Raw genomic sequence first — 72,089 nt, forward strand, 5'->3', positions numbered from 1 at the left:
GGCCTGGTAGTGACAAAATCTCTCAGGATTTGCTTGTCTGTAAAGTATTTTATTTCTTCTTCACTTATGAAGCTTAGTTTGGCTAGATATGAAATTCTGAGTTGCAAATTCTTTTCTTTAAGAATGTTGAATATTGGCCCCCACTCTCTTCTGGCTTGTAGAATTTCTGCTGAGAGATCAGCTGTTAGTCTGATGGGCTTCCCTTTGTGGGTAACCCGACCTTTCTCTCTGGCTGCCCTTAACATTTTTTCCTTCGTTTCAACTTTGGTGAATCTGACAATTATGTGTCTTGGAGTTGCTCTTCTCGAGGAGTATCTCTGTGGCATTCTCTGTATTTCCTGAATTTGAATGTTGGCCTGCCTTGCTAGATTGGAGAAGTTCTCCTGGATAATATCCTGCAGAGTGTTTTCCAATTTGGTTCCATTCTCCCCGTCACTTTCAGGTACACCAATTTGACGTAGATTTGGTCTTTGCACATAGTCTCATATTTCTTGGAGGCTTTGTTCGTTTCTTTTTATTCTTTTTTCTCTAAAGTTCTCCTCATGCTTCATTTCATTCATTTTGTCTTCCATCGCTGATACCCTTTCTTCCAGTTGATCGCATTGGTTATTGAGGCTTGTGCATTCGTCACGTAGTTCTCCTGCCATGGTTTTCAGCTCCATCAGGTCCTTTAAGGACTTCTCTGCGTTGCTTATTCTAGTTACCCATTCGTCTAATTTTTTTTGAAAGTTTTTAACTTCTTTGCCATTGGTTCGAACTTCCTCCTTTAGCTCAGAGTAGTTTGATCGTCTGAAGCCTTCCTTTCTCAACTTGTCAAAGTCATTCTCCATCCAGCTTTGTTCTGTTGCTGGTGTGGAGCTGCGTTCCTTTGGAGGAGGAGAGGCGCTCTGATTTTTAGAGTTTCCGGTTTTTCTGCTCTGTTTTTCCCCCATCTTTGTGGTTTTATCTACCTTTGGTCTTTGATGATGGTGACATACAGATGGGTTTTTGGTGTGGATGTCCTTTCTGTTTGTTAGTTTTCCTTTCTAACAGTCAGGACCCTCAGCTGCATGTCTGTTGGAGTTTACTGGAGGTCCACTCCAGACTCTGTTTGCCTGGGTATCAGCAGCAGTGGCTGCAGAACAGCAGATATTGGTGAACCGCAAATGCTGCTGCCTGATCGTTCCTCTGGAAGTTTTGTCTCAGAGGAGTACCTGGCCATGTGAAGTGTTAGTCCGCCCCTACTGGGCGGTGCCTCCCAGTTAGGCTACTCGGGGCTCAGGGACCCACTTGAGGAGGCATCTGCCTGTTCTCAGATCTCCAGCTGCATGCTGGGAGAACCACTACTCTCTTCAAAGCTGTCAGACAGGGACATTTAAGCCTGCAGAGGTTATTACTGTCTTTTGTTTGTCTGTGCCCTGCCCCCAGAGGAGGAGTCTACAGAGGCAGGCAGGCCTCCTTGAGCTGTGGTGGGCTCCACCCAGTTCGAGCTTCCCAGCCGCTTTGTTTACCTACTCAAGCCTGAGCAATGGCGGGCACCCCTCTCCCAGCCTCGCTGCCACCTTGCAGTTTGATCTCAGACTGCTGTGCTAGCAATGAGCAAGGCTCCGTGGGCATAGGACCCTCTGAGCCAGGTGCGGGATATAATCTCCTGGTGTGCCGTTTGATAAGCCCATTGCAAAAGCACAGTATTAGGGTGCGAGTGACCCGATTTTCCAGGTGCTGTGTGTCACCCCTTTCTTTGACTAGGAAAGGGAATTCCCTGACCCCTTGCACTTCCCAGGTGAGGCGACGCCTTGCCCTGCTTTGGCTCATGTACAGTGCTCTGCACCCACTGTCCTGCACCTACTGTCTGGCACTCCCCAGTGAGATGAACCGGGTACCTCAGTCGGAAATGCAGAAATCACCCATCTTCTGCATCACTCACACTGGGAGCTGTAGACTAGAGCTGTTCCTATTTGGCCATCTTGGCTCCACCCCCGGATCAAAATTTTTTGAGATAAGGAGAACAACATAGCCTATGGCAGAGCACTGCATGATGCCATTGCTTCCTACCCTCAATTTCTGCTCCCCAGAGTCAATTCCTTTCAATTATTTTAGCTGTTATTCTGGAATTTACCTTTGCATTTGTCAGTAGTATACTCAGATTAAATTGTTTTGATCTTCATGTTTCAGACATCATCCACTGACTTCTCATTACAGAAGATAAATTTTAACTTTCTTAAATCAACACACTGTACCACCACCACTCCCTCCCTGCTACTACACATGCTTTCATTTCTTCATACTCTCAGTAGAATTACCACAATCTGGGAGGTATATCACTGTCTGGCATCTCCATTACTATGATGATATAAATATTATTCACACATGGGGTAGATGTGTACTTTAGTTACCTTTCCTTTGTTGAACAACCCTTTTTTTTCTAGAGTTAATAATTGTTACAACTTTTCTTTTGCTTGGCTTTCCATGTAACCATTAGCAAACACTTCAGTCTGAAACTGAAGTGTTTGTGAATGTAACTAAATGTATAGTCACACTGAAGTAAGTGAATGCAACTTCTCTCTACCATAAAATACATAAGATAATTTATCAGTTCTACTTTTTTTTTTTTTTTTTTTTTTTTTTTGAGACATCTTTCCTAGAGACCTCTGTCTTTCTGCCCAAATCTGGACAGGATACCGACAGCTACATAGCTGTTGCCCTGGGGCTTTCTTGTCTTAGAAATGTCTTTCTCTTCTCTTCTATGTTAGATCCACTGTGTATTAGTTGTCTATTGCTTTGTAACATATCACTTCAAAACGTAGCAGCTTCAACTGACAAACATTTATTTTTTCACAGTTTCTGTGGGTCATATCCAGGAACAGCTTAGCTGGATGATTCTGGTTCAGGTTTCTCACAAGGCTGAAATGATCTGAAGCTGGACTGGCACTAGAGAATCTGTTTCTAAGCTCAGATTAGAAGCTCTGGGCAGGAGGACTCAGTTCTCACCAAACGGACATCTCTATAGCACTGCTCACATCATAGCCATTGGCTTCCCCCAGAGTTAGTGACTGGAGAGAGAGAAAGAGTGGGAGGGAGCAAGACGGAATCCAATGCCAGAAGGAATAGCTTGTTACTTCTGCTATCTTCTATTGTCCACACAGACCCTGTCCAATACCAGAGGGGACTGTACAAGGCTGTGAATCCCAGGAGGAGGGGCTCATTTAGGGGTGTCTTGAAGACTGACCACCACACCTTCTGTCTTGGATTCCATGTTTTCTTTCCTTGGTTGACTCTTTTCTTTCAATGGATTACATCTTCTAGGAGCATCTTGAAAAAAGGCTTTCCTGGGAAGTAATCTGTTTTAGATGCTGCCTTTGTGCATATGTCTTTAATCTATCCTCATCCTGGAATGTTGGTTTGAGTTTAGAATTCTAGGTTGATAGCATTTTTCTTCAGCATTTTGAAGGCATTTCATTTCTCCATTATCATGTAATTCTTAGAGTTATTTTTCTCAAGTCTGATGCCATTCTGCATCTCCATTGTTTTTGTGATCTTGAAGCTTTTAGGATCTTCTCTTTATCCCTTGTTTGCTGGAGTTTCATATCTCTGTGTTTTTTTGCTTTTTCACATATTTATATATTTTCCTGGAAACATGATAGACTCTTTTAACTTGGAAACTCAGGCTCCTGAATTCTGTGAAGATTTAATTTTTGTTTATCTGGTAATTTTCCCAGTTAACTCTTTCTGGGGTTGTATTTGTTGCAAGTTTAACTGGTATCAATTCTCTGATCTTCTAAGTATTATTTTTTTCTATTTTCTATTCATTTTTCTTTGATCTACTTTCTGAAAGACTTCCTCAGCTTTATCTTACAAAACTTTAATTACTTTTAAATTTCAGCTTTTATGTTTTTAATTTCCAAGAAGCCCTTTGTTGTTGATGAATGTTCTTTTTTTTTCTTAAAAAACAAAACAACAACAACAACAAAAACCCACATTGTCCTTTCATTGGTTTTTTATAATTTTGTCTATTTTTTTCCCCATTGGATGCTTTCTGAGAATGTATGGTTTAGTCATCTGGACTGTCTATTAGCACACAAGAGTGCAACATCTGCAGCTATTGGAACTGTGTGTGCAAAGGTGGGGCTTGCTAAGACGTGGGCTTTAATTTTAGGTAATTGGTTGGGGCTGTTTCATTGATGGATATCCCAACTCTCAGTATTTATAGTTTTTTTTTTTTTTTCCCGCTTCTTGGCTTGCTCTGTTTCCTCAGAGAAGAATTACCCAACCTCTCACTTAGGGTGTGTGTGTTGGGGCGTGGGTAACAAACTAAGAGGCCAGGATTCTAGGAGCTGAGTAGGGCAAGACGGATGAGGGATCTCATTGAACCTTGTGCTAAATTCCTCCGAGTTTCCTGTTTTATTAGGGTATTCCTCAGCTCTGCCGGCTTCCCTGAGTCTGGAGATGGTCAGGGTTCAGCCTCTCAGTAAATTGCCAGCACAGAAAGAGAGACAGTCACCTGACAGTGCTACTTGAAAGAGGAACTGGGGGAAGGGTTTCACTGCTTCATAGACAGATTTTCTTCAAAGCTTCTCTGTCTCAGGGGCACCCTTCTTCTAGATTTCATCACTGTCTTCTATAGCCTTCGTGCTGCCTTCTGTTGGGGAACATTTACCTCATCTGTTCTGCACATAGAGAGACATTTATTAGAACAGCAGTTCTCGAAGTGTGGTCCAGGGATCTCTGAGGGATGGAAGGCCAAAATATTTTTTCTAAAAACACTAGATATTATTTTCTCTTTTCACTCTCATTCTCCTGTAAGTGTGCAGGGGAATTTTCCAGAGGCAACATGACACGTGATATCACAACAGATTGAATGCAGAAGCAGCTGTGATAATCCAGCTGTCTTCTGTTAAGGCAGGCATTACAGAGATCTGTAAAAATGAACAACAAGGACACTCTTCTCATTATACTTTTTGGTTTGGAAAAAATTATTTTTCATAAAATATGTTATTCATGTTAACATCTACTGGGTTTAGTAATAGTATTTAAATAAATAAATAAATACTAAAAAGTATCAGTTTTATAGTAGATATTTAAGTGTATAACTAGCATGAACAAAAGCTCTTTGAGGTCTCCAATTATTTTTAATAGTGTAAAAGGACCTTGAGACCAAAAATTCTGAGAGCACTGCGTTGAAAACAATGCTTCTGGATTCTTTCTTCTCCGTCTTGACTCCACCCCAGGCAACAAGGAGTGACATACTTAATTGGGGAGAGCTGGGAAGGAACTGGGCAGGTATAGCTCAGCCCATTCTGCTCACCTTTCTTTGAGGAGATCCTAAGATCTTAAACTGAAGTTTCGCCTGTCTGAAGCAGAGACCTCTCTTTAGCTCTCGGCTCTGTGTAGGCTTAGAGCCTGCTGGCTCTATTCTGTGGTAAGACTTGAAATGGCTCAGTATTGCTTGCAGTTATGATTAGGTAAATCTGCCCAAATCTGAAGTGAGCAAATTTATCCAATTCAGGTAGAATAAGCTATGCTTTCTAATATCGGCTTTATCAGCAATCAATGAGATGTTTAACTTAAAAAGTTTAATTTTGAAATAATTTTAGACGTACAATTTGCACGAATAATACAGAGAATTTCTGTATGTTCTTCCCCCAGCTTTCTTTAATGTTAACTTTTTACATAACCACAGAACAAAGATAGAAAGCAGGTGATTCATAATACATTACAATTAGCTAATCCATGGAACCATATTTGAATTTCATTACTTTTTCCACAAATGTTTTTCTAGTCCAGTGTCCAATGTAGGATTCCAGATTAAAGGTGACATTTGATCTCCCACTGTCTGGCATCCACGTCTATGTCTTAGTACTCCGGTGAGGAAAAGGAGGGTGTTAGTTATCAGTCTCATTTGGCTCCCAGCACCTCCAAATCTTGTATCTTTCTGGAATTATATGATGTGAAAGAGTTGGCTCCTATTGTCTTCTTGCCTCTCTCCTCCAGCATGATAGTTTCCAGCCTTCTCTCTTTGACTAACTCAGTTACCATGGGTCCACCTCCTTTCCATCTTCCAGAACTTTGTGGATTCTTCTCTTTTGTTGTTGTCTGCTGTCTTGTTTGCTGTGATTTGCTTTCTGAGAGACCTCTTATTTTTTTTTTTTTTTTTTTTGTGAGACAGAGTCTTGCTCTGTTGCCCAGGCTGGAGTGCAGTGGTGCAATCTCGGCTCACTGCAACCTCCACCTCCTGGGTTCAAGCAATTCTCATGGCTCAGCCTCCTGAGTAGCTGGGATTACATGTGCATACCACCATACCTGGCTAAATTTTGTATTATTAGTAGATGGGGTGTTTCACCATGTTGGCCGGGCTGGTCTGGAACTCCTGACCTCAAGTGATCTGCCTGCCTTGGCCTCCCAAAGTGCTGGGATTACAGGTATCAGCCACTGCGTCTGGCCAAGACTTCCATTTTTCTCTCCCCAGTCTAGGGCCAGTGGTCAAGCCCCATTCATGCTCTGAGAACTTGAGAGTTAATGTATTTTTTTATTCCTTTAATATTAATATTGGATAAATTTCCGAAAAAAGCAGAGATAAATGAATAGGTTTAATCTCCTTGTTTAATTAGAAATCTGGCTCCTGATGTATAATCCCCAATTTGTACATTGTTTTTGCTTTTCAATTGAAAATCTTATTTAAATAGATTTAATGATTACTGTACTTAAATGAAGCTTCCTAATTGCTCTTAAGTCAAATAAAGGCTATGAAAACATTGGGTAGCTTTTTCACGAATTTTACAGATATGTTGATTTACTGTAATCAAACACATCTAGGCCCTGATTAGAATGCTTTTTGTAGCTTACCTTGCACTTCTTAGCTTGGAATCAAAAGCCATGTCCAGGGATTTGCTTTATCCTTTAGGCTTGGCTGGTATCCTGGTGCCTCCAGCTACTGGCTTCTTAGAGATCAACTGTGGGTCTCTCCTCCTCTCCTCCTCTTTCAGTTTCTAAAGGAAGGATTGCTGGAAGGAAGAAACACTATCTTATCTCTGGTTCCCAGCTCCCAACTTTCTTCTATCATTTTCTCACACTCAACTGAAAAGGAAGAGTGAGGTTATAGCGGTGCAATACTTTTCTTAAAGTATTCGATTATCCTTGATTACTTTTCCTTGAACTAAATATGAATTAAAAAGAGTCTAAACAGTTTATAGTATTTATAAGAGGAGTAAAATATTCTCTTTCCATCTCTTATTTTTAAAAATTACCTTAGCATATATCTATTCCTTGTCTTTATACTTTTGCTTTGTAATTAGTTTCACATCTATAAATAATGTGTTACATTATTTGTTGTGGATTTTAAAATGGCATCCATAATTTGCTCTTGGGATGGAGGGGAGGAGTGGGAATGGGAGTGGAGAAGGGGCTCTAGGGGACAGTATCTTTTGAGTTTAATCCTTCACTTCTTGTAAGATAAAGATCTGAAGCATATATAACAAGATATTAATGTTTGTTTATTTTGGGTGGCAGAGAGGAGTGTTTATGATATAATTTGTACTCTATTTTAAAAATAATTTTTCAAATTTCAAAGTTAACATTTTTCAAACCTAGATATAGCTTGATTTTAGTAGGAATAACAGCGATTACTTGGTCTTTTGTCATCTGAGAAGGAATCATTTTTCATAAGTGTAATGATTCTATCCAACTGAAACTTAACTTACAGGTATGTGAACTATATTTCCCAGGACACTTCTACGTTGGTGTGGGAGAATATAACAACACTTACAAAGCAACATTTCTGTATCTCCATTCTCATTTGGTCTGAGCAAGGTTCAGGCCTCTCAAATTTGCCAAAATTGTCTGAAGTTCTCTAAGAAATGGATACGTTATGTAAACTTCAAAAACATCTCCTCTCCTGGATAGCTATAATAATAACCCTGGTTCCCACAGATGCCAAGTGCAGCTGCATTACCAGTGTCCACCCACAAAACCACAACTGCCAATGTCCATGATGAGATACTTAATGTAAATTACTTGATGACTGGCAGTGAGGGCATGACTTCTGTGCCCTTGACACTTGAACACTGAAGCTATTACTACCCATGGTGACAATGTGCACAAAGCTGCTGCCACCATCACCCAGCCACTGCTGGTACCAATTTTGCTGATAAACTCTAAAGGTCCAATGAAGGCTTCAGAGAAGGAAGTGTTTTGGCTCCCCTGGCACAACCTGTCATGAGTGTGGGCTGGAGGAGAGTCTGAATGACAGTCCCCCTGCTATACTCTCATTTACTTCTCTCTTCCAAGCTTCAGGAGGACATTGACTCTTTTTTTGGATGAACTCTTTCCTAGGAAGAGTTTGATCATAATTAAAAAGATTCCTGGTGAGCCTGCCCCACCGGTACTTTTGCAATGTTCAAATACATTAAATTTGAGATGAATACATGGTAGATTCAAGCTGGGTCTCTGTTACAAGTTCTAAAGCATTTACATTAAAAAATATTATTTAGAAAGGAACTTTTCCTAATACGGATTATTTACTTTCCTGACTTCAGAAATCGTTTTTATAATTCTAGTGCAGACAACAGTGAAAACAAGGTACTCTTGAGTTTCTGGTAATTATTTGTAAAATAAAAACATAATAATGAGTTTAGACAGATGCAAAAACATGACAAATATAAATGTTGCTAAGGTCCAGAAACAGGAAGTACAATATGCAACTGGCTATATTCGCATGTCAAAAAGCTATTATGAAGTATGTTGAATTAATATTTAGTAAGAAAAATCATGTCAATGAGAAAAGGAAGTAGATGATTAGTGACGGAAGTTATCAAGGTCACAGAGGCAGACTTGGCATTATGTCTCTGCTCTGATCAGGAGGAGATCTCCTGTCCAGCAAACGTCATCTGTCTGGGGATAGGAATAACCTTTTCATGGTGGTGCAGTCATCAGGCCCCATACAGTACAAATAATCCTATTTAAACATCAGCATCTTAAAGCCAAATGCTGTTGATCTGATTCCATGATCACTAAGTCAACAGGTTATAACTGAGCTCCCAACAAATATCCTTTCCCCTTGGCAGTGAAATTTTTTATTTTAAAGATATAATTTGCACTTTGGTTTATACAGTGGTCTTTTTTAAGCAAGGTTAATATGAGTGTGTCTATAGAGAATGATCTACTCTCAGGTTGTCAAAAAACATCAACTATATGAGCTTTTGCAATATTGAGAAAAAGATTCTAGAGCACTGTGAATTCACCCAAGTGTCAACAGGAGAATTATTCTTGGCCAAGCAATAACCTACCTAGCTACAGAGACCACAACGAAATGAATGCAACTGCATTAGAACATTCAGAATACAGAAAAAGCCAGCCTTAATCTCACCAGTGTTATAGTTTCTGTGTTACTCTTAACTTTTTGTGTATTTACATGTAATCATTTTAATGTGTTATATGTGTTTTATGAGTGTGTGTGCATATGTGTGTGTGTCTCAGTCCATTTGTGCTGCTATAACAAAATACCACAATATTTTGAGTAATTTATGAAGAACAGAAATTTCTATCTCTTCACAGTTCTGGAGGCCAGGAAGTCCAAGGTCAGGGCACCAGCAGGTCAGCCTCTGATGAGGATCTGCTCTGCTTCCTTCCTCACATGGTGAAAGGCTTAAGAGCAAGGGGCACTGAACTCTGTGTCCTCACATGGCAGAAGAGCAGAAGAGAGAAAACCCACTGCCTGTAGCTTTTTAAAATAAGAGCCCTAACCCCATCCATGAGGCAACTTAATCCCCTCTTAAAGAATCCCCTTCTTAATACAACAGATAGTCCCAGACTTACAATAGTTCAACTTAAGATTTTTTGACTTTACAGTGGGTTTATCAAGGTATTAAATGATTATTTATGATACTTTTTGACATGATATTTTTTACTCACAATGGGGTTAATTCAAACCACAGCTATGTGTGTATGTGTGTGTGTACACACATTTATTTACATATACATACACATTTTCTCATGTCGCTTATATAATTTAGTCATTGATTTTTAAATGTAACTTTATTTTATGTGCGTAGTCATTTAACATATATTGGTGGGTTTTTGTTTTTGTTTTTGAGACGGGGTCTCACTCTGTTACCCAGGCTGGGGTGTAGTGGTGCGATCTTGGCTCACTGCAGCCTCCGCCTCCTGGGCTCAAGTAGTCTACCTGCCTCAGCCTCCTGAGTAGTTAGGACAACAAGTGCGTGCAACCATGCCTGGCTAATTTTTTTTTTTTTTTTTGGAGAGACAAGTTCTCGCTATGTTGTCCAGGCTGGTCTCGAACTCCTGGGCTCAAGTGATTCTCCCATCTTGGCTTTCCAAAGTGCTGAGATTACAGGTGTGAGCTACCATGCCTGGCCTCATTTAATAAATATTTTTTTAATTGCCACTATATTCTTGATGCTGCTCTAGGCATAGAGTGAAAAAAAGCTTTTGTCCTCAAGAAGTGCGCATTCTAAAATGAGGGACAGAAAATAAAATAAAGCCTGAATTATGGCCTGTCAGGTGACAGTGACACGAAGAGCAAGTCAAGCAGTGGAAGGAAAAAGACATTGGTGGGTATGCTCTGGGACACGCTGGGGATCAGAGAAGTCGTCCTGAAGGAAGTGACACTGAATAAAGGTCTGATTCAACTTTTAAGGATGTGGTGTTTAATAAAAAAGGGGAAAATTAGATCAAATAAGCATTGGGATTTATTGATATCTATTACTGAAAATCAATTTATTTCTTTAAAATGTAAGAGCGGGTTTGATATAGTATGGCTATGAAATATTTACTAGCTCTGCCATTTTAGAATATTAGATATTTGTTATCTTAGAATATAGATGTGTATATTTTCATGTACATTCACTGGAATAGAAGGCAAAGAGTGATGCCTATGTGTGAATGCTTCCGTGTGGGAAAAATTCCCCTGGCCTCCTGGCGGACTCATTCTCTCCAAGAACCTCACTTTCTCTCTGCACATTAAATACTAAAACAACACAACCCACTTTAGTGCCCTTAAGTGCTATAGGTATATTCACATTTCACCTAAGGTTTTCCTATCGTTTCTAAGATTTTTATTTTGTTTTCCCCAAATTATAGTATAGGTTTATGTCCTTTATAAGGTTCCCACAATCAGCTGATAAACATCTGAATCAAATTTACTATGAGGTGGTTTCTGACTGCCCTATTTCTAGCTAGTTTATTTTTCACTCATTCAACACTTTTCAAGCTCATATTATGTGCCAGGAATTGACGAATTGAGGCCAGAGATGGAAGACAAAGTCACTCTCCTGACAGAGCTCTGGTTGGGGAAACAATCAGGGGAATGCCAACATGATGGAACAGGTGCTGTGACAGAGGCAAGGGCAGGACACGAAGAGCCTGGCCAGGAAAGGCTGCTGCAGACAGCATGGGAGGTCTCCAGAGTCCTCATTTCCAAAGGAGACAAAAGATCAAGGGTCTGTACATAATTTAATCAACAATTCCCTGATTTGTTGTACATGATGATTGCTTCTAATATTTCATCAACATAAAATAAATCAAAGCAATTCCACTTCTGGATATATACCCCGAAGAATGGAAAGCAGGGACTCAGAACAGATATTTGTGTGCTCCTGTTCACAGCAGCAGTATTCACAATAGCCAGAAGGTGGAACGAACCCAACCATCCATGGATGAATGAAATGTGTGAATGATAAACAAAATGTGGACTATACATACAATGGAATATTAGTCAGACTTAAAAAGGAAGGAAATTCTGACACATGGTATAACATGGATGAACCTTGAGGACGTTATGCTAAGGGAAGTGAACTAGCCCCCCAAAATGCAAATAGCATATGATTACACTTACATGAGGTACCTGGAGCAGTGGAATTTATAGAAACAGAAAGTAGAATCGTGGTTACCAGGGGTGAGGGTTGAGGGAGATAAGAATGGGGAGTTTTTGGCTGGGTGTGGTGGCTCACACCTGTAATAATAACACTTTGGGAGGCCAAGGTGGGTGGATCATGAGGTCCGGAGTTCAACACTAGCCTGGCCAAGATGGTGAGACCCTGTCTCTACTAAAAATACAAAAATTTAGTTGGGCGTGGTGGCTGGTGCCTGTAATCCCAGCTACTTGGGAGGCTGAGGCAGGGAATTGCTTGAACCCGGGAGGCAGAGGTTGCAGTGAGCAGAGATTGCGTCACTGCACTCCAGCCTGGGTGACAGAGCGAGACCCCATGTCAAAAAAAAAAAAAAAAAAAAAAGAATGGGGAGTTGTTGTTTAATGGGTATAGAGCTTATGTTAAAGATGATGAAAAACTTCTGGACATGTATAGTGATGATGGCCACATAATGTGAATACACTTAATGCCACTGAACTGTATACTTACTTGTGATTAAATGGTACATTTTATATGTGTATATTTTACAATAATTTTTAAAAAGGTAAACTAAGATGACTTTCTAATGCATTTAGACAATGAGACAACGTCCTGATGCATAAATCAGATTTCCCAGAATCTGGGTTATTTCCTTGTTCTAGAACCTAGAAGAGATTTTACTGGATCAAAGTTCATAGTATTTTCTAGCCTTTAATAAGTGTCACCAAATTATTTTGTGGAAGCAATTGTGCAGTTTTACTGTTCTCCTAGGTACATCCAGAAGTACTGATCTCATTGTCCATATTCTGATCCTCATCCTTGACTAATGGAAACAAAATAATTTTAATAATCACAGTGTTAGTGAAGGATTAAGCACTGAGCCCCGGACCCAATTAAATGATAAGAAAAAATGGTGACTTCTTTTAATGTTCATTTTTATCATTACTAGTGAGGTTTAACCTCTTTTGTTATCTTTTTTTTTTTTTTTAACTAGATGTATTTTCTACTGTGTGGATTCTCTGGTTTCTTGTAATATTTTATTTTACTTTATTTATTTTTTTTTTGAGACAGGGTCTCACTCTGTCACCCAGGCTGGAGTGCAATGGTGCGATCATAGCTTGCTGCAGCCTTGAACTCCTGGGCTCAAGTGATCCTCCTGCCTCAGTTTCTAGGGTAGGTGGGATGGCATGTGTGTGCCACCACACCCAGCTAATTCTTGGAATATTTTAAAATTCATATCTCACTTTCTTTGCAGCTGGTAGAATACATATACAGCAACAGGGTATTTTAAAAGTGAGGAAAATTGAAGCAAAGGGAAAATAATGGTGGGAAAATATAATGAAGACAGGGTAAGTTATTGCATATGAAATTTTACAGGGGATCTGGCTAGAGGAAGGCAACACATTTGTCTATGAGTCTTCTGGAAGCCAATAGAAAAGAGGAAAACAAGATCCACAGCTTCATGAGCTAAGCTAACATATTCTTAGTAGTAGAACATCAATTCCTGATATAGAAATGGAGACAAATTCTTCCTGTGAGTTCATAGGGTAGACTGTATCAAAAATGGCAGGAGCAATATTTTCCATCTTATGTGATTTTCCAGAACATTGTCACACCCCCACCCAACAAAATGTGCAGTCTATTTTCCCCTCCCCTTGAACCTGTCCTGGTCTTGTAACTCAGGGGTCCCCAACCCCTGGGCCTTGGCCTGTTAGAAACTAGTCTGTACAGCAGGAGGTGAGTGGTGGGTGGGCGAGCATTACCACCTGAGCTCAGCCTCCTGGCAGATCAGTGTTGGCATTAGATTCTCATAGGAGCAGGAAACCTATTGTGAACCGCACATACGAGGGATCTAGGATGCGTGCTTCATCCCGAAACCACCCCCCTCCAAAATTACCGTCCGCCCCTCGCCCCATGGAAAAGTTGTCTTCCATGAAACCAGTCCCTGGTGCCACAGAGGTTGTTGGACACCGCTGTTGAAACCGACTGTCTTGGTTAATAGAATATGGCAGAAGTAAGGCTGTGTGATGTTTGAGACTAGATCACTAATGGCAATACAGCTTCCCCCATGCTGTTTCTTGGGACACATGCCTTGGAAGCCCTGAGCTGACATGTAAATAGTCTGGCCACCTTGACCCTGCCATACTGGAGAGGCCACGTGGTGGAGATAAAGAAGAGTATCCGACCCCACGAAGCCGAGGGGAGTGGAAATGACCTGTTCTTGTGGGGCACCGCCCACATTGCACATTTATGGGCAAAAATAAATTCTATTTGTTGCTTTAAGTTCCTGTGTTTTAGGGTGATTTGTTAGGTAGTGATAAATACCTGGAAATGTTGATTTAAAGAGAACTTAAAAACTGCAGCAAATACTCCTCTATCACATCCATGTGCTCACCACTTGGGGTTCAAGGGCTGTTTCATCCAGGGCTCTCAGGACAGGCTAAAGCCAGAAGCCACAGTACCTATCAGTGAAGCAACTAGACAGGGCTCTTCAACAAAGCACTGTGAATGTCACTGAACTTTCCTGTACTTTTTCAGGAACACACATGTCACTCTTAGCAGTACCTGTGGAGTGTGTTCAGCTTATAATTATCCTTAAGGCAAACACATTTTCAGAGTTTCTTCTTAAAGGTCATTTAACTTTCACAGAGAACACTTCAGACAAAATTTAAATAGTTTCTGAGTAGAGGTTTACATTTATTTAATGTCAAGCTATAGGATGTCCTAGGCTTTTTAAAAATTATTATTCTAATAAAAGATTTCAGGTAAACCAGAAATAAATTCCAGATATCTGCTAAGGACTCAAACTATATGTGCATTATTCAAATCTATTATTAGAAGAGTGGAGGAGTGTTTGGGAAGTCAGATTTGTTCTCTTCCCCCTAATTAATGCCACTGTTAAGTTCCCATAATTGGTAAGCTCTCCATGGATGGGACTCAAATGAGAGCAAGAAAATCTGGGCCAACCCAGGAAAATTGCGATTAACTGAAGCTTGTCATGAGTCCCTCTCCTCCACATTTTTATTTACTGCTATTCCACAACGTCCACAGGGTGACAGAACAGAAGGAACAGAAGCCAGGCCTTCCCACATCTGTGGCAGCTGGCAGAGAGCAAGAACATAGTAGGTTATTATCATAGTAAAGGATGTAAGCAGACTCTGGATCCAGAGAGCCTGGGTCAAATGCTGCTCATGCACTCATAAGCTGAATGATCGCCAGCAAAATATTTAGCTTCTCTGTGCCCCAGTTTCCTCATCTACAAAATAGGGATAATAGGAGTAACTAGCTCACAGGGCAGTGAGGGTTAAAAGGTTTAAAAGTCCTTAGAACAACATGTGGCATAGGATATGTGCTATGTAAGTGTTAGCTGCTGTTACTACTATTACTATATATAACATTAATGAACACTCAGTGAAGTTTGTTGAACGAATAAATGAGTGAATAAATGCCACTCTACTGTGCCCTAGATTTTTCCTTTTGTGCATGTTCCTGTGATTTTTCTACTTCTCAGCTCATTTACCTTGGTTTTTGAAGACTCCATCCTCTCCAGGGCTACTGAACTCTTTCATAGCACCAGGCTAAAGATTTATACATATAAATATTTCGTTTGTTCACTATTTGGCTTTCTAGAGCTCCAGGGCTTAAGTCTTCCTGTCCCTTCTGACCTTGGTTCTTTAAATGAAACTAGTTCATTCACAGTAAGAGTACAGTGTATTTAGGAGCACAACGCACACACCTTTTTCTGCTGCTTATTCAGACTCTCCTCTGGCTTACGTGCTGTTCCATTTTCTGACCATGGATCTCTGATAATTTGCCTCCATGAGTGGGTCATTGGTACACATTTCTCCAGTTTACAGGCTTTGCTCTGCTCTGTGCCACTTTCAGCTTGTATCTCTTGGGCCTTTTCTGCTCATCTCTACCTGCAGGATGTAGATGCTGTGACTGCCTGCCCCACCCTTGGTGGCCCATGCCAGCCAGTATGCTCTGACAAATCCACCACAAAGAGACCTCAGGGCCACCTCCGAACTTCCAAGGCCCATCAGGTCTGAAGCCCCACCCCACCCCATCTTGAGAGCATTTATCTGAATCCTTCATCAGTTCATAGATACAAATGGGAAAACACAGTTGTGTGGTCTTTCTATTATGACTTCTATTAACACTTCATGGTGTTTATTTAGCTATACATCTGTTTTGCTTCTTACATTGAAAGCATTTTGGATGGAAAGAATTGTGTGTCATTGTGTTGTATGTGATGGAAGCTGGGCTGTCTGTCCCAGACTTATGTTCTAGATTTTTGACATAACTTCTTCTGTCTGTGGACTCAGGATCCGTTAATGGAAATTAGAGGAGAATGGAGTTTTACCTCTGTGGTTGAGTTTTCGTCAAGTCTTGACCAGGTTTATATCAATCAATCTGCTCAGCACTTACTTGGGAGTTTCTTTGCTCTTAGGTTTCTGGTATGTACTAGGCAATGCATTGGCCTGGGTGTCCTTGATTCATGCTTTAATTCTTTGGATAATTCATTTCAGTTATTTGAGTCTTGGCTTTTTAATTTGTAAGAGTGGGGCAATAATACCTTTGAGAATTGTCTGAGGATTTAATGCAATAATTCTGATCGGACACACAGTCCACAGGAGGGCTTTGTGTAAATCAGAAAAAGATGCCCCTACTTCTAGGCAGACACAGCCCTGCGCTGGGACATGCCTCTTGTGAGTGGAGTGCAGGCTGGATTTTCCCACTCATCCTCTTGGCCGGAGGGATGCCCTGACACGTGCCACACATTGTACAACTGTACACAGAGACTCCATGACATTTTTCTTCCACTTATAAATTGCATTAAAATATACATAACATAGAATTTACCATCTTTACCATTTTTGAGTGTATAGTTTAGTGGTATTAAGTACACTCACAGTGTTGTGCGACCATCACCACCATCCATCTCCATAACTCTGTTTCCTTGTACAACGAAAACTCTCCCCATTAAACAAGAAAACTCTCCCATTCCTCCTCTTCCCCAACCCCTAGCAACCACCATTCTACCGTCTGTCTGGAGACCCCGTGACTTTTAAAGTTTAGTTTGTAATAATAAAATGTTATATATGTATTAGAAATTCTTATTAATATATTTTTTCTATCTTTCTATTATCTATCTATCCTATCTATCTATCTATCTATCTATCTATCTATCTATCTATCTATCTATTATCTATCTATCTATCTCCCCTTTAGTCATTGATCATCACCTCCCATTTAGTCATCCCACCTCTTTACACAGAAAATTTGAGGTGGCATTGACTAGATTATGGAATCACAGCTAACATTTGCACAGTGCTCTTCCATTGATCTAAATTACTTAATTTAATACTCATAATGGTCGAATGAGATGAATATTCTCTTTCTCATTTTGCAGATGAGCTGACTGACTCTCAGACACACACTATTAAGTGGTGGAATCAGGATGAAAACCCAGATTTTCTGACTTAAACCCATGTTCTTTTACTAATATCGTGCCATCCTATCAGCTTGTCACTATGATTAAATACAGTGTGATAGAATTATTTTTTATTTTATGTATTATATTTCAAAAATTGGAACCACTCTTCAGTGACAAACTAAACAAAATCAACATGTATTATTACAAGCACAATGGAGACATGCAGAGTTGGTCCTCTATTAGTTGGTGTACTGCTTTTAACTGTTAAAATTTTTAATTTACTTTATATGCGAGAGAACAGCACATTCAACAAAAAGAGTGTGCATTCCATAGAAATGAGCTATGTTCAAAAGGGACGCAAATAGCTAGAGGAAGGAGAGATGAAGACGATATTAATACTTGCAGCTTAAGTAATTATTCATGATCATTTATTGTGCCTACTCTATATTGCTTCATCAATATATCATGTATGATCTCACACAAAGGGGAATTCCATAGGCAGTGTTTTTGCTAAACACAATTGAATTTTAGATGAATCTCATACATCCGTTTCATATCACCTTTTGTTACAGGGTTTCAAAATGTTTGGGAAACACTGAGGAAATGAAATGATATCTAGCTCTTATCAAAAGAGCAGGAGTCTTGCATTGATGGTTATGAGAAATGTGAGTGAAGAGATATTTTGAAATCGCACGTATGCCACTCAGAACCATGACCCTGGGCTTTGGAAATCACCCATCATTGGATATTTTCCTAGAAAATATACATTTCCATGATTCCTTTAACTGTTATTGCTTATGTACTTCCAATGTAATTTTTATTGTTCAGTGTAAGCATTACACTTTTTATTTCAGTGGTATCAGACTTAGGAAAACTTTATGAAGTAGACTGGATGTATTTTCATAATTCCAGGCCTTGAGGCATTTCTCCAAAGGTATAAGGTCACGATGCCACTTCTTACTTGAAAAAGTGTCAAAGTCATGTGACCTTTAAAACAAAGGGAATCCGGGCTTCTTGGGACTTATGTTGAACTATAAGAAAGTAGGGAACAGGACAAACGCCCACACTGTAGTCTAAATTTGTCAGCTGTGTCTTAGGAGACATAATTTGATTTATGGCATCATTGAGTCCAGATTACAGAGAGCAAGAGAGCCCATATGGTGCTTGGCATTTTGGCAAGAAATATGATTTATACAGGAACTTACTGGTTTTAAACTCAGAGTCATGGAATTATTTTAAGAATTTGAGGGAGCTTTAGGTTTAGCTCAACATAGTTTAGTCCAACATCTTTGTTTCCTGTGAAGAAATTGACCCCAGGATGGAGTTAGATGACTTGTCCTTTGCTAACACCAAAACCAAGGCCTTCTGGATGCCGTGTCCTTACTCACCGTACCATTCTACCACTTCCTTTTTTCTTCAAGATGAGGACAAACAGATTTATTTTTAAAATGGTAGATTTAGGCTGGGCCCAGTGACTCATGCCTATAGTCCTGGAACTTTGGGAGGCTGAGTTGGGAGGATCACTTGAGGCTGAGAGTTCAAGACCAGCCTGGGCAACACTGAGAGACTCTGTCTCTACAAAAAATTAAAAAACATTAACTGGGCATGGTAGCGAATGCCTGTCATTTTAGCAACTTAGGAAGCTGAGGCGAGAGGATTGCTTGAACCCAGGAGTTCAAGGCTGCAGCGAGCTCTGATTGCACCACTGCACTCTAGCCTGGGCACCACAGCGAGACCCTGTCTCTAAAAATAAAAATAAAAATAAAAGGTAGATTTATCTGGAACTTTTTCTGTATGTCACACACTGTACTTTCTTCATTATTTAATCTTCTTGAAACCCTGTGGGCCTAAGTATTATATAATTGTTACCCCATCTTACAGATGAAGAGCTGGGGTTTACAGAGACGATTAAGGACCTCGATCCAAATCACAGGAGCCAAGAGCCAAGACCTGTAAGAGTCACGATTCTAACCCACTCTTATCTCAGAGACCATACTCTCAACCACCACTTGAAACTAACCCCCTCTGCTGTAGGCTTTTTGCTTTGGGTCACTTTGTGGAGTCTCTGTTGAGCATTAGCCCAAGTGTTGGAGCCCAGAAGGAGAGATATCACTTCACTTTCTAACTTATCATTGTCTCCTTTCTCATTTTAAAATACTCCTTTTTCAAATTCTGCTTTCTGAAACAGCCTTTCCTTTTACATTCTTGAAATCTGAGACAGCCCACATACTGACTGAAGCGTTCCATCTCCAAATCCCATTTCTACTCAGGGCTTCATCTGCAGTTTTCCTTCTTTTATTTATACTTTTGATTGTAAAGGTCCTTAGGGCAGAGACTTTCGTTTGTTGGGTATAGCCTTATTTATTGTATAAAGCTGTGCCTACTTTTGACACACATATAAATATTAAAATAACAATATTACTCATTTTGACAGAAGGAGATTTATTTGTAGTCATTCTTTACAAAGAGCAGGTAGTTAGTTCGATTGTTATTGTGAGAGGGGCTATAAGTGGGTCCCTCAGCTTTTTTTTTTTTTTTTTCAAATTTATGCACATTCTTTTTACTGAGGGTGAAGGAAGTGTATTTTCCCTCTGATTTTATTGGAGTTTGGCAGCATGGAGAATACTTGTTACATTAAGAGCATTTCCCTATTAAGCTGAATGGTTTGCTGCCTTTGGCTCCGTATTTAAGAAAATACACTGTTAGTGAAGAACAGAACAATGAGGTATTTTGTACCGGAAAGCATTTCTACAAAGTGCTAGAGCTTGATTTATAGTGTGAATATTGTTTGGGGGATGATAAATATGCACTGTGGATTTGATTTTAGTCCCAGCAATCTGAACCACACAATTTCTCTTCATACAGGGTCACTCGGTAAATGACATTTGTATAAGCCCATGGCTGGGATACTGGTTTGCTTCTAAGCTTGGTTCCGGCATGTCCAACATAGCTAAAAAAACCAGGGACTGGACAAATTGTATTTTCTCGGGGGCTCAGTAGCTTCCCAGTAAGGAACACAAGTGGGATCCCCTGCTGCTGTGCAGACATGTCTGGGCATCTCTGACCTGGTGGGGTTGCCCACTGAAGTCTATTTGCAGAGGGGAGGATTCGTAAGTGAGGGGAGAGCCAGGCATGAAGAGATTGACTTGGGAAGAGGTGAAGATGCTCTGAGTGCAATGTGCTGTATGCGACTTGGATTTATCTCCTTGACAAAGCCTTTCTGCGCTCATGGCTGTAAGAGCAAGGCAGATTTGTTTAATCACTACCAAAAAGTAGGACACAAGCCATGCTTCTTAGGGGCTTCTAAGGGAATGTCCACAGAGGGGAGCTGTCCATTCCCCTTCTGTCCTCACAGTAGACCACTGCCCAGCTTGGTTCTAATAAGCTGCTTGATTCTGTCATTCCAGAGGATTCAGGTAATTGACATCACATCTGTCTTTCCTGCTAGGCAGAGAGCTCTGCAAGAGCCATGACAGTTTCTGTCTTGCTCCCTACAGTAACACCAGAAATTAGCATAGTGCTTGCCTCACAGAGGAACTCAATCATTGTGTTGTTCGATGGATGAGGGCTGGCTGGAAGAATGGAATAATGCTCAAAGGTGCATTAGGCTGAGGTGAACTGCTGTGCCTAACTAGCCCTTCCTAGTCAGAAAGGAGAAGGTAAACTGATATGTATTTGTGTGAGCAAGTGTGTGTGTGTGTGTGTGTGTGTGTGCATGTGTGTGTATTTCACATCTGGATTTAGTCTTCTTAGTTTCTGTCATGTAACTTCAAGCTTATGGCAGCCTCTGGGTATACAACAGCAGGGCCTTCCACTGACTGGTGAAGTCAGTGCCATGTCATAGGCTCTGATGACTGCCATTGCTTATGCACTTACCATTTGCTGCTCCTCCACATCCCAAGTTTTAGGCCTGTCTCCAATTGTCAGTTCTGCCCATCTTCTAGCCTAGGGATCAGAAGATACCCTGTTACCAGCTGTTCCCATGTTCTCGGGTGTCATTTTGGTGCCACTTGCTAACTCCTGGCCTGCCCTTGTTTATTTCCTTTTTACTCTGCTCCTTTTTATCCACAGAGCACATGTCTCAGTGCTCCTTAGAACTGTAGCCAAGTCTAGTTTTAACACCTTCAGTAAGAACCAGTCACAGTTATAGATTAGTCCTGTGACACATGCCAGTGAGACTGGCCACGCACACAAGGAAGGATCATACTCACAATGAAGCCATTAAGTCTCATTTCCATCAGACACTTGAAAACCCAGAGGGATCAGAAGTTCTAGGTGATTTTTATGAGAGAAGGTAATTGTTCTGGCATTGGGGACATTGTTCTGGAGATTGGCAGACAGTTGAAACCCTGAACACTTGAGATGGCTTTTATGGGTGTTGCTAGAACAGTGAAGTCAGGGTTTGCTTGAAGAAGCACTCCGTGTCTTGCTGTTTTCCCAGACCCTCCTTTGCCCTGCCATGATTCTGGGCCTTTATACGTTCATGTCCTCTTTTCCATCTGGCAAACTCCTATTCATCCTTTAAGACTCAGTTCCTTAGTGAAGCTTTCACAAGTTCCCAGGCAGGATTAGGGGGCCTCCACCCCACTTGTGCTTCTCTAGCACCCTTCAGTACACATCTGTATTGTGATATTTACCAAGATATAGAACAGAGGTGGCAGATCACTCTGAAAAGGGCCAGATAGTAAACATTTTAGGTTTTGGTGACCATATGGTCTCTGTTGCAGCTATTCAACTTGGCTGTTATAGGGTATAAGCAGTCACAGACAATATGTAGATGAATGAGCATGGCTGTGCTCCAGTAAAATGTAATTATGGACACTGAAATTTGGATTTCATATGCTCTTCATGTGTCGTGAAATATTCTCTTTTATTTAATTTTTTCCAAGCATTTAAAAGTGGAAAAACTATTTTTAGCTCATGGGCCATACAAAAATAGGCATGGATTTGGTGTGTGGGTTAAGTTTGCCCACCCCAATATAGAGCATGTATTTGACTACATGCATTTGTCTGCCTCTTCCATTTGACAACAAGCAAGTTGAGCTCAGGGAGTGGAATCCCCAGGGCATAACATAGTTCCTAGCACCCAGTAAGAACTCAAGAAATACTTGTTAAATGAATGCTTGTGTGGGTGTATGAAGTAATACTACTTCATACTGAGCAATTATTATGATGTCAGGCATTGTGATGAACGTGTTATATGTATTTTCCCATTTAATTCTCATTTAATTTTGTTATCCAGGGACACTAAAACAACAATTATCATTAGATACTGTGCTAAACACTGTCTATGCAGTCTCATTTAATCCTCTCAACAACCCCATGGTGAGTAGGTACTGCTAACGTCCACTTTTACAGCCCAGGGAAATTAAGCTTAGAGAGATTACTTGTCAAAGGTTACCCCACGAGGGAGTGGGGTGGGGTCAGGAAGGAGCCCAAGTCACTAGACTCAAGGGCCCTAACTAACTCTTACCTCCCATCCTGTGGAGACATGTTCATGAGTATGAGGCAGGTCCTGGGACTATGGTGAGGCTGAAACAGGCACTGGAGATTTCCTTTTCTCTTTTCAGCCATTTGGATATGTTTAAGAATGACCACAACCGTTTTTAACTATCTGTGTAATGTTTGGAATGTTGCTTAACCTTCTGGGTCTAAGTCTTCTATTACTATAGCAAAGAGTTTGAATGACATGCTCTCAAAGGTCTCCTCTTGTGATAAGTTTCTGTAATTTTGCTCTCTACTGTTTTCTACTTATATATCGCTATTGCCTGTCTCTATTCTTCTCCCGAACCTTGACTTCAGAAACTTCAGGCCTCATGGGGTTGCTTGAACTTGGAAGGGAGGAAAGCAGAAGGGAACCATAGAAAAGAAAAGTCCATCTAGCCACAAATGGATTTTTAAGTCTCTCAAATGGCTGATTTAAGTATATTTGCTTTTTGGCTTTTTTTGGATGCAAAGTTAGCTTTTCCAAGAAAAACAAGTAACACTATTGTCTATAACAAAATGACAATAGCGATAGCATCTTCTATTTCCATAGCACCATTTAAAAGTGCCTTTGAAGGCATTATCTAATTCATCCTTCCCATATTCCTTTGAGACAGGTAAGAAGCTTTTTTATTAGGACATCCTTTTATATAGCTGCAGAATGAGCCTTTCTTTGTTGTAAACCAAAGATACCAAGTGGCCCAGAGAGATTTCAACAGCAGGCTACTGGGTGAGCAGTCATTTCCCAGACTGATGGTCACGATTCTTTAAAAAAAAAAAAAAAAGCCAGGCTTCTGCCAGGGCTTTTATAAACTTAAAGATATATTTTCTACTTCATATAAATGTGGCCTTTGATGTTTAAAGATCCAACATTCTTATTTGGTTGGTGTATATTAGTTAGTTTTATTGGATGGGGTAGAAAGATCCAACTCATTCCAAATATTTGCTGCAAGAGTGAAGGAATGATTGAGATAATCCTCAGAACAGCAGGAATAGTATCTATGAGGAATTTCCATGCAATGTGGCCATGTCACCAGGCCCAGGTGAACTGTACAAACAGGACCTTTGGTTTGTTTTAGATTTGTCTGTGCTTAAGCAATATCTCTTTGTTTCTCTATAGATATTAAACTGTCACCAGAGGGATAGACTCATGAAAGCTAAATAAAACATTTTTTTCCAGAATTCCCTATAAATAAACATGTCAAATGATCTAAAACTTTTAGTTTTTTTTTGTTGTTGTTGTTTTTTTATAAAATAACACCTCTAAGATATCTTTGTAATGGAGGCATTAGCTTTTATCTTTGTTGGCCAGTTACTATCACAAATATACCCTGAATGCCATAAAAGGGCATTAGTAACATTATGACAAAAACAGAATTTGTTTAGGGGTCCATCCAACTTCCCTGTTGGTATCCAGGTCCCCAGATCCTTCATACTGCCCTCAACAGCTCCAAACCCTAACAAGAGTGTTTCACCTATGTCAACTGCTGTACTCTTAATGTGTCTCCCCAAATTCATGTGTTGGAAGTTTAATCCTCAATGCAACAGCGTTGGAAGGTAAGACCTAACGGTAGGTATTTAGGTCAGAAGGGCTGAGTCCTCATAAATGGATAAATGCCGCTATAAAAAGGGCGTGTAAGAGTGGTTTCTGTTTCTTGCTCTTCTGTCTTCCACCATGTAAGAATACAGCAGGAAGGCCAACACCAGATACCAGTGCCGTAATCTTAGATTTCCCAGTCTCCAAAACTTTGAGAAATAAATTTTATTCTTTGTAAATTACCAGTCTCAGGTGTTTTGTTATAGCAGCACACAGGAACTAAGACTGGAGTTTCTCAAATGTCAGAACATCTCTACTTCTCTCTATTCTGTCTCCGATTGCGTTCACTCTTTCTTCATTAGAGCATCCAGCCTTCTCTAAGCAGGAAATCAAGTTGATAAGCTAATTCACATTATAGTATAAATCAGTGTTAGGCTTTCAGATTTTATGAATAAGGAAAATTTTGAAAATTTTGGATGATCATTTTTTAATTCATCTTCTATAACCATAATTTTATAAAATAAAGGACAGCTTAATACCTAAAAATCAGGATAAATACAATCTTATAATAAAAGATAGTTTAGTCTACTAGGAGACAGTTGGCAAATTTACACTGACATATTTTAAAAAAGGATACATTTTTAGAAGATCAAATTCAATAAAATGACAACATTCAGTTTTATTTTACAATTTTACATGTAAAATTGTCAACTGAACAATCTACATCAAAAAGTCAAGAGTGTCTAACATGATCTGAAAACTTTTTTTTAGCATAGTCATTGTCAAATATCAAATTTCACATGGGGTAACTTGACAAAAATATAAGCTATCTATTTTAACTTGTTCACTCAACTTGAAATGTTCTAGGTGAACTCAGAAGCCTACTCAAGTTATCCATTGCTTTTCCACAATTACTCTTTGGGGGACTGGTGAGAAACCTACGAAATTAAGCTGTGAGCAGGGTGTCTGGTTAGCAAATTTGCTGAAAACAGACTACAGAGCAAGCGCCATGCAGCATCTGCAGACACATAAGTCTGTGCAACCTGAGTGCCCTATTCACCTAAGCTGCAGTCATTAGAAATGTACCTAAGAGGAAGGCTTCATGTTGGTAACAATTTCTGCATTCATTGGTCACAAGCCAATCAGCCTTTGAGTACTGTTTGTGTGAATGGCATCTCTAATCTTCCCAGGGTAATTTGCATTTGAAGAGCTTATTGACCAAATAAGTGTTCAATGCCTTAGTTTTAGTGTGCTAAAGAATTTTTTGGGGGGAATCTGATGATAGCCATAGACACTCTCCCTAGGAAAATGTCCCAAGCCCATACAAAACTTGTATGAGCTTTATGAATTTACAAAACCTCTATCTAATGAATGAAAAAACTGAAGCTTTTCAGAATTATGGGAGAACTATTAGGGGCACGGAACCTTCCCTGCAATTTAAAATCATATCTATTTTGGGTACAAGTAGCCCTGTTTCCAGTGGCTCAGGGTCTTATATCTCACAAATTGTGCACCTTTCTTCCTATGCAAGTAGACATGGGTATACTTATAATCAGATACAAACAGAAATATATCTTTTTTATTCTTTAAATAAATTAAAGAATTGCTGAGTTATAGCAAAATAGTGTCAGTTTATGCCTTTCACAGAAAAATATAGAGAAATTATTGCCTTTTTGTCTTTGAAACCATCTTGGAGTTCAACCACTCAAACTAAGGCATCCTAACTAGATGGTCATGAAGAATTCATGCTCCAATATAATGCAGTGATGCTGCTGGCATTATAGCTGCTCATCTGCTAAACTCTTCTGTCTTATAACTGTGATGTTAGGAAAGTACAGTTGGAAGTCATAGCCACAGCAATCAGGCAAGAGAAATAAATAAAAGGTATCTGAATAGGAAAAGAAGTCAAACTATCTCTCTTTGCTGACAATATGATTTTATATTTAGAAAACCCCAGAGACACCACCAAAAGGCTACTAGAACTGATAAATGATTTTAGGAAATTTTAGGATACAAAATTGATGTACAAAAGTCAGCAGCATTTCTATACACCAAAAATGTCCAGGCTTAGAGTCAAATCAAGAACATTATCCCATTTATAATAGCCACAAAGAAAATAAAATACCTAGGAATAGAGCTAACTAAGAAGGTAAAAGATCTCTGTAAGGAGAACTACAAAACACTGCTGAAAGAAATCAGAGATGACACAAATAAATGGAAAAACATTCCATGCTCAAAAATTGGAAAAATCAATTTCATTAAAATGGTAATACTCCCCAAAGAAATTTATAGATTCAACACTATTCCTATCAAACTACCAACATCATTCTTCAAAAAATTATAAAAACCTATCCTAAAATTCATATGGAACCAAAAAAGAGCTCAAATAGCCAAAGCCATCCAAAGCAAAAGGAACAAAGTCAGAGGCATCATACTATCCAACTTCGAACTATACTATAAAGCTACAGTAACCAAAACAACATGGTACTAGTACAAATACAGACACATAGAGCAATGGAATAGAATAGAAAACTCAGAAATAAAGCCATACACTTACAACCATCTTACCTTTGACAAGGCTGACAAAAACAAGTAATGGGACAAGGACTCCCTATTTAATAAATGGTACTGGGACAACTGGTTAACCATATGCAGAAGAACAAAACTGGATCCTTACTTTTCACCATGTACAAAAGTTAACTCAAGATAGATTAACGATTTAAATGTAAGACCTCAAACTAGAAAAGTCCTAGAAGAAAACATAGGAAATACCCTTCTCAACACTGGCCTTGGCTTATACACCGCTGGTGGGAATGTAAATTAGTTTGGCCTCTGTGGAAATCAGTTTGGAGATTTGTCAAAGAACTTAAAACAGAGCTACGGTTTGACCCAGCAATCCCATTACCGGGTATATACCCAAAGGAAAATAAATCATTATACCAAAAAGACACATGCACTTGTGTTCATTGCTACACTATTCACAATAGCAAATACATGGAATCAACCTAGGTGCCCATCAGTGGTGGACTGTATAAAGAAATTGTGGTACATATACACCATAGAATACTATATAACCATAAAAAGAATGAAATAATGTTTATTCTTTTGCAGCAACATGGATGGAACTGGAGGCCATAATCCTAAGCTAACTAACACAGGAACAGAAAACCAAATACCACATGTTCTCACTTGGACAGGTTGGAGCTAAACATTGAGCACACATAGACATAAACATGGGAAAAATAGACACTATAGGCTACTGGGGTGGAGGAGGAAGGAAGGGGGATGTTGGTTGAAAAACTACCCATTGGGTATTATGCTCATTACCTGGGTGCTATGTACCCAGGTAACAAACCTGTACATGTAACGCTTGTGTATTAGTCTGTCCTCACACTGCTATAAAGAACTACCTGAGACTGGGTAATTTATGAAGAAAAGAGGTTTAATTAACCCACAATTCCACAGGCTATACAGGAAGCATGTCTGGGAGGCCTCGGGAAACTTCCAATCATGGCGGAAGGCAAAGGGGAAGCAGGCACATCTTACCACAGAGGAGCAGGAGAGAGAGGGAGCAAAGAGGGAAGTGCTACACACTTAAACAACCAGATCTTGGCTGGGCGTGGTGGCTCACACCTGCAATCCTAGCACTTTGGGAGGGTGTGACAGGTGGATGGCTTGAGCTCAGGAGTTTGAGACCAGCCTGGGCAACACAGAGACCCCGTCTCAAACAAAACAAAACAAAACAAAACAAAACAAAACAAAACAAAACAAAACAAAACAACACACCAGATCTCGTGAGAAGTCACTAACTATCATGATAACATGATCCAATCGTCTCCCACCAGGTCCCTCCCATGACACTGGGGATTACAATTTAACATCAGATTTGTGTGAGGACACAGAGCCAAACCATATCACCCTGTATGTAAAATAAAAGTTGATTTTTTTTTTTTTTTTTTGAGACAGAGTCTTCCTCTGTCGCCCAGGCTGGAGTGCAGTGGTGTGATCTCGGCTCACTGCAAGCTCCGCCTCCCAGGTTCATGCCATTCTCCTGCCTCAGCCTCCCTAGTAGCTGGGGCTACAGGGGCCCGCCACCACGCCTGGCTAATTTTTTGTATTTTTTAGTAGAGACGGGGTTTCACTGTGTTAGCCAGGATGGTCTCTATCTCCTGACCTCGTGATCTGCCCGCCTCGGCCTCCCAAAGTGCTGGGATTACAGGCGTGAGCCACCGTGCCCAGCCTGATTTTTTTTTTTTTAAAGAAGACAGTACAGGCATAGTTAATACTTTCATATACCCTTGACCTCAAATTCTCCATGAGGGACAAAATATGTGCTTCTTAAGTCCTAGAGTTTTGTCTCTGATATTTCTATTGGTGAAAGAGAATGTTAACCATTAGAGAAAGACTGCATTGCTCAATATGCTGCATTCATTATTCATGATGCAGAAGCATGATTTGCTTTCCCTTGCTGTGCTAATGTAGACCATCCATAAGGTGGAGTGGTTATATATAGGCCCTTCTTTTTTATACCAATCTGTTCAATATTACCAGACAGGACTTCTGTTGGACACACACATACACACCCCAGACCCATAAATATATATATATTTTGCTTTGAATGTTTCTATTTTAACCATGTAAAAAGACATAGCATGATACTTTTACACTTTTTTTCCCCACTCACTAATATGAGAATTCTAGATTTTTTTTGAATCTCTTGAAAGCATCTGGACTGAAATGACAACCCATCACCTAACAAACCAGTATAAATTTGGATGGGCCTTCTAATTATTCTTCTGCTGGTGGCTTTCCCTCACTGCTGCATCTCTTTACCCTCCTCTACCCCACTCCCTGGTCTACAGGAGTCTCTGCTACAAACAAGAGAAACTTTGGACCCAGAAAACAAATAGTGTTTACCTTTCTTATAAATAGAGATTGAATTCTATTTTGGCTTTGCTAAACATTTTTGGGCACTATAAGCATAAAAGTTTTGCTTCAGAGGTAGGCTCCTAATACAACTCCACCTCTTCAGGCCTGAATGAAGAAATACTGAATCAGATGGACTTCACCTTCCTAAGATGGCAACATACTTATCTCTATCTAAAGACAGTGATGCTGTTTAGGCCTAAATGTAACTAGTTGAAGGTAGTGCTTTGAGAACTTGATATAACTTAATTCAAGCTACTAACTTGATCCTTCAGAAAACTAGTATTTGGAAATCATTGTCAAACTACTGACTTGAAAGCTGGTATACCTATATTTTAGTTTCTGTTAGAAACTTATTCATTGTGTAATCTTTATTTGAAGAAGTTTCTTCATCTACAAGGAAAGGAACTAGAGTGACAATGTTCTTCTGTCAAAGACTGGCTGGATATTTATCAGTCCTACTTCCTTTCCCTGACATAGAAAGTCCTCATTTCCCAGCCTTACTTTCAGTTAGGTTGGGGTCATTTGAATGGTTTGTGGTCAATGAGCTATGATGGGAAGTGATGAATGCCATTTTTGCTTCTGGACATAAAACCCCTTTACAATGATCCACATACCTACCTTCTTCTTCTGAGGTAAGTTGGAGATGACAGTTTGTACTGTTTGAATGAGAGTCATTTAGGAAATCTGCTCTATACTGACCATGACAAGAGTGAAAAACAAACGTTTATCACTTGAAGCCATTGAGCTTTTGGGTTTGTTAGTTACAGCAGCTAGAGTTACTTATTAAAATTATATATTCACATTACATTTGAGACTCTATTATTAGCTTATGAGTGAGCAGTGTAAAATGGTTCTTTAAAGTCTACACTCCACACAATTTTTTATTTTGAAAAATGTCAAAACATATAGAAAAGTTGAAAGAATTGAGTAATGAGCATCCACATATCCTACATCTAGATTAACTCATTGTTAATATCTTGTCATAATGTGTATATCTTATCTTCCTATCCACTTTTTTTTCTCCTGAACATTGGGATAATAAGTCATGGACATTGACAGCCTTAAAGTTTTGATCCAGATTTTATGGTTGAGATGATTTTGGGAGAATGGCAAGACCTTTTTTCCATCTCAAGTCAATTTTTTGAACTCTGGTGCTTATTTTGAAAATGTGTTTCTGAACATGGGCTTTGTATAATTTCCATTATTACATATCCTTAAAGTTTACAGAACTGATCATATAACTAAAGATATTCAAAGAAAATGTCACATTTCTTTTTTACTTTTAGAAATAAACCCTTACTGAATGCATACTACGTAAGGTGTTTGTGAGAGGCAGCTTCTGACATCAGCACTCAGTGATCTGGATTCGTGGTATTCATGCCCTTGTGTAACAATAGCCTCCCCTTGAGTGCAGGCTTGACTTGGTGACTCACTTCTAACAAATAGAATATGGCAAAAGTGTTGAGGTGTCACTACCAGGACAAAAGACTGCAACTTCAGCTGGCACTCTTTCTCTTGCTGTCATTTCATTTCCTTCTCACTTGCTTGCTCTGATGAAAATAGCTACCCTGTTGTGAGCTGCCCTATGGAGAGGCTTATGTGGGAAGGAACTGAGGGAGATAATAGTTTGTGTGGAGCTGGATCTGGTTGACAACTGTGACAGGGAGCCTGGAAGCAGGTCCACTCCCGGCTGAGCCTTCAGATGAGAATACAGCCTCTGCCAACACCTTGGTTACACTCTTGAGAGATCCAGAGCTGGAAGACCTAGACCTGGATAAACCATGCCTATATTCCTGACTCACAGAAACTGTGACATAATAAAAGATGTTTTAAGCCACTAAGTTTTGGGATAATTTGCTTTGTAGCAATAGATAACTAATACAGTGCTCATTTAAATAATGAGGGTAGAATGATGGCTAAAGAGTGATTGCTGTCTTTAAGGAGCACATGGTTTTGTGGTGATTGATAAAGTAGCTATATGAACAAAGTCTTTGGGGATGGGAGTGTGCTGTTCATTCTGCTAGGTGTTGTTCAAGGAAATCATATTGAATAACTAGTACTGCGTCTGATTAGGGTTTTACTGCATTATGGAGTGGGAAGGGGATGCTTTCAGTGTAGAGAACAGTATATGGGGATAGGTGAGAGTCTGGCATGTTTGGGAAACATCAAGTGGTCTAGTAAGGCCATGTCACAGGTGACTGAGGAGGGATTTGTAAGGGTGTAGGTGGGACATGAGGTTGCAGAGATTAGTTCAGATAATAGGATTTATTCTTTAACCAGTGAAAAAATGTGGACCATGAATTGAGAATTTGTCTGTTGAAATTGGTATCAACCAAGGAGCAAAGAGCACAGAGCCAAACTTTTGGGCAAGACAAAAATTCCTTTGACATTGTATCATCCACCCAGTCTGTGCCTAGATAATACAAACACTAATTAAAAAGCCATCACATTATTTGGTTTGGTATTAAAAATTGTTTCCTCTGATTTTTTTACTGAGTTTTTTTTAAGTGGGACAAACGTAATCAAAATCTGTTTCAAGTCATCTTTTCCGTTTTTCAAGGGGCCTCAGGGGCCTTTTGACGAAAAGCAGAGTTCTTCCCTAGGAACAATGATGGGGATATCCTTTTTTCACTGAGCCTCCAACTTTGGTTGATTTGCTATTGCTATGTTCTTAAAGTTTACAGAATCAGATATTTCACAGGTTGATAACTATATAGCATCAAAAAGCCCCACATCTCACAATTACAGGCATTATTAAAGAGAGGGTAGTGATTCAGCCTGAAGCTAACACAGTGGTTTTTTTTTTGTTTTGTTTTTGTTTTTGTTTTTTTTGGTATTCTGTAAGTTGTACTTAACCAGAAAGGTTAGAATTCTGTGCTGGTACCCATTTTGTTGGAAAAAAAAATGAACCTTTTGAATCATAAGTATACCACTTTTCAAATTTTATGAATCTTGCATTCAATGCTTTCCTAGTTAAATGATCAAATGGTTTAACATTACCCTCTCTGCTCGTATTTCTTCTTAAGTGTTACATTTGTCTTTCCCTGGATTCCTTTGCCTTGTTCTTGGCCCTTTCCCTTACTAGCAGCTAAGAATAATGGCATTCTTGGATAACTGATAGTTACTTTATTAGCTGCCCAGCCAGTATTAATATTGGAGTGCCTATTTTCATAAGAATCAGCAGGGCTTTGGGATGGAAACTTCCATTTGTTGCTGCACAGAGTGGAACTGATGAAGTCCTGGGCCCCACAGGGCCAGCCTGGCTTGGTTCAGTCACTGGAGCTCAGGGATGTTGATTCTGATGATGAGTCTAGCTTGTTAGAATCACTTTTTGCACTTCTTTCTCGGTTGGGGACATTTATTCAATAATCACAGCTATGGCAGCCTGAGTGAATGGGGTCACCTTGGTGTATATGAAATAGCAGCATACATCTATCAATCCTAGATCTGGACATGTTTAAGCCTGCTGCTTGAGAAGGGACAGACTCATTCCCTTGGTTGAGATTTATCTGATGCCTGATATCAATTGCACTTAAATCTTACTCCCCGACCTGGAGTTCCTGCTGATATCTAAGTCCTCTTTTGCACACTTCAAGTATGGTGGTTGCAGTTCCAGAAGGAAGAAAGGTTGAGTGGAGGTCAGTTCTATAAAAATATCAGGGGAAAGCTTGGGAAGGTCTAAGAATCACTGTAAATTTTTACCAGCTTCCTCTCTGTCCTGCTGTCTTACAAAAATCACAGTTCTCAAAACTAGCTCTAAATTCAAATAAAAAATAAAGCCAAACTATTTCTTTTATTCTGAGTCACATTCTACATAATGTCTATGTGTTTGATTGTACCAGTCTTACCCACTGATAAAAAGAATTACAGAATAGTTGTTTTTTTTTTTTTTTTGAGTTACGTTTTCTCCAGTGTTGCCATTTATAACAAAATCTCCCAATAGACAGGGCTCAAGAATATTAAAAAGGGAGGAAATCCCAAACAAACTCTTTCCCACTCTTTCACTGGGCTTTTCTTTATTTACTGCCCTTTGTTCCACAGGCTACCTGGTGCTTTTGCTCAAGAAAGTCAGGAGGGGGGCCGGGCGCGGTGGCTCACGCTTGTAATCCCAGCACTTTGGGAGGCCGAGGCGGGCGGATCACGAGGTCAGGAGATCGAGACCATAGTGAAACCCCGTCTCTACTAAAAATACAAAAAAATTAGCCGGGCGTGGTGGCGGGCGCCTGTAGTCCCAGCTACTCGGAGAGGCTGAGGCAGGAGAATGGCGTGAACCCGGGAGGCGGAGCTTGCAGTGAGCCGAGATCGGGCCACTGCACTCCAGCCTGGGTGACAGAGCAAGACTCCGTCTCAAAAAAAAAAAAAAAAAAAAAAAGAAAGTCAGGAGGCTTGAAGGTTTGGCTGCTGTTTTCATTTCCCAGCATCCTAGAACCAAAAGCTTTGTGTCCAGTTCAATATTTCTTATGTTCACCTGGTTGGTTTACCTTGTTCCCTAGGCCACAGTAAAGCAGTGACTTGGTATCTCCTCCCCTTTGGTACAGATAGACACTATTTTAGTGTTAATCATGGCTCATGAATTGCATTATCAGGACATGCTTTGGTAATGATCGACTGCAAACATTTCAGTGTCTTAAAATTAGGGGGTTTATTTCTCACTCATGCTGTGTCCCCTTGTTAGGTGGCTATGGGACTTTGCTTCATGTGCACTTTACTCTTCCTTAGAGCTACATATCCTTTAGGCACATTTTCTGCCTTCTGAGTTTTCACAGGTAAACATTTTAGCACATATTGTATCACTGTGTAATAGGTATTGTCGTCCTTGTAGCTTCTGATAGTGGTTTCCTTTCTGTCCACTGCCTGACCTCACATTTTAGTTTTCTTCTGGCAGAGCAGAATTCCACTTGTTGGTACCAATTTCTGAATCAGTGAAGAATGGCTAGGTTAAAGCACAGAAGAAAACAACTTCAAAATCTCAGTGGCTTAAATGACACAGGGTTCTCCCATTTTTTTTTTTTTTTGAGGTGGAGTCTTGCTGTGATGCTCTCTCTCCCAGGCTGGAATGCAGTGGCATGATCTCAGCTCACTGCAACCTCTACCTCCTGGGTTCAAGCAATTCTCCTGCCTCAGCCTCCCGAGTAGCTGGGATTACAGGCACCCACCACCACACCCGGCCAATTATTTTGTATTTTTAGTAGAGATGGGTTTCATGATCCCCCAGACCTTGGCCTCTCAAAGTGCTGGGATTACAGGCATGAGCCACTGTGCCTGGCCGACACAAGGTTATTTCTGACTCTTACTACACATTACACATTTCATCATGGACTGAAGGACTCTGGTCTATGTCATCTTCACTCAGAAATCCAGGCTGCTGAAGCTCCATAGATGCTTCTACAGTTCCCTGGGCTGGTATCTCAGTTACCTATTGTTATTATGTAACAAATAACTCTAAAATTTAGTGGCTTACAAAAACGATGTATTTGCGTACTATTTTGCAACTTGGGTTGGTCTTTGCAGGACAGTTCTGCCGTTCTTGCCTGGAGCGGCTCAGGCAGCTACAGTCAGTTGGTGCATTGGCTGGGGACTGGCCAATTGTCCCATCAATTCAGATTGCTGGGACAGCTGGGAATGGATGGATCTCTCAAACCATCTGGTCTATCATCTTCAAAGATACTAGCCTAGACTTGTGTACATGGTAGTGTGGCTCCAAGAAAGAGTAAGAGATGAAGTTTCAAGGCTTCTTGAGGAAAAAGCAAGTCAGAGCACTAAGCAGAGGCAAAGGGAGGGGAAACAGAGTCCACTTCTTGACTCTGAAGCAATAGAGAATTTATAGCCATTTTTAATCCACCAGAGCAGGAAAATGGATGGCAAATCATGTACTTGCTCTTAAAGATTTTGCCTGGACATGACCATTGTCATTTCCACTCACACTTTATAAACCAGAGCAAGTCACATGGCTATGTCAAACTTCAAAGAGATGGGGGGAATAAACTGCCCTGTGCTAAGAAGGTAGACAGTGGAAAGTATTTGGTAAATGGAAATAATGACGTAAATAAAAATTTTTCAATCGTTGAGCATAAAGGCGTTTATTATTAGGGATTGATGGGTTTCCCAGATTGGTCTCCAATAGTGTGTTGCTCAAGTAGCAGAATTAATCATTCAGATAGATTCTTCCATTTACATTTAGGATGTTTGCCAGACATTGATGGTGCTAGTGTGTAGTGGCACAAGCCTTTCCTAATGTTTAATCATTTTGTAGACCTGCATTGATTAGAATAATCTTTGCTACATCTGTCACCAGATTTTTTTCAGTGTAGCATCAACACATCAGACTGTGAACACAGTTCTTAAAGGATTTGCATAATGTTTATCGCTTATTGATAAGATGGGTCATCAATGTCTTTATTTGCTTAGTTTAAGGGAAAAAATCCAATTAATATGGGCATGAAGATGACTAAACAGAAATCATACAAATAATTTGAATGTCATGTGTCACGAATTTACATTTAGTATAGTAGTAATATTTTGATATGAGCTTTGAAGAGACAGTAATACTTTGGAATCCCTTTGGAGGTTATATTGTTTCAGTCAGTGATGGTCCCTGTGTATGAAGTCAAAGGCTGGTGAGAGATGGAGGTAGGTCAATACAAGTTATACGGTGTTCTTAACTATTTTCTAGATGAGATAAAATAAACCATGTCAAGAAAATAGTTATATACAACTAGGTATATATAAAACTTGTTTTTTAAATTTCACAAGTACAACTTTAGATAGAGTGAGTTAGCCTTGCAATCTGTTGAGAAGTCAGATGGCAGAGCAATGCAGGGAAATCTGAAAGGCTAATGCAGATATGAATAGTGCAGTGGGTACCAGGAAGGGCTTTGGAGCCTGGTGGATCTGGTTCAAGTCCTGGCTCTGCTATTTCCTAGCAGTGCAGCTCAGAGACTGCAAGTATGAACACCTAGGATGACACGATTCCACATCTTCCTTGCAGTTTGGGTGTGGTCATATGACTACATTCTAGCTACTAAAATGAGCACAGGGGCAGTGTATGCCATCATCAGGCCTGGGCCAGAAAAATACCTTTGCATGTGTGATCCTCACTTAGCCGGCTGAATGGAGAAGACTGAAGTGAACTTGGAAAAGGACCCATAAGTTAGAAGGAGCCTGGATCCTTGAATGACTTCAGGTAGCACAGCTCACTCACCCTCTCACCCCTACTGTCCTGCATCAGGCTGGGACAGGAGCAAGAAAGTTTTACTTTGACAAACCACTGAGATTTGGGGTTTGTTGTTATGGCAGTTGGTGTTACTCTATTACGTGCATGAGATTAGTCAAGATAGTAGTCCTTATCAGCTTCAATTTCCTCATCTATAAACTGGGGCAACTAACACCCACTTCTTGGGATTTTTCTAAGGATTAAGAGAGAAAGTTTATAAGTGCTTAACATAATGCCTAGCATATAGTAAATACTCAAAAAAGGTTAGGTTTCCTTATTATGAATAACAGGATTGCACATTGGAAGGTTAGAATTTTCCGTTTTGAAGGTGGAACAAACTATTTTTAAAAATCATTTGTCCTATTGGACCCTGAAGTTAATTATGGTAAATAACTTGGAAAGACTGAGGTACAATGAACAGTTTATTATGTACCTGGTTGTATACCTTAGGCTAAATGGAAAAATAATAAATAGAAGAATGCTCTATTTCATTTATTTCTTTGGGGATGAGATGTGTGTCAAGTAGGACAGGCTGGATAAGGGATATGAAATGGGAAGCTGCTAATTCACCCTATTTATTAGTGGGCACCAGCCTGTGCCAGGGAAGACAGAGCTGATACTTCTCAAGGCCAGTGTACACCAGGCACTGTTGAGGTGCATCTCATGTGTTAACTTCTTAATCCTCACAGGATTTATAAGAAGTGGGTGTTACTGTTATCTCAGTTTTACAGGTGAGGAGATTGAGGCACAAGATTTTTAATTACCCATTTGACCAAGGCCAAACCACCTGGCAAATGGCAGAGTCAGGGTTTGAATCAGGCAGCCTGATTCCAGGGCCCACGCTTTTGGCCACTGAACCACACACTCTCACAATACATATTCAGAGTAGGTGCTCCATAAATATTTGTTCATAAATGAAACATGCCACCAGACATGTTTCCAGAGGCCTATATCACCCATGTGGGAATTGGAACCTCCTTGATAGCAATCAAATCTCTGACCCTTTAAGATATTAAAATATGATGAAAGAGGTGAGGGAGAAGGGTCGAAGAGCCATGCTGATGCTGTGTAAGGCTAAAATTAACCCAACATTCAAGCTGAGTTCCTGAGATGGGCACAGCCTATGCTCGTTTGGCAACTGCTTTCTGGCCTATGGCTGCTTGGCCTACACGCATATCACAGGCAAGCCTAACAAGGGGTGAATTGGCAAATATGCGTAAATGCCTAACTTCAGCTCTTTGAGAAGCTTCTGGCCTAGGCTGCTTGTGGTCTCCACAGGGGAACTGACTGCCACTGCACCTTCTCCAGCACTGGTCTCTGGTTGTGAGGAAAAGAATGTCACTGAAAATGGAAGCACAATTTATACTTTATATTCCCCAAATCACTCTTCAAAGCTTATCTGCTTTTCCAGCAATTTTGTGATAGATATCACTGCTTATGTTGTGTTACGAGCTACCCACAAATGATGATTTTTTTTTTACAAGAGATCATAAGGTGAGTGACAGTATACCTACTACAATCTGTCTCCAAAGGCGATCACATACATATATCTATATATAGATCTATACGAGAAGAGGAAATAGACCAAGTTGACCTATGATTCCTTTCTTCCTAAAATTTCCCTGTGTCTGTGTCATAGCTGTGATCTTAAATCTTATTTGGCAAGTCATGGAATGTGCTAGTTTATCAAAGAGATAAAAAATGGACGTTTTTTGCCTTCTGAATTTCAATGAAAGAAGAGTATTTGTCTTCACTATTGATCTATTCCATTGAGTAGTTCTTGTGATGATTACTCCTTTTCTATATTTATAGAGAATCAGCACTTCATAAATGTCAAAAGCCACTTTGCTTTACATAAGTGTCAGTGTTCTAACATTTTACAAAGTCAGCAATTATCATGAGAACCACGTGTGGAAACTGGAAAATAAATAATTACTAAGGGAAGTAATTTTTTTCTTGATAAAATTGGGAAACGAGCAAGAGTTCTTTATCATCCATCTTATTATTTGAATTGCTTGTCCTTGACCATGGGATATGTGTCACATGCCACTGTGGCATGTAAACTTACTGATCTCATTTTTCCACTTGGTTCTCTGTATCAAATATCCTCTCTCATGGGGCTTGAATATCAAGTGGGTTATAAAAGTCTATTGCAATGTGGGACACTTGCACTGGGACAAAGAAAAATTACATTTTGATCATAGGAATCAGAAAGAGCAACTTTCAGGGTCCTATGTAATTATCATATTAAGGTTTATAAAGAAACTTTTATATACTTTCATGACAATGTAAGTGAAGATTTCAGACATTTTTTTAAATTGGGGGTGGAGGGTTTCTAAATAATGTTTAAGAGCTGTCTTGACCACTTACCCTCCACTGCATTGACCATCTCTTTCATGTCCTGTAGACATAATCTGTGCCTGTAGCGTTTTTTTTACTCTGGTCCCCAGTAAGGCTACTTTGAAAAGTTGTCATAGCAACACTAGCAGCAGATAATATAACAGGGTGAGGAGGTGGCCTCCACTGGACTCCAGGCTTTGTTAGTTCATGCTGTTGTGTGCTGGAATGGCTTGTTCCAAGACAACATTTCATTGCAGCAAAAATACTCTGTGCTGGAGGCTCCTAAGAAAGCCATATCTTGTTCTCAAAACAGACTGGCCATGTAAACCTCTCCCAATGCCTTCTGTACCCCATCACCTCTACTATTTAGTGGAGCCTATGTTCGGTCTCTTGGCATATAGATTGTCATTCTCCACTGAATCATTCCTGGTCACGTGCTTATTGAATGATGCTAAGTTGGGGCTTATAGTCTCTTCTGAATAGCTTTAGATGGAAAGGCAGCTTTTCAGCCATGTGAGGGAGCCTTGTACAGTTTTCTTTGTTGAGTCTGCTGGCAAAGTTTGAGATGTCCTGAGTGTTTTTCAGCAGACTGCTGTCACCTTCACATTATTGCTATACATGTTATGGCTCTTGCATTTAATGACTGTGTTAAATGATGTTACTCCCATAGTTCAGAGGGATAGTTTGCAAAGCCCTGTGTATTTCAGGATACTGCAATGGAATGATGAATTCCATCTGTCTTCCTGGCACGGTTTTTGCTTCAAGTTTTCTGTGTTGAGGGTCCTAGTTTGTCACATTTATGTTGATTGACTTGTCATGTCTTCTCAATGGATGAAAAAATTTCTGCTTTCATTTTGTTGTACCTGTTTGATTTCAGTGGTTTGATTTCTGGTATTTTCAAAAATCTTCAGGATTTTTTTCAGAGTTGCATTTCCTCTGGTCTATCTGCCCTTCTTACTTGCCTCTGTCTCTTTCATACTTTTTCTGGCCTCTTACTTTGACCTTATTGGAGCATGATGGGCATCCAATAAATTTTGATTGTGTTGACATTTAGGAGAGACAGAGAGAAAGCGTGAGTTAAATCAATGCTATTTTAGTAGACCATCTTTATGCTGAAGTCTTTCAAAGGGTTATGGCCTTGTGTCAGGAAGTGGAATAGAGCTGAACTTCTCCTGCTGATAACCGACCATTCCCTATTTGAAATAAAGGCAGATTTATTGGCTGCAGGAAGAGTGTGTGGACTGACACAATTTTACAAGCCAATCTGATCATTGAGAGTATTCATATATTGGGAAGATGTCTGTAACTGTCATGGGAAGCTAGCAAAAGAAGAAAGTAATTCCTGCTCCAGAATAAGCCTCTTCTATGTTTGGGTATTTCCATCTGATTTATTGTCATGATTATTTTAAATACTCTTACATAGAGTGAACAAAAAATGTATTTTGCCTTTCATCCCAATAACTCTGGTGATATGTGATCCCTGATTTTGATCAGCTGAGGTAGTGCCTGAGAGGGCAGCAAAGATAAACTGCCCTGTCCTGCCCACTCACCTCCATCCTTTAAACACAGATTGACTCCAGGACATGAACGAACTGCCAAGTAGTTAACCTGCACAAGAGCAGTAGAGCTGCAGCAGATAAACTGTCCTTTGATGAAAGCATCCCAGTGCCTCCTTAATTACATCCCTGAGAATTTGCATATCTTAACAATGGCCACATTGAATGGCTACATTGGTCCTGGCCATGTGGAAAAGGAGTTAGAAGAATCAGACACCAGCAGATTAAATCACTCAGGGACTGTGGTTCTCAGGGCTCTAACCCAAGTTGCAGAGGAAGTCCGCTCACGCTAGGGAGTAAATCACAGAGCATCTTGATACTGTTTCAGATTCCCACTCTTCCTCCAAACCTGCAATGCCACATATAACTCAATAATTAAATTTTCATAATTGAAAAGATTCTAGGGTAAAATGTTCATATTTCCACTTTCCCAATGGGGGAAAAAGCAACACAGAAGGTAGACTTATCTATAATACTGACTTGTAGCTCTAAATGGCAACGTTAAAAAATATTAAATACCGTTATATCTCATGTTATAGGGGTCCATGGTAAAATAATAAACAATGGGTTCTTGTTTTCTACTTTAAAGATGTTGGAGGAAAATGAAATAGCCTGGATTATACTAGGAAATACAGTGTCACCTGGCACACAGTGCTCAATAGTTATTTGAGCCAAAAATGATGTGAACATGCTACCTGGTCTCATAATTCAAGACAATTCAATTCAGTTCAATATATTTCAGTTTGATTCAGTAATCATTTACTACCAATTCTATGCAAGGTACTGTGTTAGTGGCTGCAGAGAATAACAAGACACAATCTGTTGGTGGTGGTGGTAGAGATAATTGCCAACATCAGACCAATCAACAAATGTAGAATCTACAAAACAGGCAATATTAGCTTCACAAGAGAGCTACCTAAAAAGTACCCACAAACGTCAGGACACAGACATCTGAATATTACTTCCAGAGTACAGATTATAGAAGCAACCAAGCTGTTGTCACTGGCAGCACTTATTCAGTTAGGCATAACAAGTCATCTAACACTGAGTGCATATTTGTAGACCAGAATGAGTGCATGCTGGTTTTATTGAATCTTTCTCTTGTAAAGGATGTTGCATGGTCTAGTGGGGGGTGAGCTAGCAATTTTTAGCTTAATGGACCTGTGTTCAGATCCTACTTGCACTAATTGTTAGCTTTGTGAAACTGGTAAATCTCTTTGATTCTCAATTATTTTATCTCTAAAATAGAAATAATATTTCTATTAATACTAATTTCCAAGGTCGTCGTGAGGATTCAAAAAGGATTCACAATATCCTTAGTACAGCATCTGGCACATAGAAGACCCGTACTAAGGATTCCTTCCCTGTCCTTCTTTCTTCTCTCATGGAGCAAGCTTACACAAGTCAATCTATTCACCTGATACGTTTGCCTTCACAGTGCCATGGAGAAGGGTAGTCATTTATTTCTGGGCGGTTTACTTTTTAGTAGCACTAAGGAAATGAGGGGAAAAAATTTAAGAATATGCAACCAATGCAATGAACGTTTCCCAAGATGAAGGGAACTCAATGTGCTAAGGGGTGTATTGTTTGTGTTTACAAAAACTAGCATTGATATTCAGAGGCTTATTTCAAGCCTCTTTTACATACATGATCTAAAATTCGTCTCGTTCGCTGTTGAGTTAATATTTGAAAAGTAGCCAGCTTCTTATTATGAATGTTTGACTGATAAAGATTTTATTAATATTATAGTTCAGATCTACTTTCATTTTCTTCAATATTTGGATGTTTTTGTTGGTAAAATTGAACAACACTGTACCTATGACTGAAAGTGGTGGTGGATTACATTTCTGAGCATATTTTCCTCCCTAGAATTTGAGGTTCTTTTCAGGTGTTAAACTCATTATGTTGTATTGTTTCCCCGTCTTATCCAGTTTCTCTTTCTTTCTGGAAGGTTTTCTTGAAATACAGATTCCTATTTATTTCCACATTTTTCCTTTTTTCCTCCTAAGATTGTTATTGGAGGTACCAGATTGTAAACTCCCTGACAGGAGTCTTTATGTCTTAAATCTCTTCGCTCAATAAATATTCACTCATTTGCCAAAAAAAGCCCAGAAAAGTCTCTATTCAATAAAATCCCCCATTTGTAACATTCAAATCTTTATTTTAGTGACTAAAGCATTACTCACCACGGAACATTGTTTCTAATTTTCCCGATGAGTCAGAAAGACACAAAACACTATATCTGGAAAAGTCACAGCAAATGGATATTTTTATTTATTTCATACAGGGTGTATTAATTTGTAGAAAATCTTAAAAATCAGATAGATCACTCAATGATAATACGTAGGTATAACATTTTCCCATGTTAAGTATAAAAAATTTATTTTTCTCTTTCCCTCATAGCCTTCCTCCCTTTCTTCTGTTCCTTATTTCGTTCTCACCTAGATAATTTCATAAGAGGGGGGCAATATACTGTCGTGGTGGCTGATTTTTCAAGGCTCACTGCATTACTTGCTCCAAATATTTTCCCTCCAAATCACTCACTTCTTATAGCTATATCTCATATTTAAATGGAATCACAAACAAGCAGAAAACCTACCTTATTTTTAAGCCATCCTCTCTTTTTAGAGGTATACTCTAGGTAGATACACTTCACTTCATTATATAACACATATTTAGTGAGCATTTATTATCAGGCACTATACTAGTTGCTAGAAACACGGTGGTGAATAAGAGAGACCTATGAATGACAGTCAGTAGCTATAAAGCCAAAGTTTTCTATGCTCAATGCAGTTCACATTCAGTCAGGGTGTCTGACAAAGCACATTCAGCTTCTCAGTTAGAAGAGTACAGATTAAGAGTTCTGCCGGTTAAATAAATCCCAGGCATAGAGAAGACCTTCAATAAGAAGTCAATATCAATCAATAAAATATCAATATCAAGGAGAAATGTCAATAACTAAGAGAAAACCTTGTTTCTTGAAGTTTCAGCATGAACTCCAGAAATTATTTTACTCATTTAAACTTAAAACGTTTTTAATTATTTAAACTCCTCTCTTTCAGACAAGCTTTCCTCATTTGTTGGAAAAACCGACCACGCTGACTGACAGTTACTCAATACAACCTGGGGAGGTGCATTAAGTACTATACTAGACTCTGTGCAGAGGCTGGGAAGGTGGTGGCAGTAGTTCTCTAACAGGCATTTTTAATAGATGATAAAAATAACCTTTTTGATACTTAAATCATTTTGCTTCCAAGGGCATTTAATCAGGCCCATTGCCAAATGCTAATTAATGATACAAGTAGAGGATTTTATTTAAATTTGCTATACTAATATGTTGAAATATAAATAGAAACTGCCAATTGAGAGGAACTTGTCTAAGGGTGGAATGTGTGAGGTGAGGGAACAGACACCAAACTTTAAAACAATAGAAGTGCTGTGTTACAGAAGGTAATTGAAATAGAAACCTTGTAAAGAAGATAAGTTATTTGTAAAAATCTTTTCATGAGATTTAAAAACACCCAAACTACTGAAAACTATATACAAGAATGAGAATTATTTTAGGCTAACATTTATTAAATGGGATGAATTCAACTCAGCTGTGAGAGAAGTTAGCACTAGATGTGTGGTATAAAGCATCTCTCTTTCGTTGAGCATATTTGCTTATTCCAATGTTTATATTTTCTCTTGGTGTTAGCCCTGAGTTTGTTTCCCAACTCCAGCTGCTGGTGATGTCATACTTTAGGTTTTGATTTGCAAAGGAAGTTCATTGCAGGGATATGATACCAAATATGGCTAATGGCTAACAAGATTAATAACATGCTCAGTGGAGGAATGATACACTGCTAAATCCAGATATGTCTGGGGTATTATGAAGCATGTTTTCCACTGGGAAGCCCAATGATTTGGCTCTTTGCCACTCATGCTTCTGACTGTCCCAGTGGCTTTATTGTGGATTAAAACTATTGGGTTCGCTAAAGGCATAAGACACACCTAAAGCTAAGAGAGGAGTAGGAGGCCCCACACTCTTCTATTCTCACTGGATGTGAGCAAAAACAGGAAGGCCTATTTTATTTTTCCATGTTAGTAAAAAGACTGGATCTATAGACCTCTAAACTGTGGTCCAGCAACTCACTACTGAATTTAATCAACTGAGTAATTCTGGTCAAAGAAACAAGCACTTTGGGTCAAGGGTAAGTTTGATGGGATCTGCTTCATAAGGTCTAGAACTATTGTGTAGGGACCTGCAGGTTGTTGACACATTAAGCAACAGTGTAAGATATCATCTGCTCTATTCTGATTGCTTTGAGATTTCTCAACTTAGTGCCTTTGTTTGTGCTAATTTTTCCTCCCTAGAGTAAACACCCTCCAGTTCATTTCTTCGTTTATATTCATCCATTATATGCCAATACAAATTCCACTTTCACTGGAAAAACCTTGGCGAACTCCATCTAGAATTAATATCTTACTCTGCTGAAAAAGACATTGAATAAATCTAAAATCCACTGGATTAATGGCATTTATTGCCTCAAGTCATGTGACACTTGTCATACGCATCTTGTTTTGTAATTGCTTGGATAGTTATCTCTTCAAATTAGATTTCACATTCAGAGAAGGCAGGGGTGATACCTTTGAATTTCCTAAGTCTTTGCACAGTTTCTGGCTTAAGAAAGTTGCACAGTAAATATTTGTTGATGAACAAATAAATGAACATAGCGGGTTGAACTTAAATGACCAATGTCATCAACAAGCTGGTGACAACAGTGTGTTGTTCACTCTGTCAAGACAAGCTGTCCTGTTCCTCTATTCTTCACTGTGGCTCTAATGCCTGAAAGGGACCTCACTGCATCTCATCAAGTAAAACACCAAACATGGTATAAACATCTGGGTATGCTCAAGATAGACACATTCAAGACTGTATTACCAGATGACTACAAAATGCCTGACAAGGCTTTTCAGTATTTCTTTTTGCTTACAGATCTCAGTCAACATTTGGATTCTTGTAAGTACTGGGTGATGTAACTCCCTTGGCATCACAAGGGGATCATATTTTTAGTTGCTCTTCTCAAGACCTGACATCTTCTACCTGAAACCCTAGGAATGAAATAGACTTTACACACTTCTTCCCTTTATAGAGGAACAAAGAGAGAGACTTACAGAGTTTAGAGGACTTACTCAAGGTCACTCAGCTTGTTATTGGCAGAGCAACCCAGGTTTCTTTACTCTTGGTACCATCTATCTGAATACAATATAATTCACAGATGGCTGCCCTATTTGACCATAAGATATAGACCAAACCCTTAATTTCTTGACTCTTTTGTACAATCTCTCTATATCATCTTGAGCTATTTTGATCTTCATATATCAAGCCTTGACAGCCTCTGCCAACTAGGCTATTTCACAGATGAGGAGACTGTATCATATATAAGTTAAAATAGTTTGCTTGAGGTCAGAGACAACTAAGCCCATGTAGAAATGATAGTTACCATCATTCAAGTTTTTGTTGTGACATGTCATTTTGGTAAAGAAAAGGCATTTTTTGTTGTTGTTCTTGCTTGGTTGGTTTCGCCTGGGACGAACAACAGGCATTTATAATGAAAATTGTTACTGTGAATACTCGCCCATCGGAGGATGCAAAGCAAGGCATGGTGAAATCAAGAACCCAGTCCTTGCCCCTGTCCCTGATCTGCTCCTGCAGGGTATTGAGCTTTCCTGCAAAGACCTCTGCAGGTGTGGGGGTTCCCAGTGAGGCCTGGCATGTGCTGACAACTCAATTTTCAGCCTTAAAAATTAAGTAGCATTAAACTATATTCCTTCCTTTCTGTGGTGACCTCCTTTTACCCCAGCCCCCAAAGACATTTGAGTGTCTTTCCATTGTCATTTCTAATGGTGGCAGCATGAGGCCACTGGTATTTATTTGAAATTCCATCTTTTGATTCTTCCAATGATGCCCATCTTTAGATTTCTCACTGACAATGGGTTCCATACAGAAACAGAGAGTGGCTCACTCCCCATTTCTTTGCCTCACTTTCTTACTTGGGCCCTCAAACCACTACTTGGGTATACAGTCTCAAAAAGTCTCTTTAGAAAACAGATCCTGCAGATGCTGGCCATAATTCCTCCCTGTTTTGGGATACAATATGAATTCAAATGGCAGGGAAGAGATGGGTACCATTATATCGTCTTGTCTTAGTCATGTGGGGCTTGATATGGTTTGGCTGTGTCCCCACCCAAAATCTCATCTTGAATTGTAATCCGCATAATCCCCCCATATCAAGGGAGAGACCAGGTGGAGGTAATTGAATCTTGGGGGCAGTTTCCCCTGTGCTGTTCTCATGATAGGGAGTGAGTTGTCATGAGATCTGATGGTTTTCTAAGTGTTTGGTAGTTCCTCCTGTGTTCATTCTCCTTCCTGCTCCCTTGTGAAGAAGGTGCCTTGCTTACCCTTCACCTTCCACCATGATTGTAAGTTTCCTGAGGCCTCACCAGCCATGCTGAACTGTGAGTTGATTAAGCCTCTTTCCTTTATAAATTACCCAGTCTCAGGCAGTTCTTTATAGCAGTGTGAAAATGGACTAATACAGGACTGCTATGACAAATTATCGCAGTTTGGGTGCCTTAAACAACAAATATTTTTTTCTCACAGTTCTGAAGGCTGGAAGTCCAAGATTGGTGTGGCAGCATGGCAGAGTTCTGGTGAGGGCCCTCTTCCAGGCTGCAGACAGCCGACTCTTTATGTGCTCACATGACAGAAAGAGTGTGCTCTCCTCTCTGGCTTCTTCTTATAAAGGCGCTAGTCCCATTTGTGAGGGCTCCTCTCATGACATAATTACTTCCCAAAGGCCCCACCTCCAAAAACCGTTACATAGAAGGTCAGGATTTCAACATAAGAATTTTGGGAGGACAGAAACCTTCAGTCCGTAACACCTATTTTCTTCATTTTTCCCTCCTCTTTCCCAAACCTCTCTCATACTTTCCTAAAGCAAAAAAACGAACACTCCTTATTCTCCTTCAGCAAAAAAACCAAAAGATCCTTGCATATTAACTGATGTAAAGAGTTGGTGGAAGAAGTCACAGGCTCTGTTCCTTGGACAGTGGGCAAAACACAAATAGGAAGCCCCTCACTCCTACTGTTTTCACGCCCCTACTCTAAGCCACATATTTTGACATATATTATCATATTTAATTCTCACAACTTTTTTATGTTAAGTGTTCTTTTTAAATTTCATTTTTAAAGTTGGCAAATAATAATTGTACATATTCATGGGATACATAATGATGTTTCAATGCATACAATATATAGTGATCAGATTAGGGTGATTAGCATACCCATTATCTCAAACATTTATCATTTTTTTCTGTTGGGAATATCCAATATCCTCCTTTGAGCTATTTGAAACTATGTAATATATTTTTGTTAAGTCACCGGTCAGTGATGTAGAACACTGGAAATTATTCCTCCCATCTAGCTGTAATTTTGTATCCTTTTACAAATCTCTCCCTATGGCCTCCTCCCTTTTCCCCTCCCCGGGTTTTAGTATCCTCTATACTACTTTTTACTTCTATGAGATCAACTTTTTGAAACTTCCACATGAGTGAGAACATGTGGTGTCTAACTTTCTGTGCCTGACTTATTTCACTTAACACGATGTCCTCTAGTTCCATCCATGTTGCCGCAAATGACAGGATTTCATTCCTTTTTTGGCTAAATAGTATTCCATGGTGTTTATATACCACATTTTAAAATTCATTCATCTGTTGTAGGACGCTATATCTTGACTATTGTAAATAATGCTAAAATAAACATGGGGGTGCAGATGTGTCTCTGAAATACTGATTTTCTTTCCTTTGGATAAATGCCCAGTAGTAAGATTGCTGGATCATATGGTAGTTCTATTTGTAGTTTTTTGAGGGACCTCCATACTGTTCCCCATAGTGGCTGTACTAATTTGCATTCCTATAGAAAGTGTGTAAGAGTTTCCTTTTCTCCATATCCTCACCTGTATTGTTACTTTTTGTATTTTTGATAATAGTCATCCTGATTAGAGTGAAATGACATCTTATTGTGGTTTTGATTTGGAGTTCTCTGATGATTAGTGATGTTGAACATTTTTTGATTGTTGGCCACTCGTATGCCTTCTTTTTAAAAATGTCCATTCAGATCATTTTCCCATTTTTAAATCAGATTGTTTTACTTCTTGCTGTTGAGATGTTTTAGTTCCTTGTATACTCTAGATATTAATTCCTTGTCAGATAAGAAGTTTGCAAATATTATCTTCAATTCTGTAGGTTGTCTTTTCATTGTGTTGATTGTTTCCTTTGCTGTGCAGAGTCTTTAGTTTGATATAATACCATTTGTTTATTTTTGCTTTTGTTGACTATGATTTTGAGGTCTTAGTCATAAAATCTTTTCTCAGATCAATGCTCTGAAGCATTTCCCCTTTTTCTTCTTCTGGTAGTTTTATCATTTCAGGTCTTACATTTAGGTCTTTGATCCATTTTGAGTTGATTTTTGTATAGGGTGAGAGATAGGGATCTAGTTTCATTCATCTGCATATGGAGTTTTCTTAGCACTACTTGTTGAAGAGAGACAGTTCTTTCCCAAATGAATGTTCTTGGCACTTTTGTCAAAAATCAATTGGCTATACATATTTGGATTAATTTCTGGGTTCTCTAGTCTCCATTGGTTTATATGTCTGTTTTTATGCCAGTACTATGCTGTTTTAGTTACTAAAGCTTTGTTACGCATTTTGAGGTCTGGTGGTATGATACCTCCAGCTTTGTTCTTTTTGCTCAGGATTGCTTTGGTATTTGAGGTCTTTCATGGTTCCATACAAATTTTAGAATTTTAAAAAATATTCCTGTGAAGAATGTCATTGGTAATTTGATAGGGGTTGCATTGAATCTGTAGATTACTTTGGGTAGTATTGTTGTTTTAACAAGGTTAATTCTTTCAATCTATGATCATGGGATGTTTTTCCATTTGGTTGTATCCTCTTCAATTTCTTCTATCAGTGTTTTATAATTTTGCTTGTAGAGGTCTTTCACCTTTTTGGTTAAATTTATTCCTTGGTAATTTTTTCTGTATCTATTGTAAACATAATTGCCTTCTTGATTTCTTTTTGGCTATTTTATAGCGGTGTGTAAAAATGTTACTTTTTTATATTAATTTTGTATCCTGCAACTTTATCGAATTCATTGATCAGTTCTAAGCATTTTTTGTAGAGTTCTTCTATGTATAACATCATGTCATCTGTAAACAGGGATAATCTGACTTCCTTCTTTCCAATTTGCATGCTCTTTATTTTTTCCTTTTCCTAATTGCTCTGGCTAGGACTTCCAGTATTATGTTGAATAAGAATGTCACATGAAAGTGGAAATCCTTGTCTTGTTCCAGTTCTTACAGTAAAAGCTCTCAGCTTTTCCCCATTCAGTAAGATGTTAGTTGTGGACATCTCACAATGTTTTGAAGGGTAATACCATTCCAAATTTAAAGATGAGAGAAGTAAAGCTCAGAGGGATTACGAAACTTGCTCAAAGTTAAGGAACTTGGTCAAATCATACAGTTATAAGTGAAAAATATTGGATTCCAGCCCAGGTCTGGCTGACTCTCCAGCTGATGTTGTTTCACTGGGTATACCTGCTTTGGGGGTACCTAACGGCTCATCAAACTGCTATTTCAATTATATCAATTATATTTGTCAGCTGGGCTGTGCCTACCTGTTCAAATCAGTGCTACAGATAGGGAAGCAATATAATGCTATGAGAAATATATAAAGTCAGCACATGTTAAATTATTTCGCCCCTAGGTCAATGCGTAAGAGTCACCTGGGGTTCTTGTTAAACAAACAAATCCCTGGGTCCTGTCCCAGTGATTATCATCACCCCAGGTGATTTAAACTTCAGGTGACCATGGAAACTCTGGTGTGAAGGATGTCTGTCTGGCTGGGGAGCCGAGCAGGGTTTATTAATGTAAGTGGAATGGGATCTTTACACCATACTTGACCTGCAGGGCCATTTCTGCTCGAGCTGTCTCATCTTGGGCAAAGGCTATACAGATTGTTAACATCTGTGCTAAAGGGCATGCATGCATTTCCTGAGGTCCTTGAACCATCTGCTTAAGAATAAGGTATTTCTTTAAAAATGGAAGATGCTCCGAAACTTTCACAGATCTACTAATCTGTAGGCTTTGAGCCCAGGAACCTGCATTTTTAACATGCTCCTAGCTGAGTATTATGCACAATCAACACTAGATCCAAACACAAACACACAAACAAAAACAGGAATGAATTCAGAAATAGCTCTTTCCATCCTGCTTCCAAAATTAGTCTGTGTTTGAATGGTAAATAAATGAAAAAATATGACCAAAAGGCATCTCTAGGCATTGTTTCAATTATATGTGACAGTGGGGCTGTGCCTGTTCAAATCAATACAATAGAGAGGACAGCAATGATAATGATATAAGAAATATACAAAATTAGAGCATATTAGATTAATTCTTTTCTCCCCCTAGGTTAGTGATGTGTATATTTCCTAGCTGCTTTTACCCATAGACTTTCAAAGGAGATAGTGGGTACCGAGGTCCTGTGAGATTGCAAGTGATTGAAACCACAAGAACATTGGAGCATAAGGGCTAGAATTAATTAGCATCCTTAAAACAGCAGCACTAGGCCCTTGAATTTCTGGAACATATGAATGGTAACTGTTGATTTCTCAACCCAAAGCAGAACATCTGTTCCTTTGCCGAGAGTTAGCAAAGATTGAAATGCAGAGTCAGGTGGGGGTAGAGTTGTAAGGAAATGCAGTTCGTATCATAGCTGTCCATTTGGTTTATTATTAGATAGCACTCAGTGTAATTGCTTTCGCAAGAATTTTTAGATGTCTGACACATACACTGTACATCGTGTGGGATTTTATTGGACCTTAATCCTCTGTAAAGTTATTCCAACCAGAAGTACATATGAGAAGTAGCTATAAAATGTAATAAACAATCGTATTCAGAATCAATTTTAAATTAAACACAATTCATTAATTCCCATTAAATCACAGTCTTTGTCATCTTGTTTGCCTGAATCTTTGGGAGATATAAATCTGTTAGTGAAGGAAGGAAAGGATGAAGATGAAGCAAGGGGGAAGGAATGATTATGGGTTAAGCTGTTTCTTAAGAAGTAAATGCCTATATCTTAGCTAATCATAAGATAATGGCAAAGAGAAGTTAAAACAAAAATAAACAGAATTATTAAAACTAGCAAGGATAGACCCTCATATAATCTATAATTATCATAAAGTGTCATAATTTTTATCATTTATTCATTTTCAGTTTAACTCAAGGAGTCAGAGAGACATTGGATTCCATCCCAGCATTGCTACATACTTGTTCTGTGATCTTTGGGAAGTCATTTAAATTTTCTATGTAAAGAGAGTTTATGTAAAATAGAGATAATAATTCCATCCTTGTGAGGGTCTTGTAAGGATGAAAGTAAGAGTGCATGCCTACCAAAATGCCTGCCATAGAAGGTATTTAGAGATGCTAGTTACTTCTCTTCTTCCTCCTCTTATTTCTACTGAGTGCTATGCAGCTGACATTTTCATGTTCTGACTTGATAGAATTGGATTATTCAGTTGCTGCTTCACTAAATTAATTGGAAAGTGAATGGCCGACTACATTAATTTTCTGTCTGTTCCTCTACAAACAAATATGGTTTCTTGTTGTAAGTGGAAGTGGGTGGAGAGTGGTTCAGTTGGGAGCGAAGAGATAGGTGATGCTTGAAAAGCAGATTCGTTTTTATTTCTACAGAATGGGTTAGTTACGTCTTTTCTTCCACTGGGATAGAAACAAATCAAAATATTGTGGCACTCACTTTTGTTTCATTTTCCGCCATACTTCTGGACATCTGAAGCATCCTTGAAAGCCCACGTACGAGGAGAGGGTTTGGGAATAGAAGGTGACCTGGGGGAGCAGGTGCTGAGACAGATGGAGGCTTCTGCCCCCTTTGTCTTGGGAATGACTCAGTTTTCCTTTCAAGGGCTGATATTTTGGTAGGCTTTAAAAACATTAATAATGCTGCTCCATTAGCATTTAAAAATTTTATAGAGTTTATTATAAGGTATAAAGGGGCTTATTGAGTGGGAAATGAAAGGAGCAAGATCAACAGCCAGATTTAGATCATTAGCGTCATTAGGAATTGGCTCTTTCCAATTTATACTTTAATGGTTTGATTTCTAGAATTATATTTAGTTGGCTTGATGGTGAGTGATTAACTCTGTGTGGGTATAGCTAGCATCTCTGACTTCTCTAATGAGCTTCAAATTATGCCTTTTATTAATTAAAATAATTCAGCCAGATGATTTGATTTCTGTAGCCTCCTTAGTGGTGAGTACCATCTCTGTGATAAGGAAAGCTTGTGAGAGTTCAGCTTTTACCTGGCAATTGTTAGCTGCATTGCCCTTCGCTACTTTTGTCGTTATGGCTAGGGATCAGAATTCCTATGTATCAGGAAGAGAGAAGATGAAATCTAAAAGTAAGTTAGATAACATTTTATGTTTTCAGCTTTCACAGAAGGTTCTCAAAACACTTTTCAAGTATTCCTCATGCCTTATTTAATCTAAGTAAAATTAATCTAGGTAAGAGAGGGCATTTTTTTCATAACACAAACAATACTCTAAGTTAGCCGTAGATTTTTAACAGTCACTTTTGGCCTTATTTTCCATCTATAAGGGTGAAATGTCCTTCTATGAGGACACTGTAAGCAATGGTACTTTGGGACTAAGTATTAGAAATGAAATTGACACTAGGATTAGAAATTGACACTCTTGTTTCTTACTGAAAATAGACTAAGTTTACCTCCATAAGGATATGGAAATGATCAAATCTGGGGTTTCCTACAGTGGTTTTTATTTAGTAGTTTTTCAGAAAGCCAAGATTTTGGTTAAGCCTATGCTGATTATTCGTGCTGTAACAAATACAGCACTAATATTGGATTTGGAAGAAATAGAAAAATAATCTAAATTTTAAAAAGAAGCATATGGTGCCTATACTGGCCTACATGACCTAGCAGTAAAAACAAATTCATTCTCTTGGTTCCTTTTCTTTTGCACCTTACATGAGGTATATGATCATTTTTTGGTAGATTTCTTTTTTTTTCTTTTTTTTTTTTGGAGTCAGTGCCAGAAGGAAGACACACAGGTGTCACAAGTGTATTTTTTCTAGAGCCTTAAAAGGAAATTTCAGGCATATTTCGTTAGGAAATGGTATTCATTGCTGAACTGCAAATTAGATTGCAAGTGCTTTGGGCATTCTTAGTAAATTACATAGCTAAAACCTGAAGCTATACTAAACCCTTTGAATTTAATTTGACTGCTGGCAGCCATCAATGGCTAAAATATTTTAGAAATCCTGAACGCTAATGCTTGAATGTGCTGGTAGGGGATGTTGTAGAAAAGACAGGTGGCTCAGGGAGCTAAATAAAACACTGGCCTTTTACAGACTATTCAAAAACTAATACAATAAAAATGAATATACTGCTTAATATCGCAAGTAGTGCTAATGTAATCAAGGCACACACACTTACGAGGTGCAAGTTCATTTTCTACCTTCTGAGTTATTACTCATACAATTTACCTCTCTACTCTGCAGTCTTCATTCTGGAAAGACTTGTCTTTCCCTGTATCGCCGGCCTGTGTCCTTTTGCATGCTAATGCAATATTCTGTTCCAACCTGACTGTAACAGAATAGCAAGTATCTCTGATTCCCTTTCTCATCTAATGCAATATCAGCTGAGCGGGGAACCCAACGTTTGTCTTAAACAGTCCTAAGCATTTTTCATATGAAATTCAATTAAGCTATTTCCTAGTCTAAGTATCTATTCAGTTTCTTACCTTTCAGCAGGAATGAAGTTTTTCTTCCTGTGAAAAAACAGTACTTAAAAGCAAGCAATTGAAAGAATGGGGAAGAGAGGGAGAGGTGTCGGCCAGAGGGGGCGACCCATGCTGTTTGGCACAGTCAGCTAATTGTTTCAGCCTTTGTTTTGCTCTTCCCTCTGAAGATGAGCTGTATTTTAATTACCGCATGAAAGATTTGTCTTGATTAGATGGCTAGGAGGTGTCAGTGCTTCTGAAAGAGAAGAAAATGCATAGAGAAGGAGAAAGAGGCAGGAAACATGGATTTATTTCAGAATTTTTTTAGGTTTCTGCTGTCCTCCTTCTCCCCTTGCTACCTACTTCTGCTCAGACTCCATTTCAGGTGCAAAAGAAGCTTTGGGATGTTTGATGACACCGTGTTTTGAAATAGAATCCTCTTTGCTTGGGGTGAGAAATGTATGAAAACTTTGCTGAAGTGTGCCTCGGAAGAAATTAGGCAAAAAACTCTGTTTTAATGCCATGAAGAATAACTACTATGCAGTGCTGCCAGGGCTTTCTGCTTTACTTCCTGAAATTGAAAAAATGGCATCATTTGCCAGCCAAGTCTAGACACTGGGTAGGCAATGTGGGTAGAAAGATAAATAAGGTTAAAACTCTCCGCACTTGCATTGCTCACAGTCAGGGAGGGAGATAAAAAAGTGGGTATCTTGCTGCATAGTAAATGCCCTCATAGAACATGCAAAGGTGCTCCTGGAGCATGGAGGATGAGATGCCCAAGGTCACCCACCAGCTGGGATGTGGGTTGGTAAGGCTTCCTGGGAGAGGTCATCCTTGTGCATCTTGAGGGATGAGTGACAGGAAAAAGGGTCTGCATGTGGAAGTAGGATGAGGACTGAAAGGTCTTCACAAGGTTTAGCAATTAGGTGGCCCCTGGTAACATTAATGAGGACAGTTGAAGGGAGTAGCAGGGGTGGAAGCCAGATTGTCAAGACTGTAAGATTGAAAGGGCAGCAAAGAAAATCCTTTGGATTTTTCTTTTGAGAAGTTTACTTGTGGAGGAAAGGAGAAAGATAAATTCTTACGGTGTTTTAGTCTAGGCTTGCATATAAAGCAAAGCAAAATGTTGGTATCTAGATATCTCAGGCTTCAAAGTTTTGCTGTTAAAGAAAAACCAGATTCTATTTCGTCTGCATTTTTCAAATGGTGAACACAAATGAAATCAGGAGACCGTTGCTTGACTCCCAGTTTCTCTTTGCCTCTATAATGCTGCCTTTAAAGGGAAATATTTCTCATAGAGAGTCTGTGAAATTATCTTCTCTTTACTCTGGACATTTTTTCAATTTTTAAAAATAGCAGATAAAGGACCTAGTTTAGTTTAATACTTTGGTTTAAAAAAAGTCTATGCAATATAAATGAGTTTAGCTTTACATAACAGCTAGAGAAGCAGTAGATGTTTAGGCTAAGGTAACATTTAGTTGCATAAATAGCCTTAAAAAAAAAACTCACAGAACACATTTGATACATTCATTTTTTAAAATGATAATTCGCAACTTCTTTATAAAAGTCAGTAAGAGACCCACAAATACCAGATTTTCAGTTTGTTTTCTTTTTATTTTTAAACTGCATAACATTACGGTACTGTCATTGTTTAATGACTTTACAAATGTTGGTTGTGAGGCGAATAAACATAATTCTCCATCCCAGCCCCTTTCTCACATGATTAAGAAAAAGCAATCGGAAGTTAATTTTTGCAACAAGGTAAGGAGGGAACGTATATGTGTGAGATGAGAATCAATCCTTAGCCCCACACTAAGTTCAGGTTGATCCCGGCATAGGCATTAAAACTTTCACTGTCCAAGACTACTGCCAGTAAGTTGAAATGAGGTAAAAGAGTAAGGAAAGTGTTAAAAAATAAAAGTAAAAAAAGAACATTGCCAATTCTGGAGAAATTTGCGTCATAAAATGGCATCATATTTTTATCATAGAGGGCATACTTTTCCCTATCATTACCACTAGAATTTGTTTTACTTAAAGTAAGCGATTATTGAATGCCTGATGAATATGTGGTCTATATATAGCACCTTCGTTCATATTTAGGTGGATGCTATTTTTTTTCAATCCTACTTGTTGAAATTTTTATTTTTGGAAAATAACAGGAACAGTTTGAGGTCCTGAAAGATCAAGAAATGTTGAAACTGAATTTATGGGATATGGCAGTAAGTCTAATTGGATTGTTTCTAGGTAGGAATTCTCTATTTTTTATAAATGTAGTAAAATTTGGGGAAAAATTACCTTCAGATCTGGAAGTGAATGTTAGAAATCTTAGTGTAACGTTTTAGTGTATGGGTTCTCCTTTCTTGTGCCTTATAAGGGAAGGCACTGACGATGTGAATATGAGGTTGGATTTGAAATGATCATATATACAGAAGAAAGCCACTATCCCTCCAGACTTTGGGGAAAATGCCCAATTATTTAAAGCAAAAAAGCCTGGGTCAGAGAGCAAATATATGGGCCAAGAAAGATTTACGTTGGTAATTCCTTCCCCTGCTATGAATTTGAGAAGTTTCCTGAACTTAAAACAATAGAGTCACTAAGGATGATAGCTTGGGTTTGTCTTTTAACTTGGTGACAATGACTTGCAATACTCACAATAAAGAGAGTGTTATATTGTTGAAACCCAGGCAATCATGAATCAGCTTCTTTTCAGAAAATAGCTAGTATTTTCTTAGGTTGTGGTGAAAATGGAAAGTTTTCTTGGAGGGAAACACAGATTGTATACAAAGTAGGTAAAGAAAGTCTTATCACTTTGCAAAAGGAAAGACCAAAAAGTTCTTGTTGAAAAGTCTAGAAGAGGCAATTTGAATCTCCTAGTAAAAGGACCGATTTTAATCTGTTATCCAGTGCCATAGAAGATATTTAAAGCTATGCCATGCATCTGATATTAGACTCTGCTCTCTGAGCCTGCCTTACTACTGGCTGTTATTCAATAAAGCATAAAAGAGTTTTAGTACAATTTATCTTATTCATATTTGTTGTGGGGGGAAAAAGCCATTTGAACCACTAACCTAAATTTATAGTTATTTCACAAAGGACAGAGACTTGAAAGAATCTTAAAAAGTTAACGCAGTTAACATCCCTGTCGGTCAATTTATGATACTTCATTGAAGAAAAGCAGTTTTAGAGAAATGATATTTCTCATAAGGTCTGAAAAGGCCTGTCTTAACTTTCTTAATTTCAAATTTAAAATGATATATGTGGACATATGGAGTGGCAAAGGCATCTGTTAAATTAGATCATGGGCATTGCTAGGGTTTATGTATGTGTGTAAATATGTAGGAGTGTAGAATTTCTGTAGATTTTACTGATGAAAGAAAGGTTACAGAAGGATGCATTTTCCTTCCATGTTTCAGAAACGTAATAATTTTAGGCTATTGAATTTTAGGTTAATTGCATATTGCCAAAATAGATTGATCTGGTATGTGGAATTGTAATTTCCATAAATAACACATATTTAGAAATTTAAATTTGATAGCTCAGTAGGACAGTATGACAAAGAGAAGTGGGTTCACCATTCATTCTGTGTATGAACAGCTCAGGTAGGGCAGAAATGGGGTGTCACAGTCTTTGTGCTTCATAGGTAAAATAAACTCTGGTAAACATGTTGTTAAAGTAAATGCAATTTTTTAGACAATGAATATTTAAAGAATGTTTAGGCTGTTTACTGGGAGACAGTTGCATGTCCGTGCTCCAACTCAGCCAAATCTTGATTAATCAGAAACCAATTCTCCTGACTAGGAATTACCCAGGGCTGCCTCTGCTGCTGGTCATTTCACTTATTAGCATAATCCTCAAGCATATGGAAGGGAGTTAGGAGATAAAACTCAAATCAGCTTTGTTCCTTGCTAACAACTCTGGCAAACTGTTGACACTTCTGGCTAAAATGAAGTTTGGGCATTCTCTATGGATTTTTATTATTTGTACTGTCCTTGTCTCCACAGATAATCAACAGTTCACTGCATAATATATAGCAGCCGCAACCTGGCTCACTCTTTTGAATGAGTAATCAGAGGTAATGCAAATTAACACCTTCACCTTGGAAAGAAATAACTTTAGAATTCATCCAGTTTGGTAAACAGAAGAAGCAATCTTAATCATAGGGTTTTAATGATAAAGGATTCAGAGAAAAAACAAGACATCTCCCTCGTGTTTTTTTAGTAAAAAAATACATTCTAATTATCTTCAATATCTACCAAAAGGGAACAATTTAAGTTAGGTTGATCCTATATTTAAACAAAATTGAATAAAAAATAATATGCAAAAACAATTCATGTTAATTCTTTTCTCCCTTCTTTTTTTCCCAATAGCTGATAATTAATGCTGAGGAATATTTAATTGCTTGAAATTCAAAAGTAGTAATTTAAAACGTTATTTTCTTATTTTAAATAGCACATATTCACTGTTCAAACTTTAGAAGTCACATCAAAATGTTAACAGGGTGACAAAGATCTTGATTTTCATAATGTTGCTTATTTATATTTTTATGATACCTTCCCCAAGGGGAACATACTGTAATATACTGTTCATATTGTTTTATAATCTCTCTTTTTCGTTAACATATAATGTCATTAATTTTTTTTTTTTTTTTTTTGAGAGGGAGTCCTGCTCTGTCACCCAGGCTGGAGTGCAGTGGCACCATCTCGGCTCACTGCAACCTCTACATCCCGTTCAAACAATTCTCATACCTCAGCCTCTCAAGTAGCTGAGATTACAAGTGCGCGCCACCACACCCAGCTAATTTTTGTGTTTTTAAGTAGAGATGGGGGTTTTGCCATGTTAGCCAGGCTGGTCTTGAACTCCTGGCCTCAAGTGATCTGCATGCCTCAGTCTTGCAAAGTGCTGGGATTACAGGCGCGAGCCAGTGTCATTAAATATACTTCTATAATACTAGTTTTCAATGGTGCATAGCATTTCATACCAATATACTGGAATTTATTTATTCAGTTCCCTGGTGCTGGACATTTGGTTGTTTCTGGTTTTACTTATTACAAACAAATATAGATTGAACATCCTTATAGCTAAATCTTTACATAAATTCATGATTCTAATTTTTAGGAGTAATTCCTAGTTGGGAAATTGCTGAGTCCAAGAATATAAACACACACTTTAAAGGCTTGTAAAAGGTGTTACTAAATTGTCCTCCAGAAAGGACCAATTGATGTTTATGTTTGTGGTATTTAAAGACAGACCTAAGTCCTGGGTCAAGGTTTCCAGAATATGCTATATTTGCTACTGTTTGAACTCAACAAGTAAAACACAAAGCTGTCTGTGTGTGTACATAACTCTGATGGTTGCAGTACTGAGTGACATTAGCCTCATTCCTTAGAATCTTGCATAACATTTTGGCACCTTGAAAATATGGTTGTTTTTTGTTTTGTTTTGTTTTTTCTGGAGCTTTGAGGAATCTGGGATTCAGAAAGTATCGTAGTCTCCCTTTGAAAATGGGCTACTCTATGTCTGCAATCTGTTATTTCCTCACTGTAAGGTGAGGGGTTTGTTTTAATTTCTTTGAAATTATAAGATCATCGTGTGTGGGGAAGTGTGCAAGACTCTGTACCTGCTATGGTTTGAATGTATTGTGTTATCTCATAATTCCTGTGTTGGACCTTAAGACCCCATGTGATAGTATTAAGAGGTGGACATTTAGGACAGCTCCAACTCATGAGTGAGATTAGTACCCTTATAAAAAGGCTTGAAGCCTTTTGCCCTTCCGTGTCTTCTGCAATGTGAGGATGCAGCAAGAAGGCACCACCTTGGAGGCAGAGAGCAGCCGTCCACAGACATGGGATCTGTTGGCACCTTGATCCTGGACTTTCCAACCTCCAGAACTGTGAGAAATACATTACTCTTCTTATAAATGACCCAGTCTCAGGTATTTTGAGATAGCAGCCAGAACAGACTAAGATTGTGGCAGGCCAGTTCTCACTAACAACTGTTTTAGTACTGACTGAGTGGTTAAGTTAAATATTAAAAGCCAGTGCCCTTAATCAAAGGCTGGGATGTAATGAAAGCCCATCAATAGTTTTGCCTTGGCCTTTCCTGGGCCTTAAAGAATGACAAAATAATGAAGGAATTCTTAACAGGAACCATTTAGGATTAAACAAATTTTACCGTGGGATGGAAGAAACTCCCCAGGCATCCACAAACAGGATTATTGGGGGTCTGAAGGAACTCCTCAAACCTCTGTGATTTAGCAGGAGACAAGATAAGGGTAATCACCCCAGCATCTGGACTCATTTAGATTAAGTAAATTTACTGAGGCTCCAGAGGAAGGTCTTCAGGACTCAGACCTTAGTTATAGATTAAAAGAAGTTAATCACTTATGTCTTTAGATGAATGCACACTTACACGTAGACATATAGCTTAGAAGATATATAAGCTCTGGAAAACTTCGTAATTTTGAATTGGTTTGGTGATAATTTCCAAGCCTTCTCCTTGTAAGCAGTTGCAGAAAATAAAACTCTCTTCCGCTCCAGTTCATCTGCATCTCGTTATTTCTCGTGAGAAATAGCAGCTCAACCCTCAGTTTGGTCTAGGAAGAAGATGGTGCCCAAACACTGACCCTGGAATTCTAGATGTCCACCAGGGCTGTGGATGTGGGAGCCCTACTGCTGGGTTTACCCTCTCCTTAGGGAAAACTCGTCATCCCTGGGGGTAGCACTCAGAGAGAAACACGTTAAAGGTCATGCAGGTATGGTTTTTTACCTACTGCAAAAGCATGCTAAAGTGGTTCAGGAATCGCCTTTTGGCTGCCCAGAGAGGGAGCATTTTCCACATCATGGTTGCCCTTTGGGCGAGAAAAAATTTCTACTACATATAGGGGAGCCATAAGGTACAGAAAATCTTTATTTAAAAGAAAAATGTTAAGCATAAATTGTATTTTGGAGACATAAAAGCATTGTGGTTTGATCAATAACATTAATAGATACCAGAGACTTCATCTCATATTCACAGAGACACAAGCAGAAAAGTTGTGTTCAGAAATCTGTTTCCTTCTATCTTCACAATCCCCATTAACTGTAATGGCTTCTAGGCATTCATTCTCAGGGTAAAACAGACCATCGTCAAGACCACAAGACTATAAAACTGCTATTTTAGGGGCTTTGTTCTTAGGGTCTCTCTATACTAATCTACTCCTATTCCTCCCTGTCACAAGGTGAGAAAATATATACTCTAGACACTTCCTACAGCTCCCAAAACGGTTTACATTCAATACTCATTTTAGGCTGCAGGTTAAAAGTCTATTAGAGAGCTATGTTATGAACCAAAAATTCCTCTTCTAGACCACATACCATGTTTACAAAAACAGACAGTTGGTAGTTTGCCAACTTAATTAGTAAGATGAAATATACATTCTGATAGTTACCTCTTTTGCCCTTATTCCTTCTAAATTTGCTAACTTAGGATTTTAAAACATCCTTTTATCGAACTGAAAAATAGACTGTTCCCTGTGTGTCTCTATAGCTATAGAGACCAATGTCTTGGATTTTTCAGCCCTACTTTCAAAGATATTTTTCTCCTGGCCTCCATTTTATTGACTAGTAAAATGTTTTTCAGACCATAAATCACATTTTTTTGTTTGTTTCAGAAAATGTGTTCACCATATCTGTGGTTAAACACTGCTCATATCCCTTTTTCACAATCCTTCTGTCTTCACTCTGAGAATATACTGACTACTTCCTGGCTTTCTGGAACATAGGCTTGAGCAAGCTCCCCAAAAGAACAATAAATACTTGGATTCTTAGAGATGAACGCTCTAACATAAAACTTATTCTCAGGTTTCAAGTTTTGTTTTTCTGAGTTTTGGTGGCACATTATAAACCCAGGTGAACAATATGAAGAGAAGACAACACGTATGTGTCCCAAATGGGAGAATTCAATAAATGGGGTAAGTTGGTTTTCGACTTGTGCTCATCGGCCTCTGGACTCAGTGGGAAGTCATGTGTGAAGGATGCTCTCCAGCCCCATAGCTGCCCATGGGAATCATCGTAAAGCAGTCTGCCAGAAGGAATGTGTGAGCAAATGACAAACGGTACCTGACTCCAGGGGAAAATAGACTTGGGGAAGCTTTTAATGCCAAGCTTTATAATGTTTAGGATGAAATACTGCATCAGATTTCTCATGAGGATGGAAACGACCTCAGATCAGTTTAACAAAGCATTCTCCAGCAGAAGAGAACATGCTTGAATAGAAAAAGAAAATAACGTAGTACTTAAAGCTTAAAGAGTGCTTCCTTTTCTACCTATTGCTTGGCTCTCCCCACTCTTTCATCCTGACTCCCATTCTATAACTCCCGGTCATGCTCACTTTAAAAAAATCCCTCTAAATGGATTTTCTGAGTTGGTCCTGAGGGCAAATATCCTGCCCCATTGAACTCAGAAGTACTTTCGCGATTGTCAGGCCATGTATCCCACTTTTTTTTTGGTTCAGAAAACATGGCATCATGTTTATATCTAGTCAGTCATCAATTCCTGCCTTTCCTTTTTTTTTTTTTTTTTTTTTTTTTTTTTAGGTATATCTCATCTCCACCCATCCTCTTTGTTCTCCTTGCCACCATCTTAGCCCAGCTCATTTTCAGACTCAATTAATGCCATGATTTTCTTACTATTTCTGTCTAGATTGATGGAAATTGAAAGGGTGAGATGGACAAGAGGTATTTTTCAGGCAAAATTTAGATGATCCTAGAATATGATACAGAGATGAAGGCATCAGTGATCATTCTTAAGGGGGTGGCCTGCCTAGAAGAACCTGAGTGACGGCATCAGGGTGACCACCTTCCATCAGGATGTAGAGAGGAATCCTACTTTCGATGACTAAAGGCACTATACTACCATTTTAGTTGCTTAATTTAATTTAATCCCTTAATTTAGTCTGAGACTCTGATTCTAAGGATCTCACCACTATTACAGCTTGCCTTGACATCTATGTACAATGACCTCTTATGGCATTCCTCTTTATTTTGACATGAAAGTCTATACAAAATGAAGTAGGACTAGTTGAATTTAAAGTAACTTTCAGTTCCTAAACTCTGTGAATTTTTGTCTTGAATTATTAGGAAATTATGATTCTCTATCTTTTTATACTTCCTCATTATTTGATTTATTTCAAAATTGAGATCTTTTCATGTCTTTTGTTTTTTCTTATGTTTCATGAATTGGTATGATAAAGGGAACAGAGGAATACTCAATAAATATTATTGATCAGACTTTTAATAATGAGGAAAGGCAGATGCTGAGTATTCATTATTTACTTTTAAAGTTATCTAGGTAAATGAGTGGACTTGATGTTACTTTTCCCTGTTTGTGATTTCCTGTTGCTATGTAGAGAAGAACCTGTTTCACATATTCAGTTAAAAAAATGTGCCTAGGGAAGGGAGAACAATCATGTCTTAAGGCTTCTTTAAGTGTATTCCAGAATCCATCTTCCCCTGGTTGTTTATGTGGGTGAGGTTGATGACCCTGAAATTAGAACAGATTAGGTTTCCTTGGCTTCAATCATCTTTTACATGATGAGAATGTTTTCAAAATAGCTCAATCTGGAGAAAACAAGACTGAGAAGCCAACTCATTTTAATGCCTCACTATACAGCAACGCACTTTTAAAAAAGTGAATCATTTTTCTATGGAGTTTACTTTTTCCATTGTAGAAGTAATACACACTCATTACAAAAAATTCAGAAATATAAAATAGAAGGAGTGAAAATTTTTTCCCATATTACAGCTACTCAAAGGTAACTAGGGTCAGCCTTTCAGCTGGTAACTATCTAGCCCCCTTTAATATATGATTGTGAGTACCTGCTTTTTAAAGCAACTTTTTAATGGCTTCATAATACTACATTTAATTGCTACAATGTAACCTCTCCAACATAAATTATTTATTGGGCATCCAGGTGACATTCAATCTTTCATTTTCTTAGATTATGCTATAACGAGCATCTTTGAGCTTTTCCAGTAATTAGGATTAATTTCTTAGAATAGATTATGCAAAGTGAATGTTTTAAGGCTCATAATTTTGCCAAATTAACTTTAAAAACTTTTATCAGTATATGAGTGTCTTTTTCATCTCACATTTATCAGTGCAGAATCTCCTTAATTAAAAAGAGTAATTTTATAGGCAAAAATTGTGTTTAATTTAGTTTTCTTTGATTTCTAGTGAGGCTAACAATTTTCTAGTGCTCATTATTGTTTGCTTGTTGAGTGTTCTCTTTTGTGAATTATTTGCGTGTGTCTTCGGCTACTCATCTATTGCAATCTCAGTGCTTTTCTTTTTTTTTTTACAGAATTAATTTGGTAGATTCTTCACATCTTGAACATTAATCTTTGTTACATTTATTTTGAATTTTTCCTCTTATTTCCCTTTTATTGGGGCTATTTTTAATTAACATGTGATATTTTAAACTTTCATACAGCAAAATCATAATTCCCCAACTTTCTTGGTATTTAAAAAGAAAATTCTAGGTTCAGCTTAGAAATTTGCCTTTCTACATAAACACTACCATCCATCCCTCTACCCTAATTAACTGGAGAGTTAAAAAAGAGTATGATTAACATTGTTATAGGAAATACAAACCTTGAGGAAACTTTTAGAAAAATATTTATCCATATTTTGTTGTATGATTAAAGTTAAATTATCTAGAAAAAAGATTTGTGATTTAACTTTTTTATTTCTCTCACTGAGTCTTGGTTTCATAATGTTTTATGTATAGAAATTGTGCTTAGAGCAGTGGTTTTTAATCGGGGGCATTTGCCTCCAATGGATGTTTGACAGTGTCTGAGACATTTTTGATGGCTACAGTTGAGTGGGCAGTGGTGGGGGGGGATGCTACTGATATCTGGTAGGTAGAAAGCAGGATGCTGCTAAACATCCTACAGTGCATAGGAGCACCCACAAGTCATTATCCAGACAAACATGTCAACAGTGCTGCTGTGGGGGAAGTCCTGCTATAGAGTTAGTGCCAGCCAGAAGGATGATTTCTACTATGTAAGTGGAAGAGAAACTTAATGTCAAATAATTTAAAGTTCCTTTTTATTTCTCTCTTTTTTTCTGAGAGTCCATTGTTTTCCACTTTATTTTCTCCAGGTATTTTAATGATTTGCTCTTCCTCAGGAAATTGTCCAGACTACGGAAGTGTGTGCGTGCATGGTAACTGTGGCTGACCCTCCCTCCTGTGTTAATGTTCCTGCAGTGGGGACCCAAGCATGCACCAGCTCCAGGGTATGCACGGTCTTTATAGTCCCATTTTCTAACCCACTCTTGTTTGGAGTTGATAACCTGGTTATCATGGTATTAAAAACTGTGAATATGATATATCTGCATAAAACTTAAAGACAGAGCATTGCATTTGGGCAGGGTTAGTTCTTTCAGGCTGCCCTAAATCAGGATGAATGAAAGGAAAGGGGTAAAAAAGGTTTGTCTTTGTCAATTTCCTCAAGGGAGAACCTACAATCAAGTTTAGTGAGTCAGTGCCAATACAAAATCCAGAGATAGAAATGAAATAAACAGTAAACTGTAAATAGAAACAGAAATGAGGAGCTAAATGGAAGCAGAATACGGGAGTTGCCACGCAAACTAAATTGGAACATCTAGGCTAGTTCTTCACTCAGAAAACAGGGTAACAGGCTTTATTTAAGTACATTCCTGCTATACAGGATTCTCATTCATATTATGTAAAAAGCAACCATCCAGCCACCAAACAAGCAAGATGACACAACAAGTTCTCTTTGCAGGCAATTAAATTAAATTTGGAGCACAAATTTAAGTGTGTGTGTGTGTATGTATGTGTGTGTGTGTGTATATATATATATATATATTTTTTTTTTTTTTTTTTTTTTTTGAGATGGAGTCTCGCTCTGTCACCCGGGCTGGAGTGCAGTGGTGCGATCTTGGTTCACTGCAACCTCTGCCTCCCAGGTTCCAGTGATTCTCCTGCCTCGGCCTCCTGAGTAGCTGGGACTACAGGTGTGCGCCACCACGCCTGGCTAATTTTTGAATTTTTTAGTAGAGACAGGGTTTCACAATATTGGCCAGGCTGGTCTTGAACTCCTGACTTCATGATCCACCCGCCTTGGCCTCCCAAAGTGCTGGGATTACAGGCATTAGCCACCACTGGCCAAATTTAAGTACATTTAAACAAATATAAATAAAATTACATTTGAATTTTTGCTGTAGGACTTCCAGAGTCTTTACTGTGACCATTTCTACTGCAAATCAAAAAGAGGGGCTTAAAGACCAGCACCTTCTAAACTTACTCTACTTGAGAACCCTTGGTTTTTCATGGGGCATCTTGCAGAGCTGGTATTGCACCAGCGGCTGTCATTTATGGCTGCAGATTTGAATTAAAACGGTGGTGTGGTGGGCATTGGCTTGTGTAAGAAGCTTCCTAAGTTACTCCACTGTACAGCCAGGGTGAGAACCCCTAATTAATGAAACATGCTTTGGGAAGAGCCAACTGAGATAATTTAGGTCAGTGTTTTCAAACTTGTAAGATGCTAAGTATCATCCAAGTGCTCATTAAAAATTTATTTCCTGATGGCTTGAGCCCAGGAGTTCGAGATCAGCCTGGGAAACATGGCAAAACCCTGTCTCTACAAAAATTACCAAAAATTAGCTGGGCATGGTGGCATGTGCCTGCAGTCCCAGCTACCTGGGAGACTGAGGTGGGAGGATCACCTGAGCCCAGGAGGTTGAGGTTGCAGTGAGCTGAGATCATGCCACTGCACTCCAGCCTTTCCTCACTCTTGGAGATTGTTTCAATCAGTGAGGTAGGCTCCAGAAATACACATGTTCATCAAGTTCTTTGAGTGATGCTGATGCTAGTCTGAGGAATAATCCGATATTCTTCAGTCTTCAATGTCAGGGCCTTAAAGACAAAGGGAGCATGGCTGGTTGGTGAGAACTGACCAACACTGGAGCATGGTAGTCTCACTTTTAGTGCCTGTGATCTCTATTTTTAGTCTTTTGTAGGTCAACAGACCTCTAAGTATTATTATTATTATTATTACTTACAAATGAGCATATCCATTCATAAAGGCTTTCTTCTTCAGTTGCAAACAAGTTTTGGAAATAAAATAGATGGCTGGTCTTGAATACTGAAAGACAAATCCCGGGGACAGAGAGAGGGAGGGAAAGAGAGAGAGATCTCAAATCATAGTAAGTAGAGAAAACCTGGATTGTACTAAAAAAGATCTGACTTAGGATAGAGCCTTTCATACCTGCCCTAAGTCAGAAACTATGCTTGGTTTCCTGTGGACTCTGTGGCTTATGGATCTGCTGAATCTAGAGGTGAACTCCAAATTGGGCAGGATCTTGAGGCAGTTATTATTGCACTGATGTAAAATATTGCATTAATCCTGTTTATACTTTTTATCTGATTTCCTTCTAGACTTTTAAAGCCCAATTTAGCAATTATTTTAAGGAGAGGTCAAACAAGCAGGCTGAAGCTACAAAGGATTATTGCTGTTTTGGTTAAAGCAGCTAGGAGCTGTTATCAGCTAAGTGGTAGGTTTGACTCTAAGTGAAGTGAAAAGTCAGAAAACATTTATTATCTGGGCAGCTCCCTTTAAGAAAAAAACAGCTATCTTCTTGTTATATGGGGATCAAGAACTTGCTTACCCTGCCTGGTCTGACTGAAAAAAAGATCTCCAAATGGGTCTTCTAGAATAGAGAGTTCTGATAAATGTTGGTTCAGCCATTGCTCAGCACATTTCCCTGTGCCTGACTTTTTGCTAGGCAATAGTACTTAACAATAAAAGGTTTGGTTACCCGCTAGGAGATTTACTGTTGCAGTGTCTCCCAGTGTCTCAGAGGCTCCTATTGTTTATGGCTGTACCCCAGATCTCTGCTAAGTGTGTGTATTAGTCTGTTTTCACACTACTATAAAGAACTACCTGAGAATGGGTAATTTATAAAGAAAAGAGGTTTAATTGACTCAGTTCCACATAGCTAGGGAGGCCTCAGGAAACTTACAATCATGGTGGAAGGGGAAACACACATCTTACATGGTGGTAGGTGGCAGGTAGAGAGGGAGGGGGAGAGTGAAACCACCACTTATGAAACCATCAGATCTCATGAGAACGAACTCACTATCACAAGAAACAAGAACAGCATGGAGGAAACCACCCCCATGATCCAATCACATCCCACGAGATCCCTCCCCTGACACGTGGGGATTATAATTCAGATTACAATTAGAGATAAATTCAGGTGGGGACACAGCCAAACCATATCAGTGAGCACAGCTGTGTTCTCTACCAAAACCCCACCTTTCTTGTGTAAAGCCAATTAGACCTGAGTCAAGGCAGCCATCCTTAGGCTGGCCAGGAAACAAGACACAATTGGCGCAGCACCACGAGATGAGAGGGACTAAGCAAACTCATCCTTCAGGAACTCAGAGCCAGGAAGCTGAGACGTTGTACCTGTTAGCACCAAAGGCAAAAGATAAAAGGTAACCTCGAGAGCTGGGTAATGTAATGGAGGCTGGGATAGCCTGTGGACTAAGCAGAAGTAGGGAAATCCGGCAGAGAGAGAGAGAGAGAGAGAGAGAAGGATGGAGTAATGTGCAGGCAGGCACAATGATGCTGTGACCTTAGGTCTCTGAGGGGGGAGATGGAAAGAAGGGCCTCCATTTCTGATGGCTTTTATGTTCCTGCTGCTATGAAGCTCATTTTCTCATGTGCCCGTGAGGCCCTCTGCATCCTTACAATAAATCTCTCTCTGCTTGGTCTGGCTTGCAGGCATCTCTACTCTTTGCATAGAAAGTAGAATACCAAACAGAAAACAGGCAGTTACTAAGTTGTGTTAAGTACTGTGATGGGGAAGGTACCGGGTGCTACAGGAGGATAAGGGGGACATCTAGTCAGGATTGGGGCAGGCAGAGAAGGATTCTTGGAGGAGATAATATCTAAGATGGCGAGTGAAGGACAGGGAAGAGTTAGCTGGCCTAAGGGAGCTGGAAAAGAATTAGGGAAGAGCATAGGCAAAGGTCTGGTGATGAGAGGAAGCAGGATGCTCTCAAGGAAACCTGAGAAGTTCAGAATGCTGGCAGAGACAAGGAGAGTTTCAACTGATGAGACTGGAGAGAGAGAGACAATGAAGGGCCTTGTGAATCTTGTTAAGGAATTGGAAATTTATCTCCGGAGAGAGGGGAAAATATGGAAAGATATTAAAAGGAGGATTTTTTTTTTTTTTTTTGAGACGGTGTCTCGCTCTGTCTCCCAGGCTGGAGTGCAGTGGCGCCATCTTGGCTCACTGCAAGCTCCGCCTCCCGGGTTCACACCATTCTCCTGCCTCAGCCTCCCAAGTAGCTGGGACTACAGGTGCCCACCACCACGCCTGGCTTTTTTTTTTTTTTTTTTTTTTGTATTTTTAGTAGAGACGGGGTTTCACTGTGTTAGCCAGGATGGTCTCGATCTCCTGACCTCGTGATCCGCCCGCCTCGGCCTCCCAAAGTGCTGGGATTACAGGCGTGAGCCACCGCGCCCGGCCTAAAAGGGGGACTTTAATGTGATTTGCTTTTAAGAAGGATCACCTTGGCTGCAGTAAAGAGAGACTAGGTTGGAAGCAGGAAGACCAGTTGGGAGGGCATTGCAGCCAGCTGGGTGAGAAGTGATGGAGTTTTGAATTAGGGAGTGGCATTGTGGGTGGAGAGAAGTGGATAGGCTACGGCTGTGTGGAAACTGGAGCTGCCACAGCCTGATCATTGCTTAGAGAGGGTAAGGGTCAAAACAGAGCTTCCAATTAGGGGTATTTTCGTGAAGATAGGTTTAAAGTGTGCCCCAGGGATTAGAGAGATCAGCTGTACTGGAGTAATGGGGTAAAGGCGGTTGAGAAATGAAGGGAGAGTAGGAAGCGAGGACCTTGAAGGGAAGTTTGGCTGTGAAGGAAAAGGGAAGATGGTGAGGGGATGGCGACACCTGAAGAGAGGAGCAGCAAGGAGTTTGTAAAAATTACAGGAGCCCAGCCCTCAGGATGCTCACAGATTTGGGACTGTGACATTGGGGGACAAAGATGCGAGTTCCATGGAAGCATGCAGGAAGAACTAGGGGAGCTCAAGCAGTTTCCAGGAGGAGGGGACATTGAGTTGGGGCTAAGAATTAGTGAAACTGTTGGATGGAGAAAGAGCAGAAAAGGGGAAGATGCATCACAAAGAGAAAATGGAACATGAAAGGATTTTGAGGAGGGCAAGGTGTGGGCTCCTGGAATGGGAACTGGGTGTACCTAGAGTGTGGGGTGCAAGGAAACCAGGGTGGACAAGTCATTGTAAATACCTTTATTCACCACGTTCCATCTGCAAGGATCTTAGGAAATGTAATAACAGCCAACTTACTGAACTAAAAGGGCTTGTAATGATGCAGGCTTTTATGAACTACTCTGAGAGTAATTTTCCTTAATATTTGATCTGTTCTGGGCCTTGAGGAAAGCGATGTGTATATACAATGTATTTTTCCCCTCTCTCACCCACTCTCACCTGGCCCCACTGCTTCCTCTGTGCTTAAGCCTGTGGGTGGAAACTCAGTGCACAAGCTTGTATATCTCTTCTTGGGCTGATGCTACACTGATTTATTATTTAGATTGGGTACCTAATGTTTTGCGTACATCCTTGCCCTCTCACCGTTTTCAGTGAGTCAATTTTTTTTTTGAGGCTGCAGACAATTTACAGTAATTAATGTGCTAAGGACAGCAGCTGTAGCAGTCATTAATTCCTTAATCTTGGAGTAGAGAGAGAAATGGATTAGAGATAAATATAGCTTATGGCATTTTCTCCTGAGAACAAACCCTTTAAAAACAGCGTATTCCTGCTGCAGTGTGGGGGTGGTAGGAAGATGAGAGCCTTTTTCCTTTTCCTTGGGGAATTATTCTTGCAAGAAGGAAGGAGTGGGGGTGAGGTGAAATGGAGGTTCAGTTAAAAATGAGAGAAAAAGGCTGACCCTGGACACCGGCAGAGGCTTCTGCCTTCACCCCCAGGACCTTGCGACCTCTGGGTGAAGATTCGCCATTTGAGCTTCTATGAGTGTTTCGTGCACACATCAAATCTCTGCTTAGGGAGCCAAGCTGGGGGAGAAGGAAAAGAACGCACAACAAACAAACCAGATTCTCTTCTGTTGAGTGAGCCATTTGTTTCAAAATGAGATGAGAGGTTGCTCAAAGATGTTAATGGAAATCTTTGCAAACACAGGCTTAAAGTTTCTTCAATCCATAGAGTCACTCAGCCATAAATATGTGTGGGTTATTTAGATGCTTCCAAAGGTTACTTGAAAATTGCCTATTTTTCCACAAAGAAGTGAATGTTTATTGCTTCAAAAATGTGCCTCAGAGTGAATGCTTTTCTTATTTGAGATGGGAATAAATACTGAAATAGATGTAATGCTGGGAAAAAAGTTTGCCTGGAGAGCAGGGCGGTGTCTGGAGCTAGGAGTTTAGGATGGTTGCAGAAGGTATGCTTCCTCCGAGCCTTAGAATAGAAGAAAAAGTAGGCAATATTGTCTTTATGTGGGATGAGCAAGTGTTGGTCTCTTAGTGTATCAGATAAAAGGCTACAGTGAGGTGGGCTGGGGGACAGAGCTGGGGCTTTGGGGCATTGAGTTTCTACACGAGACGTTTGGAACCTGAAGAGAATAATGCCTCTTTGAGCACTTGCTAACTGATACCTGACAGAAAGGAGAGCTTTGCAAGGCTCTTGATGGAGTCATATTAATTCATGGCTGGCTCTATTGCATGATCATTAATAGAGCCCAGTTTTTGTTCTTTGGGAACTCCTAGAATAGAGAATATTTTCTGGCCACTTAGTTACTGGATCCCAATGACATAGAGGCTGGTGTAATGCTGGGAAAAAGGTTCGA

Source organism: Nomascus leucogenys, chromosome 7b (genome assembly GCF_006542625.1).
Source record: "Nomascus leucogenys isolate Asia chromosome 7b, Asia_NLE_v1, whole genome shotgun sequence".
Taxonomy (NCBI): Eukaryota; Metazoa; Chordata; class Mammalia; order Primates; family Hylobatidae; genus Nomascus; species Nomascus leucogenys.